The sequence below is a fragment of the Rosa rugosa genome, chromosome 1, assembly GCF_958449725.1.
Source record: "Rosa rugosa chromosome 1, drRosRugo1.1, whole genome shotgun sequence".
Lineage (NCBI taxonomy): Eukaryota > Viridiplantae > Streptophyta > Magnoliopsida > Rosales > Rosaceae > Rosa > Rosa rugosa.
In genome coordinates, this window is record NC_084820.1 from 33,817,519 (window position 1) to 33,875,615 (window position 58,097).

General features: G+C 41.1%; 1 protein-coding gene, 2 long non-coding RNA genes and 1 pseudogene across 8 annotated transcripts; 1 reads left to right on the forward strand and 3 right to left on the reverse strand.

The window, feature by feature from the left end:
• Positions 1 to 21,198: 21,198 nt before the first annotated feature.
• LOC133735753 (UPF0481 protein At3g47200-like) lies at positions 21,199 to 22,972 on the reverse strand. The gene has a single exon (XM_062163194.1). The coding sequence runs from the start codon at positions 22,885 to 22,887 to the stop codon at positions 21,376 to 21,378; it is 1,512 nt and encodes a 503-aa protein (XP_062019178.1). The 5' UTR covers positions 22,888 to 22,972; the 3' UTR covers positions 21,199 to 21,375.
• Positions 22,973 to 23,263: 291 nt separating this feature from the next.
• LOC133735768 (pyrroline-5-carboxylate reductase-like) lies at positions 23,264 to 26,064 on the reverse strand (annotated as a pseudogene).
• A 20,013-nt stretch (positions 26,065 to 46,077) lies between these two features.
• Positions 46,078 to 47,953, forward strand: LOC133724683 (uncharacterized). The gene is made up of 3 exons (XR_009853896.1): positions 46,078 to 46,208; positions 46,732 to 46,792; positions 47,836 to 47,953. It is a non-coding gene; the product is annotated as an uncharacterized LOC133724683 (long non-coding RNA).
• A 3,179-nt stretch (positions 47,954 to 51,132) lies between these two features.
• On the reverse strand, positions 51,133 to 55,296 carry LOC133724720 (uncharacterized). 6 transcript variants are annotated; one of them, XR_009853934.1, is made up of 9 exons: positions 55,039 to 55,296; positions 54,401 to 54,496; positions 53,874 to 54,324; positions 53,731 to 53,793; positions 53,526 to 53,618; positions 52,997 to 53,404; positions 52,046 to 52,106; positions 51,812 to 51,916; positions 51,133 to 51,638 (listed from the first exon to the last, which is right to left on the reverse strand). It is a non-coding gene; the product is annotated as an uncharacterized LOC133724720 (long non-coding RNA). The 6 variants fall into 6 exon arrangements; XR_009853935.1 differs by lacking the exon at positions 53,731 to 53,793 and having other exon boundaries at positions 54,177 to 54,324; XR_009853933.1 differs by having other exon boundaries at positions 53,526 to 53,989; positions 54,177 to 54,324.
• Positions 55,297 to 58,097: the final 2,801 nt, after the last annotated feature.

A 58,097-nucleotide genomic window follows, 5' to 3' on the forward strand; every position in this document is an offset into this window, starting at 1 on the left:
ACCCAGCAACCAACCAAGGATGGAGGAAGCAACAAAGCAGCCGGGAGTAGTGCTAACATGCTTTGTAGGCGAAGCAGGTGGACTCCCACTACAGATCATATAAGAATCCTCAATGAGCTTTTCTACAACAAGGGAGTTAGGTCCCCAACTATAGAGCAGGTTCAGAGGATCTGTCTCCAGCTGAAATGGTACAGCAAGATCGAGTTCAAGAACGTCTATTATTGGTTCGTGAACCAAAGGTCTCGGGAAAAGCAGAAGAAGAGGTCCACTTCGGATGTTCATGTGCCCATGCAAAGATCAGGGCTTGTTGGTGATGACAAAGTTACTAATTGGAAACATGAGGATCAGTATATTAACTTTGGATCTTCTGCACCTGCTTCTGCTTCTTCCGCTGGTGTGATGATTGCTTTTAACGGGCAGATAGGGAACTATGGCGGTTATGGATTTATGAACATGGAGATTGAAACCATTCCTCTGTTCCCCATGCATGGTGAGGACATCTTTGGTAACATGAAGACTACTTCCGATGGAGGTGGCGGTCACGGTGGTGGCTCTCACATTTCCCTTGAGCTCAGCCTTTCCTGCGAGGGCAAAGCTGGAAAAAGTTTCCGGAGCCGCTGACTCGGCTTAGTAGCTTTGCGAGTGTAGGAACACTTAGAATTGCCCCCTAAGAGTTGTATTTATGACTTTTTTATTTTATTTTTATTTTTATTTTTTTTAGCCATAATATTGGAGATATAAACTCATCATAGATAGTTGAAAGGACATCCTAAGACTCAAAACAAAACAAAAACAAGAACAACACATAAAGTGACGCAACATACAAGAAAAAACGTTTTGGACTTAGGGATATTTCTCTTCTCCTTTCGGTAACTCCTTTGGAACATGACCTGGTGAAGAGAGAAACAATTTTGGCAGAGCTCAGCTCACTTGATTGACAGGGGAAGAGACCTTTTGTCAGCACTTCTCGTATCCAAACTAGACCTCACATCCCATTGGATGCGCCCGATGAAGAAGATATTTACCCAAAATTCATTTTGACTCTAATACTAAACAAACAACCAACGAAAAAATGAACAAAGATAAACAAAAACTGAAATATGAATATAAAACATAAAACAAAGTTTAACGAATTTTTTTTTAATTATTATTATTATTATTAATTTTTTTTTTTTTTTAACTTTAGGCTAAATGGGCTTAGTACTGTATAGTGTTGCCCCCTAGTGTTGCTAGGCAAAGCGAAGAAACGATTATGGGCCTAAAAAACTGGCCTTCATGAATGAGCTTTGCGAGTGTAGGAACACTAGAATTTCCCACGAAGGCTTATGTGAAGAGACTGGCTAATAAATTAATCCCTCAGTGTTTTGACTCCTCAGTAATTTTTGGATCGCACTAATTTTTTTATTTTTTTTTAATAAGTAGCTGAATTCAATAAGACAATGTGAATCAAGGTTTAGACATGCGACCCAAGTATAGTCGCCTAGACACAAATTTTCTTTCAAATCCTTTGGGCAACCTTACTGAAATGACTAGGTGGGGGAGGGCGAACAAGAGAGGCAGAATCCATTTTGGCATGAGCTACTCCCACATAGTGGTTTAGGCCCATTTGCACGCACTTCTGGATTCAAGAACCTGTCATGAACGTTGTCCCCTTTCTAGACACTATTTCACATAGGCTATACTTACTAAGATGAGAAAGGTCATAAGTGTGAAGACAGTTCAACAAGTGTTAATAAAAGCCGCCCTTAATCTTAAGGGACCTGAACTAGGCACCAATAAGGAGTTTAGGCCAATACTAACAAAAGAGACTTCACATATTCACAACCCCATACCAAATTCAACTTTTTTTTTTTTTTTTAAACTGATTTTTTAATGACAAGAAAACTAGAAACGAACAAATTAACAGAAAATTAAAAGCAAAGAAAGAAAGAAGCTAGCAGCACCATGTTTTGCTAACCTCTAGAAGACCACGGGGGAGGCCATCTATGCTTCATTCCAAGCTCCGATGTATCAAAATTTGTAGGGTAAAAATCCCTCATGTGAGAGCTTGTAGGAAAAGAACAAAGATACTTCTCGTTGAAGAATTTGGAGGAATTTGGCTCGTGAGAGGGGTAATCTTGCCCCCCAAGTATCTTTGTTGGTTGACGAGGCATGATCTTCAATTGCAATTTGGGAGATGACGGTGTCCTAAGATTGGCTTTGTCGCCAACTGTCGCCAACTTCTCTTGATCAAAGGGATGATCATGGGTCATATCTTGCCCCCCATGCATCTGATCAGTAGCCACGTATTTGGCTTGATCAGTGGAGAAATCAGCTATCTGTTCAGAGACAATTTCATTGTCAGAAAAACATTCTTGTGGACCGTCTTCTCCATGTACAACCTCTGTGTAAGGCTGTGACTCACCAGTGAGACCCTTACGTTGATTGCCACCTATAGGCAAGTTAGTCTCAGAAACGACCTCTTCGCGAGCAGGTTCTTGACGTTCCAATTCGCCTTGTGTTTGTTGTGCCCCCAACTCGAGCCTCTTGACCAGAATCGTGAACTCATCGAGCCGTCGACGGTCCTCCGCGAGGGCTTTTCTCAGATTCTCATGGTATGCGGTAGAATTCTTTTGAAGGATATCAAGCCGCTCTTCTATGCTCGCATTCTCTGGAATGGGAATGGGCACATAGCCTTCTATCGTCGCCATGACTTCAGGAATTTCTTTTGGTAAAGATTTTCCTCTGGCATCCCAATGATGGTGAACACAAAAAGACTCTGGTGTAGTCCCACTGGGCGTGCCAAAATGTTTGGCTCCAATTTTGCTGCAGCTGGTCAACAGTCTCTTTTCTGCGCGGGCGTGCCAGCACCGTTCGGGTGCGGTCATTGGGGGTGTCCCTTGACTTGACTTCTTTTGAGCGACTGTAGATGAGGAGAGCACCAACCTCGTCGCAGGATTCTTTGTGCCTCGTGCTGGAGGACTTTGTCTTGTGTCACCAAGTCGATACTTAACGTTGTAGGTTAAGCAGAGCGAAATCACCGGGAAGTAGAGAGAACTTGCTAAAGCGTGACTTTAGCTTGGTTGGTTTGCGAGGGCGTTACCCTTGCTTGGCTGGTTCTGTAACCGTTGTGGTCGCGGTACTACAATCGGCTCCCGAGGAGACTAGGACCGAAGTACGTTGACAGAGGGTTTGGTGGCACTGAAAGTCGGCTTCTGAGAAGACTAGGACTAGGAGTGTGATCACCGGTAAGAGAAAGAGAAGGAAAGGAGTTGCTCTTAGAGAGGTTTGCTCTAGAGAGACTTAGATCATCTTAGAGATGTATTGATGAGTGAATTGTGTTGTGAATTGTGTTTCATTGTAACCTCTATTTATAGGCTACCATGCCAAAGTGTTTAGCATTAAACAAATGGTAGTGGAGCATTAATTGGAGATCAGAAATGATGAATTTTGGAGATAAGGAAGCATAATTGGAGATAAAAAATGATGAATTTCGGAGATAAGGAGATAAGGAGGCATAATTGGAGATAAGGAATGATGAATTTTGGAGATAAGGAAGCACTTTCGGCTCCTTTATTCCTTCAATTTTATCTCCATCAAGCATTCATATTTTGACCGTGACCTCTTCATAACAAATGTTCCACTATGGGTACAGATCACCCTGGTCAAATTTCAGAGCTTTTCATATAGTGGTTGGGCCGGAAACGCTGCTGGACCTCTTACAGGTCTAGTTTTCCAGTTTTGCTTCTGCAAAAGATTGGACTGATTGTTTGAAGGCCTTCCACTCAAAAATATCTCTGGCACTCTTCATAAGAAATGTTCCACTATGACTGTAGATCATCCTGGTCAAATTTCAGAGCTTTTGATATAGTGGTTGGGCCGGAAACGCTGCTGGACCTCTTACAGGTCCAGTTTTCCAGTTTTGCTTCTGCAAAAGATTGGACTGATTGTTTGAAGGCCTTCCACTCAAAAATATCTCTGGCACTCTTCATAATAAATGATCCTTGGGATGTCTAGATTTAATCTGGACAGTTTTAGCTCATTTCGATTTCATTTGGTTAGTCTGCTGCCCCTCCTTCCTTGTTTAGCTCGGTTTCTCCTAGCCGAAGTAGGAAAATTTGCTAAAGTTGACTTTTCATGTTTCCATGCTTCCATAGTAGGCTTTATTTAGCCTCTAAATATATATTTCGAACTTGTCGACAATATATAGCTTGAGCCACTGACATTGGCTCAATTTCTCCAAGACGTGCCTTGTCAAGCCAAAATGCTCATTTTGGGTCCAAACAATGCCATTATATATGTGAGAAAGTTGGCTTACAAAAACTCTTGTGGTTTGAAAGTAGTTTTTAAGTATGGGTGGTTCTAGTTGGACCTCCAAATTTACTATTTGGACCTCTCATACTTAGTACACCTCTAATTTACTTTTTAGGTCCTTGCCCAAAAGCACCAAAATGAGCCAAACTTTTCCCATTTACCCCAGCAACAGATTTTTATTCTCACTAACCCAATTTAGAGTATAATGACAAATATACCCTCAGTCTAATTAAACAACTTCATTTTATGCCATTCTCTCATCTCTCTCTCTCCAGCACAGCACGATTCTCTCTCTCTCTCTCTCTCTCTCCATAATCACGTACAGATCACCGACCACCTTCACCGGAGAAAGTTTCATGGTGACATGGAGATCTATTCTTCCCGGAAGGCGACTAATTCAACCGCGGAGGCGACGCAGAAGACCCATGGCTCTACACTATTCGACGCCGTCTGATTTGGACCGGAAGATTTGCAGAACGGCGGCAGGGATCTGTCCGACTCGAGACATCGTTGAGGAGGTCATCACTGGCTTCGATGAGATCAATCTCCACCGCTCAACTAGAAGACCCGATCCAGCGAGGGCTTCAGCTCCGTTTTGCAGAACCACCAGCGAGTTCAGATTTGTTTCAGTGACCGGCCAAATCGAATTTGATTCAGGCCTCGTCTCCAATTCGATCCTGTTTGGACCCAAAATGAGCATTTTTGCCTGACAAGGCACGTCTTGGAGAAATTGAGCCAATATCAGTGGCTCACATATATATTTTTGATAAGTTCAAAAATATATTATTAAGAGGCTAAATAAGGCCTACCAAACATGGAAATGAAAAATCAACTTTAGCACATTTTCCTACTTCGGCTAGGAGAAAGCGAGCTAGACAAGAAATGAGGGATGGCGGACTAACCATCCGAACTCCAAATGAGTTGAAACTTTCCAGATTAATTCTAGACATCCCATTGATCATTTCTTATGAAGAGTGCCAAAGCTCGTTCGGAGTGGAAAACCTTCAAACAAACAGTCCAATTTTCTGCAGAAGCAAAACTTGGAAACTGGACCTGTAAGAGGTCCAGCAGCATTTCCGGCCCAACCACATGGAAATAAATTCTGAAATTTTACCACAATAATCTACATTCATGGTGGATCATTTCATATGAAGAAATCGAAGGTTGAATCTGAGTTCTTAGTGGGGATAAAAATTGAGGGATAAGGGAGCAGAAAATGACTTAAACCTAACAAATTCCATTAAGTGTTTAAGTATTCAAACCTAACATTCCATTAATGTTTAAGTGCTAAAACCTAACCCATTATGAGTTGTTTAAGGCCAAATAGTGTTGCTTGGTAGCCTATAAATAGAGGCTACAACATAGAACAATTCACCAATTCATACATCAAAACATCTCTAAGATGATCTAAGTTCTCTCTAGAGCAAACCTCTCTAAGAGCAACTCCTCTCCTTCTCTTTCTCTTATCGGTGATCACACTCCTAGTCCTAGTCTTCTCGGAAGCCGACTTTCAGTGCCACCAAACCCTCTGTCAACGTGCTTTGGTCCTAGTCTCCTCGGGAGCCGACGGTAGTGCCGCGACCACAACGGTTACAGAACCAGCCAAGCAAGGGTAACGCCCTAGCAACCCAGCCAAGCTAAAGTCACGCTTTAGCAAGTTCTCTCTACTTCCCAGTGGTTCTCGCTCTGCTCGATCTACAACATCGAGTATCGATTGTGATTTTCAAGAAGCTCAGCAAAAGTCCTCGCCACGAGGCATAAAGAATCCCACGACGAGGTTGGTGCTCTCCTCGTCTACAATCGCTTGATAGAAGTCAGGTCAAGGGACACCCCCGACGACCGCACCCGAACGGTGTTGGCACGCCCACGCAAGAAAAGAGACTGTTGACCAGCTGCAACAAAAATTGGAGCCAAACATTTTGGCACGCCTAGTGGGACAACACTAGAGTCTTTTTGTGTTCGCCATCATTGGGATGTCAGGGGAAAATCTTTACCAAAAGAAATTCCTAAAGTGACAAGATGGCCAATGTTGCCACCATTGGCAATATTGACATTGATGACGAGTTCGAACCACTCATCATTCCACCAGATGCTACCCTGGATGAGAGGCTTCGCATCCTTACAGTGCATAGTGAAAATTATGGGAAGCATCTAGCAGCTTCGATCGTGAAAAGGGAGCAACGAATTCGCGAGTTTGAGCAGCGAATGAATCAGAATGCTCAGAAAGCTAAAGAGCAGTCACAAAAGCTTTTCTCGAGCAGAGACAAACAGACTGCCCAACCTGCCGCGAACATCACATCTGAGTTCACGACCTTACGCGAGGAAGGTTCTACCTTGGCTAATTCGCATCAAGGCGAATTCGAACATCAAAAACCCGCACGCGAAGAGGTTGTTTCTGAGACTAACTTGCCTATAGGTGGCAATCAACCTAAGGGTCTCACTGGTGAGTCACAGCCTTACACAGAGGCTGTGCATGGAAAAGGTCATCAACAAGATTGTTCTTTTGACAATACAATTGTCTCTGAACAAATATCTAATTTCTCCACTGATCAAGCCAAATACGTGGCTACTGATCAGATGCTTGGGGGACAAGATGGAGCCCATGTTCATTCTATTAATCACCAAAAGGAATTTCTTAAAAATTCTAATAGCCAAGCGGTGATTAAATATGATCTAGGCGACCAAATTGTTGTTTTTGAGGCTCTTGATCATGAGAATTCAAACCAACAAGTGGTCGTCTATAATGGCCAATCTGTAGCTAATTCTATGCCAACAAAGATATTTGGAGGGCAAGATTACTCCTCCTACGAGCTAAATTTCTTCCAATTTTGGCACGCGAAGTATCTTTGTTGCTTTCCTTCAAGCTCTCACAAGGGGGGTTTTCATGCTATAAATTTTTACGCATCTGAGCTTGGAGTGAAGCATAGATGGCCTCCCCCGTGGCCTTCCGGAGGTTAGCTAAACATAGTGCTGCTAACTTCTTTCTTTGTTTTTAATTTCCTGTCAATTTTCAGTTTTCACTTTTATTTTCGTCATTTATAAATAAATAAATAAATAAATAAATAAATAAATAAATAAATAAATAAATAAATAAATAAATAAATAAATAAATAAAAGTTGAATTTGGTAAGGGGTTGTGAATCATAACTGAATAGGTGAAGTCTCTTTTGTTAATATTGGCCTAAACTCCTTATTGATGCCTAGTTCAGGTCTCTTAAGGTTAAGGGCGGCTTTTATTAACACTTGTTGAACTGTCTTCACACTTATGACATTTCTCATCTTAGTAAGTATAGCCTATGTGAAATGGTGTCTAGAAATGGGACAACGTTCATGACAGGTTCTTGAATCCAGAAGTGCGTGCAAATGGGCCTAAACCACTATGTGGGAGTAGCTCATGCCAAAATGGATTCTGCCTCTCTTGTTCGCCCTCCCCCACCTGGCCATTTCAATAAGGTTGCCCAAAGGATTTGAAAGAAAATTTGTGTCTAGGCGACTATACTTGGGCCGCATGTCTAAACATTGATTCACCTTGTCTTATTGAATTCAGCTACTATATTAAAAAAAAAAAAAAAAAACATAAATACAACTCTTAGGGGACAATTCTAAGTGTTCCTACAAAGCTACTAAGCCGAGTCAGCGGCTCCGGAAACTTTTTCCAGCTTTGCCCTCGCAGGAAAGGCTGAGCTCAAGGGAAATGTGAGAGCCACCACCGTGACCGCCACCTCCATCGGAAGTAGTCTTCATGTTGCCAAAGATGTCCTCACCATGCATGGGGAACAGAGGAAGGGTTTCAATCTCCATGTTCATAGATCCATAACCACCATAGTTCCCCATCTGCCCGTTAACAGCAATCATCACACCAGCAGAAGAAGCAGAAGCAGGTGCAGATGAATTGGCAACATTGTCATCACCAACAAGCCCTGATCTTTGCATGGGCACATGAACATCCGAAGTGGACTTCTTCTTCTGCTTCTCCCGAGCCCTTTGGTTCACAAACCAAAAATAGACGTTCTTGAACTCGATCTTGCCGTACCATTTCAGCTGGAGATAGATCCTCTCAACCTGCTCTACAGTTGGGGACCTAACTCCCTTGTTGTAGAAAAGCTCCTTGAGGATTCTTATATGATCTGTAGTGGGAGTCCACCTACTCCGCTTATAAAGCATGTTAGCACTACTCCCGGCTGCTTTGTTGCTTCCTCCATCCTCGGTTGGTTGCTGGGTTTGTGGTTCCATTGGTGATGGATTGAGAGAATGCGAGAATTGAAGAGTGATGATGATGAGTAATTAAGAAAGATTGCTATTAGAAATATTCGAATTGATGAAATGATTTTGGGATTGGAAATTTGGGTTTATAATGTGGAGGAAGATATAGGCATGCAAATATCCACCCTTGGATGGACGGTCAAAGAGGAGTTAAATCGATGTCAGTAAATCGAGATTAGTGATTCCAAATCTCGGGGAAAAAGGGACTAGCAGCATGTGAGGAGCGGTTTTTGAGGAGTTAGCTATTATTAAAGGATTAATAGCATGTGGGGAAACCGAACGGTTTTCGAGGAGGTAACTGTTCTTTTCACGAGATTATTTTTCACGACTGTTGTTTTTCAACGAGTGATTAGTGCCTTAAATCTCGGAAAAGAAGGAGTTATTGACGCTAAGAGTTTTGAGTTGAGAGCCAGCAAGTGGATCCAAAAAATACATATTTTCTCAAAACCATCGCCGCGAGGCTCTTTTTGACGCGGAACATATTTTAAAAAGTTCATATTATTTTCAATATACAACTATAGGGGCCTATATTTGGGGCCTTGCGAGACACAAGTATTGGCTTCTCACGGATATTTGGATATCAGGATAAGAAAATATTATTGTATTCATAAAGTGGCTTTGCGGCCAAAAGCAGTACATTCATTACAAAGCCAAAAGTGGCTACAATACAAAACAGAAATCTTCGGATATCTTCTGAATCTTTTCTCAAGTGGAAGCAGCTATGGAATCCAATGTCAGGTTGAGCCGCGCCATTATCTCAAGGAGGAGCAGACTTCAGGGAAGGAAAAAGAGGAGTAACGGAGCCCCCGCGCCCATTTACATGGAAGCGGTAGAGGAATACAACATAGGCTTGGCCAAAAACCATTATCCATGAGAAGGGGAGGCTCCAGTGAAAGAAAATGGAGCCCCTGAGCCCCCTCAATTGGAAGCAGCTATGGAATCCAACGCCGGGTTGAGCCGCGCCATTATCTCCTGGAGGGGCAGAGAGTGAAGGAACCGAATATCAACTTGAGTCTCTGCACCCCCTCTAGCCATGGTAACCACCATTAGTTGGACGTGAAGTATAGGAACAGCCATTCTGTGGCTTGAACCCATTCCTTCAAAGAGTCCGTCCCTTCTCATCCCTCCAAGATTCTATCAAGAAGAGAAAGGGGGAGAAGGAGGTGAGAACCAAAGCCCCTTCCATCTGGAGGGCACAACACGGGCCGGGTCCAGAAGGAAGAAAACAGAGGAGGAAAGACGAACCTCAGAGTGGCCGTCCTCCCTTTCTCCGTTTCACTCCGCGTGTAGGATTATGTCAAAGATGATCTCGCATGATCGTGGATCCCACACTCGGAGCCCCCTCGCGTTTCTAAACCAATCTGAAGCCTGGCATTGTTGTTACAGGATTCCAGAAGGAGAAACAAGGGGTTGCCTAAGATTACGCCATAAGGCCTAACCCAGGCTTAAGATTACGCCATAAAGCCTAAAAATTTAGAGGCTAAAGGTCATTTCATGAGGGGAAGATTTGTGAAGAAGGAGAAAAAGAAGCAAGGACTGAAAGGCCATTTCTTGAATATTCCAGAAAAGTTGTTGTGAGTATTCCCTTCCCTAAATACAACTATTTATAGGGACTTCAGGCAAATCCCTACCCTTGGATGAAGCTCAATTTCAAAACCGATGTCAGTAAATCGAGAACGGTTTCCAAGAAGGTAACTATTCTATTCACGAGATTATTTTTTCACGACCGTTGTTTTTCAACGAGTGATTAATGCCTTAAATCTCGGAAAAGAGAGGTAGCATGTGAGGAGACCGAACGGTTTTCGAGGAGGTAACTGTTCTATTCACGAGATTATTTTTTCATGACCGTTGTTTTTCAACGAGTAATTAATGCCTTGAATCTCGGAAAAGAGAGGATTAATAGCATGTGAAGAGACCGAACGGTTTTCGAGGGGGCCTACAGAGATTGGCTCACAAAGCTCAATTTCAAGCAAAGTTCCTCCACGCGGAGGTTCGCCGCAATAGCACTAGCTTCGGCCTGAGTGGCCCGTTCTCTGAGATGGGCTAGGTTGCGGCCCGTTTCTTCAGAAGCTGCCAGAGGTTCATCGAGTTGGGCTTCTTCTGTAGCAATCGCATTTTCAACAAAGGCTAAACCGGTATGGAGGTCCTCGATCCGAAGTTTAAAGTGGGACCTTTGGATTTGTAGTTCCTGCAGGCGGTTGGTTCGCTCATTTAAAATACCGCGAGAGATGTCCATTTCTCGAGAGAGGCTATTCAAAGCTTCTCGAGTGTCATGAGCCTGGGCGTTCGCGGCCGGTTGACGTTGGCGGGCCTCACCAAGTTCATTCAGCAAATCGTCAATGGCACTAAATTGCTGCAGGGTCAATGCCTTCTCCTGGCGAAGATACCTTAGAGCTTCCAAGACTCGCGGGAGGATGTCAGTCTCCAATACCCGAGGACCCAGATGTTCGTGAAGCACCATCTTAGCCTCATCCACAGCAGAAGGAGGAGTTACCTCTAACACCCTTATCAATCTCTCGAATCTTGTAGGAGGAGGAGGCGGCGGAAGTACCACAGGATCACGAACCACCAATGCAAAAGGGTGGACAACTTCCTCAGTTTCTTCATCTTCAACAGGTTGGTATGTCCCTTCAGCCGCGGGAGAATCTGGAAATTCAACTCGCGGCTCACCATGGGCAAGTGGAGCAGATTCAAGCACATGGCCCTCGGCTTCGACGGTTGTCTCATTTATTCGTGAGACTTGGGGGGCACCACCACCGTCAGTATCATTTTCCATCTCTGGGGTGACTGTCCGGCCAATAGGACCCTCAGCGTTTGTAGCCACCTCCTCGGTACAAACAGAATCCTGGTTAGATTCAGAAATGTCAGAAAGCGGGGTTGGATCTAAAGGGAAATGGAAAGTATTGGCCAAACAGTGGCTTGCTTCTCAAGCTGTCAGGTCAATATCTGGTACGTGGTCACCAAGAGGAAGAGGCCCCACCTCATTCACCTCTTGAACCTCTAGTACCGCGAGAATCTCTGTCGTCATCAGTTCCTCATAAGCGGCAGAAGTCTTAAAGTGGCTTTCCACGCTTTCATCCTCCGAGGAGTCGTCATCAGAGATCGTTATTAGAATGGTAGGACCTTGCAGATGCTCTGTAGATGTAGGAGATGGAAGAGGTGCCACGGGGTTAGTTGATGCTTGAACTAGCGAGAGAATTGGCTCTTCTGCAGCGGCTGAGGATCCAGCCTCACTCAGGCGAGAGGGATCAGTAGTCCTCTGACGGACCTGTCAAAAGATACATAATGAAGATCCTGCCAAGATTCTAAAATTTAAATAAAATAAAACAGGGCCAGAGCTTACCAGCCGCATTGACAGAGGCTCGTCATCCTCAAAGTCCTCTTCAGCGATTTGTGCGCGACCACGTTTGCAAGTATGAGCAGCAATTACCTGCACAGAAGAGGAATCACAACTCAGAAAATAGAAGGGGTCTGGAAAGCCAAATGTGCAAAGTCAGAATTAGTCTGGGGCAGTTTACCTCAGCAAGGGTCACATCGTCATCATCAGAGGACTCCCCCTCAGGAGGCTCCTCGGCTACTGCCTTCTTTTTCCCGGCCTGAGTAGAGGCTGCCCTGCTCCAGTTGGTACGCTAAAAATAAAACAAATGCACTTAGCAATAAGGATTGATACTCAAGCCAAGGAAAAGGAATGGTGAAGAAAGACAAAAACATACTGTTGCCCTAGGCTCGTGGATTTGTATCCCTGGACGCGATGAGCGAGAAGGTAGAATAGGTCGCGGGGGTTGTGCTGCAGGGTTGGAGAAGCGCTCAAGAATCTTGCGGTCCTCCGGACCAGGACTAGTCATGCCACGAAAGATCAGGACGAAGAGTTCGTCATGTGGCGGGTCCCAACAGTTCACGGACACTTCTTTCCACCAATCAGCATAATCATCGTCTACATCATTGAGGGGGTACAGCGCTCTAACCCAAGGGGGAATCACTATCAAAGTAAACCGACTTTGAAAGGGGGTAGACCCAGGTGGGGCTAATCTCCGCCAAGAGGTGTAGTAATTGGCAGAATCAACCAGAGGCCAGGGTACCAACTGGGCCAACCCAAATTGGCGAGCAAAGTGGTTAGGGGCATAGAGCTCATAACTTACGCGGTCAGTGGCAAGACGAATATCCAAGCAGGAGATGGCGCGACTAAAGGCCAGGAGGGCTCTTTCGCTATGATCCCGTCCACTGGGCAGAAAGCCATCATCAAGGGGAGGAGGAAATCGCCTAGAAAGGACTATTTTTGGGTCTGGCATCTCTCCCAGCAAGTACAAGAAAATAAAACACTCGGAGTAGGGTGGAGCTCGATACCTTACGTTGCGGCAAAGCCAGTTCCCCAAAAGGGAATCAACTGGAGGTTCATTTGGAATATCACCGCGACGGAAGAAAGGGAAATAAATCTGCAGCCAAAAGGCAAGGATCCAGAAGGGGCCACTAATGTCGGTATCAAATGGGCGCATTACGGCTCTATAAAGGGAGCGATATAACGCACCCAATATAGGTTGCCCAAGGCCAACACAAATACCATTGTAGAGAGCAGTGGCCAGAGAATTCCAAGGCCCAGTAGGTTTGTTGGAAGAAGTGCAAAAGATAAATTTGCAAAGCCAGAATTCCAGGAATGCAATACCTCCTGTATGGTCACGCCGGGTGCAGTAATAGTCGCGCCAGGATGGGTAGGATCTGCTGTGATGCCCTCGACCAGCCATATCCATTCTCAAAGAAAATTGAGTGCCATCAAACTGACCATGCACATAGGGGTCAAAGTCAATGGGCAACCCCGTGATGGTAAGAACATCCAGCAGAGTTATGCTCATCTGCCCAAACCGGAAATCAAATGTATTGCTGGAGGTGTTCCAGAAGCAAAAAGCGGCGGCTAGCGGTGCAGGGCTAGTATTATTGGGAAGACAGAAGCATAGATCGATGGTTTGGGTAATACCCACCGCATCCCATCGGGCCAAATCTCTCGCTCGGACCTCCTGATACCAAACATTTTCCTCGGGAGCGACGGTAGGCCAGTAGCCCACTTTCCTCCTTGGTCCCCAACTACTAAAATCACCAGGCACCTGCCGAAGAGCCGCTATGGGACGACGGATGGGAAGCGCATAATAGGCCATAGCATCATCTGGCAAACGATCGCGAGGTGTGGGACCTAGACTCGCTTGACTATCACCGCCACCAAAGCCCATCAGTCGACTTCTCTCCTCTCCGGTCTGACTTCTACATTGAACACTCATGTTAGTCCGCCAGGCGAATGCGGCTTTCTCAGTGATTGCATCTGCCTGATCGATAACGAATGGTTTCTTGGATGCCATTTCTAGGTCGCAGAGAATACTTCTCCATTACACCTTGATTTATAGCTCAAATATGTTTGGAGATTAATTTATTAGCTGGGCCAGTGAGTGGCCCTAGTTGATAATTAATGAGTCATTATTCCATCTTGAGAATCGCATCTAAGGCGACAGTGAAGATACTTCTCCAATACGCCTTGATTTATAGCTCAAATATGTTTGGAGATTAATTTATTAGCTGGGCCAGTGAGTGGCCCTAGTCATTATTCCATCTTGAGAATCGCATCTAAGGAGACAGTGAAGATATTCCACCTTTTCCTACCACCGCAGGGCCAGCATAGTGGCCTGATGTTTTTTAAATAAAACATAATTAAAACCGATGCGGTTTTAGATGCTAAAGTTGCAGCAAAATATGGTGGTTTCACTTGGTCACACGTCATGATGACGATAGCCATGATCCAATCATCCTCTTTGGCATAAGACTCGCGAAGGATTAAATGAAAGCAAACAGTTTGCTATTTTTGCATCTTATTTTGTCAAATAGGCCTCGATCTAGCCAGGAAAGCGGCTCCAACACCTACATTTGAGAAAATCAACAGAGAGCCAGCAAACAAGGCAGATACTTGTTGCTATACACATAGCAAAGCTACCACCAAGGAAGAGAAGGATCCTCATTCGCGATCAAAAGTAGTCTCCTTCGCATGGGGGGCACGCTAAAGTTTTGATTGCCTACAACCTGCCCAAGTTTCGCTAGATCCATGGGGGGCAATAAAGTTGGCAAAGTAAGCGTCAGTTCAGGACAAAGGCAATTCAGATTGTGGCATTCAAGCTTTATGGCCTATTTAGAGGCCTATATGGAACCACTGTTCAAGTAATTTCAGTCAAGCCAATACAAGTGGCTTTGGAGCAACGACATTATAAGAGCAATGCTGATTCAAGACCTCTTCAGTCAAGACGAAGACCTTTGACTTCGAGGTCTGGGGGGCAATGTTTGGACCCAAAATGAGCATTTTTGCCTGACAAGGCACGTCTTGGAGAAATTGAGCCAATATCAGTGGCTCACATATATATTTTTGATAAGTTCAAAAATATATTATTAAGAGGCTAAATAAGGCCTACCAAACATGGAAATGAAAAATCAACTTTAGCACATTTTCCTACTTCGGCTAGGAGAAAGCGAGCTAGACAAGAAATGAGGGATGGCGGACTAACCATCCGAACTCCAAATGAGTTGAAACTTTCCAGATTAATTCTAGACATCCCATTGATCATTTCTTATGAAGAGTGCCAAAACTCGTTCGGAGTGGAAAACCTTCAAACAAACAGTCCAATTTTCTGCAGAAGCAAAACTTGGAAACTGGACCTGTAAGAGGTCCAGCAGCATTTCCGGCCCAACCACATGGAAATAAATTCTGAAATTTTACCACAATAATCTACATTCATGGTGGATCATTTCATATGAAGAAATCGAAGGTTGAATCTGAGTTCTTAGTGGAGATAAAAATTGAGGGATAAGGGAGCAGAAAATGACTTAAACCTAACAAATTCCATTAAGTGTTTAAGTATTCAAACCTAACATTCCATTAATGTTTAAGTGCTAAAACCTAACCCATTATGAGTTGTTTAAGGCCAAATAGTGTTGCTTGGTAGCCTATAAATAGAGGCTACAACATAGAACAATTCACCAATTCATACATCAAAACATCTCTAAGATGATCTAAGTTCTCTCTAGAGCAAACCTCTCTAAGAGCAACTCCTCTCCTTCTCTTTCTCTTATCGGTGATCACACTCCTAGTCCTAGTCTTCTCGGAAGCCGACTTTCAGTGCCACCAAACCCTCTGTCAACGTGCTTCGGTCCTAGTCTCCTCGGGAGCCGACGGTAGTGCCGCGACCACAACGGTTACAGAACCAGCCAAGCAAGGGTAACGCCCTAGCAACCCAGCCAAGCTAAAGTCACGCTTTAGCAAGTTCTCTCTACTTCCCAGTGGTTCTCGCTCTGCTCGATCTACAACATCGAGTATCGATTGTGATTTTCAAGAAGCTCAGCAAAAGTCCTCGCCACGAGGCATAAAGAATCCCACGACGAGGTTGGTGCTCTCCTCGTCTACAATCGCTTGATAGAAGTCAGGTCAAGGGACACCCCCGACGACCGCACCCGAACGGTGCTGGCACGCCCACGCAAGAAAAGAGACTGTTGACCAGCTGCAACAAAAATTGGAGCCAAACAGATCCTTTCAGCGCTAGAGGAGGAGTCGTGGACGAACGTCCGGTGCTTTAGAAGGTGAGGCCGAAACGAAGAATATGGTTTTCGATAGACTGAGGGATTTGGTGCAGCAAGAAGAGAGGGTTCCGGTCAGTTGGGGAAGAAGAAGATTGGGTGCCCAGGCCAGATCATTTTCTGGGTGCCTAAATCAGATCAGATCAGATTTTTCCCGGTCAGTTGGGGAAGAAGAAGATTGGGTGCCCAGGCCAGATCATTTTCTGGGTGCCTAAATCAGATCAGATCAGATTTTTCCCGGTCAGTTGGGGAAGAAGAAGATTGGGTGCCCAGATCATTTTCTGGGTGCCTAGATCAGATTTTTTTTTTTTTAAGTAACGGGACAGAAGGAAAGGAAAAAAAAAGTTTTGAATGTCTATTGGGGGGCAATAGAGGTTTATTGCCCCTCTATTGGAGGGCAATAGACGGCTATTGGGGCGCCATAGACGTTTTGAATTGATGTAATCTCCTTGTTTTTTTTCAGTTATCAAAGTTGTATTTGTCTAAATTTAGGGAGAATTAGTTCCCATTTTGGAGACTGAAAGTCCTATTGGGGGGCAATAGAGGTTTATTGGGGAGCAATACATGGCTGATAGTCGTCTATTGGGGGGCAATAGACGACTATTAGGGAGCAATACATGGTTGATAGTCGTCTATTGGGGGGCAATAGATGTCTATTAGGGGCAATAGACTATTGGGGCCATAGACGTCTATTGGGGGGCAATATACCTTTATTGCCTCTCTATTAGGGGGCAATAGATGTCTATTGGGGGCAAAAAAACATTTACGGTGAGATTTTCAGCAAATTAAGGTGACCGGATTCCGGCGACCGGTGATCAGAATCTGGCGACCAGTGACCGGATGACAGGACCCGCCCAGGATTTCAAGGTGAAATCCGAAGTGGCTCTGCGGGGCCCACCTCAGAAGAAATTCTACCAAAAATTTGGCGGAACTCCCTCTAAAAGTGGACTACCCAAAAACGTGTAGAAAGACATTTACACTTCTAAAATAATCCACCACAAACTTCTGCATCCACCATGCTCCCTAAATCACAACACCTCCCAATTTCACAAACAATTCTGAACTTAAAAAATATTAATCTCAAAGGTTATCAGAGCAATCTATTTCTTAGGCGTACAAGAAGGTAGAATACAAGATAAAGGGCCGATACTTTTATAATGCGGAAGCTATGACAGCTATGCCTCAACCCCAAGTACGCTCGACCTCAAGCTAAACTGGCCTGCAAACTGGGCATTTGAAACCGAAGGGCCCAGGGGAAAACATTTAAAAACCGTTAGAGTGAGTGGACGAAAAATAAGTAATTTCGAATGAATAAGTAAAACTTAATGCTTTCCCAAGTTATTCTCTAAAATCTCGCATGCAGTAACAATCTTGAAAAATACTTTTAATCATCATCTTTACTGCAATCTTAATCGCGTAGAAATAAAACATCTTGAAATCTCTTAAAATCTCATCCTCAATCCTTATAAAAACATCATTTTCAAGAGGCTTGCTTGATGACTAGAAAGGACTGCTGTCTAGTCATCTCATGCCATCTGGGAGGGACTGCCACCTAGATGACGCATCGGAAGGGACTGCCAACCGGAATAGGAGGCGGTGGTAGAAGGGACTGCCAACTAACCACAGGTAGTAGACGGGACTGCCGACTAACTACCTCATGTCATCTGGAAGGGACTGCCACCCAGATGAAGCATCGAAAGGGACTGCCAACCGGAATATAGTCTGGAAGGGACTGCCAACCAGACTATTACCTAGAAGGGACTGCCAACTAGGTAATATACGCATGCGCCAAAGATAGCCTCCTTGATAAACTGGAAACAGCCTCTTACAATTACCTGCTTTCGGAAATAAACTCGATAATACTTCAATAAATCATTAATAATCCACTGAAAGCATAACTCAGGATTATCCCGCTAACTCAAACCTCAATATCTCAATAAATCCTCAAAAGCATAAATCAAATACTTTGTAAATCAACAAATGCTTTCGGAAAGAAATCTCAATCTAACTTCAAGGCTGAAAAGCTCAAAACTCAATAAATCTCAATAATTCAACTATGCTAAAATATTTGCTAAATCCTTCGTACTCGTATATCATCGTATCAACTGATATTCGAAATCAATAATTCTCATAATATTTTCTTAATCAATCACTTCCCGAAAATCGTTTCCCAACTCAATAACCCATAAATAAATAGCTTGAAAAATCTATTAAAAGCCCTCGGGAAGGAAAACCACTAAAAATCCCGTAACTCATAGAGCATAATAAATCTCAAGAAAACAAGCTCATAAAATCATAATACTCAATCATTCAAATAATAAATTAAACCTCAATCGGAAAATAATAATATACTGCATGCACATTTAATTTAAAATAAATGTCCACTCACAGTACTATTTAGGCGATCACGTATACGAATTCCTTCATCGAGCAATAGCTCGGTATATCGCCCTGTACACAATTATAATTCGTGAATAACAATCCGGAAATTAAATACGATTCCCACATCAAATCCTCATAAATTAACATTTCCATTTCTTCTCCAATTTAACCCAAACTTCACCATTAACACCAAAACTTTATCATTTGCACCAATTCTTTAATTGAAGGTTTCTAGGGCAAAACTGAGAGAAATCCGATAGTGGAATTCTCATAAATCAATAACCAAACTATTGAACTTCGGAAATTCCGATTAATATCCAAACCTCCTCCAATTTCCACCAAACACCTATCCATAAATTCGTAACAATATAAAATACTCAATAGACCAAAACAACTCACTAGGAACGGCCGGACGCGCCCCCACGCGCCGCCACAGGTGACTGCACCTGGGCCCCACGCGCCGCCGGTCAACCACCATATTTGGCTACCAAATTTTACCAACATCATCAACTCAACATTCTAAGCGTCTTTCATAACTGCTACAAATCCAGAAAATGACTAGAAGTACCTCAACAATTAAGGAGAAGTTTGAACCCGAATTGTGAATAGTAACCCAGAATTTCAAATCTTCGATTCGACCTCCACACTGCAAATCGTGGCTCAAGGCTAGGGGCAAAATGATCCTTGGCAAAAACCGCACCTTCGACGCCGGTTTGGTGGCCGGAATCGCCGGAAATCGACGAAACCTCCGTTTGGCTACAGTAATCTTCGCGGCTCAATTCCAAGCTCCTCCGGCCGAGCCACCGCAAGACACCACCACAGGCGTGACAAGGAGGAGGAGGCGAGCTTGCCGGTGCCCGGATTCCGTCGTGGGTTGGCCGGAGATGGGAGAAATCGGAGGAAGAAGAAACCGGACCGAAGAGGAAGAAAGGGTCGGGGGAGAGGAGAGAGAAAAGCCGGTAGGTTTCCAAAAATGGAAACTTACCACAGTAACTCGGCTATTTATAGAAAATTACCATGAACAGTAACTTTACCTTTTCGCTTATAACTTTCGTATACGAACTCCAATTTTTACGTACCACATATGCACGCGCTCGGTTTAACGTCCTCTACAACTTTCATGAAGAATATTTTCTCAAATTTTGACCCGAACAAAAATTCAACTTTTAGGGCCCCCCAAAATGTCGAAACGGAGTCAAAAAGTAAATGTAAATGTCATTTACCCATCGAAAGACTCGTAAACTGGTAAATTTAGGTTCGGGACGTTACACCGGAATCCGGCGAAAGTTGGCCGGAATCCAGTGGTCGGTGACCGTAATCCGGCGGCCGGTGACCGTAATCCGACAGCCTGTGACAGGACTCCGGCGAAGTCCTTATGGTTTCTCTCTCTTCCATTCTCTCTCACTCTCTAAATAACAAAGGGGTGAGGGTAAAATGGTATTAAAAAAATTAAAAAACAAAAAAAAAATCTTAATGGGGTATTAGGGAAGACCTCCTTAGAGTGTTTTGGATAAGAGAGAATTAAAAAACTTAATGGGGTAAGCGGGAAAAAAATCTCTAAAAATGGGGTAAATGGACAAAACACCCTTGAACGTGAGATACAACCATCTGTTCTTCTACTTTTTCTCTCTATCTTCAACCACGAGAAGAAAAATGAATCAAAATCACATGACATTGCTCTCTTATGAGTAGGTCTCTCCTCCACCAAAATTAATCAGATGGTTGGTTCTCGATCTTGATATGTTGTTAGAACCCCTTTGAATTTGCTAAAAGAAAGATTTCAAGGGTTGTTCGCGGAGAATAATCATGAGAAAAGGAAAGTTGTTCTTTTTCTATTTTTGGGATGCAAAAGGAAATGAAATACTTTTCTGAAACAAAGGAAAATAGGGGGAAAATTGTTCATTCCATACTCCAAAGGAATTACTTTTTCCCCTTCTTTCCTTGCATTTATTACTCACAACACATTATGTTTTTTTTTCATTAATTACATACATTTTAACAACTTTCCGGATAACTTTTCTTACATTACCAAACATCGGAATGGAAAGTTTTTCGGAAATTTCATTTCCCTTCCCATGGGAAAGACAAAGGAATTACTTTCCTTTCCACGAACCAAACGAGGTCTTAGTTTACCCATGATGGTCTGTAGGGAAAAAAAAAGGTAAAAAGAGAAGGAAAAAAAATACTGTTGCATTGGGAATTATGTGTGAAGTCTCAGATTTTGATAATGGAGAAGTTGACTGAAGTCAAAGAACCCCAGAAGTGAGTTGACATAAAAGAATTTTAGTTGTTCAAAACTAAGGTCCATGAAATAAGCTATGAATGCTGAGATATAGAGACTTTTAATGATACGTATCAAATTTGCGACTGATATATGGTGACGTCAAGCCTGGAAAACCACATGGAAAAAAGGTCTGGAACATTCAAGAGAGTCCTAATTACTGCTTTTCAGGCTGCATACATTCAAGAGAGCTTCATTTGCCTGAAATGCAAAATGGATATCTGAATTTGTTTCTGCTACATTTTTCTTAAAATTGAGCAAATTGAGGCTGGTTTGCTCAAGTGTGAATTTGGTCTTCTTAATTGAACAACAAACTCGATCTAAGCTGAGGTCAGGTCAGAATGAAGAACATCAGACTCGATTTTATCAAAGGTGCTGATTAAACTCGAGAAACTCATCATGAAATTACATCGTTCCACACATGAATATTGAAATTATTGAATTACATTATGATAAACACTTAAGCTAAGTGAAGAAATAACAGTACATGTTCAGCTTCATATCTGCCTAATGAGAGCTGAAGCTGGGAATCAAACTAACCAAAAGCAGAAACCATTTTAGGAAGAACCAAACTTGATTTTTGTACCTCTGTGTGTGTGCATCACTCTATTTTTAGCTGTTTCTTCAAGCTCGCAGGCAGAGGAGGGAGAATTGATTGTGTACCAAGTCTGGATGCCGCTTAACCCCAGAGCTGCTAGAACACCAAGGAAAGCCAGGATAGTCCAGGGGCTACTGAAATGATCGTGACAGAATTGAGCCATCCAGGTTTTCCCCCTGTTTTTGTAGTGCTTTTCTAATTTGGATTTGACACTGCGGTATGTTTCACTGTTAGGCACCAAGTCAGTGCCTATCTCATTGAAAAGTTGAGCCACCTCTTCATCACTCCCAAGTAAGTTGTGTAGTACGCGTGCCGACCTTAGCTGTTTAACATCATCTGCATGATCAATCAGTGAATCCAAGAAGCATATGTAAGAGGTGACCCCAAAGTCATTTTGGAAATCAGGACACATTTCATAGGCTATCAAATTCAAGAACTTAGGCCTCATGGAGTCGTCTACTGATATTGGTGGAAGATATAGGAATCCTACAAAGCCTAGAAGCCCTCGAGGTTGAGTAAAAGATATGTCCCTCAAGGTCCCTGTCTTACTACGCCTTAAATGGATCCCTGCTGGTTTAAGCTCCTGTATGTTGCGGAACGATTGTCGGCGATGTTTATCTTTTGTCTCCTCGGCGACAGATTTTGGGGGACCTAGCATTTCTGTCCGGAGAAGCCCGAGAAGATGAGTGGGCTCTTCCATGTCTATGACACCATCTCCTGGTTGACGCGTTTTTTTGTGTTCCATGTCTATGACACCATCTCCTGGTTCACTCGTTTTCTTGTGTTTGTGCCATTTCCATTTTTTTCCTGCTGCCATGATGTTCCTTCCAACAAATCCATCGATTGCGTTCTTCAAGTCCCTCTCTTTGTCACTTAAGCTCATCAACAGCTTGAGGACTTGGTAAGGGAGTTGGTTTTCTAGCAAGAACAAATCCTGTTCTGCAAAAGCCACCTGATCTCTCTTGATGTTGAAACTTGCTAACTCATTCTCCATTAAGGAGTATATGAACTGTAAGGTTGAACATCCATCTAAGAATAACAAGTTTGTGAGGGCCTCGTCGGTGTAGGACCTTGTTGCTTCCTCATCATAGCAGTCCTTTAGTGTGTTGATGTTGACCTCAATGATCTTGTGCAAATCTTCAACTTGACTGCCGCTGTCTTTGATAAATTTGTCTGCCAGTGCAAGCTTGAACTTCTCTGCCAGTTGACACCTTGGTTTACCATGATGGAAAGGACCAATTGCTACTGCCCTTGGCTCATAGTATTTCTCAGAGTATTTCTCGAAATTTGGGTGATCTCGAAGCATGTAAGGAACCCTTTGGATCTTTGGTTTTGAGCTTTGAAACTGAGCTATCCTTTCTTTTGCGCCCTTTATTTGTTTGAACAACTCCTCCTTAGATGACTTGTCATCAAACTGAGCTATCCGTTCTGGAGCTTCATTCATGGAAGCCATGTCTTCGTTTCGTGCCATTTTCAAAGTTCCTGTCTAAATAAGGCAACTTTCACTCTTTGAGTACTGGTTCTAGTGTTTGCTTGTATAGTAAGAACTAAATATGCCACAGAAACTTGTGGATTAGGAGAACATATAGGGTAGGAATATGCACATTGCTCAGGATCTGCATATGAAGCTTGGTATTATATGTAGACAGTCTTATGAAGGAAACTTACACTTTAAGTGCATCTCAAGTCACTGATTATGATGAAGGAGCTGGAGAATAAGCTCCTTTTAACTTTATTTCCTATCTAGCAGGGAGCATCTTTGGTACAAACTCCACACTCTACCTGATGATTCGATTAACTTTGAACCCCACAAATCCAACTGACTAATATAACTTGGGGTCGTTTATTAAACTCAAAAGAATAAAAAGCAATATCTTATCATATACAAGTAGAGCAAACAAAAAGTTTGAGATGACTTTTCATAGACAACTAGAGCAAACAAAAAGTTTGAGATAACTTGTCAGACTACCAAGACTTGTATGGTAAATGAACATAAACAAGATGAATATTTTCTTCTAAATAAATAAACGATGCCACAATAAGCATCATATATACCTACAATCCATCCTTGAAAGTGTTTCAACACTCTATCAATCTTGTACTTCAACCGACTATCCAAAAGGACAGCATATAAGAATCTTCAATTGTCTCTGAACCAACTTTTGATAAGGGCCAAAAGCTGACGTAACATATTTCCAAATAATTAAGGGACCAAAAAAAGTGAATTCTTTGCTTGGTCAGTAATACGCGTTGATATAAGAATATTGAAATTACTACTTCTGTGAAAGTTCTCGGCTGCGCCTGGCAGCAGCAACGACTGCATTCATCAATATTCCTCGAAATCCACCCTTCTCCAGCTCATGAATGCCAGTAATGGTAGTTCCACCAGGTGATGTTACATCATCTTTTAGCTGACCTGGATGCTTCCCAGAACTAGTAGCCATAGATGCTGCTCCTAATACCTAAAAATAAATAAATAAGAAGACAGTATAAACAAACAGAGTTCCTCATAACAAAGAATCCAAGAAGAAGGAACTTGCATAATGAGGAATGCCCTGAAGAATCAATGGAAATTGTGATGAAGTTTACGTGGACATTATCACTATAGAAACTGTAAACGTGCAAATATTTTAAAAATATCTTGAAAACGAATAAAAATTTTACATTTATCTTTCACTTAAAGCCACTGAGTATTCATAAAGAGTTGAGATTTAAAAAAGAAAAAGAAAATTCATGAGAGGCAAGAGTTTGAAAACACATATGCTAACCATGTAGGTCCATGAAGATTATGACAAAATAAAACGGATAATTTTCGCCAATATCATATATAAACTTGTCATCCAACCAAATGCAGTAAGACAATACGCATTTTACAAGTCTTCTCATCACTGTCACATGTCACACCAGCATGTTTTAGGGTGGATAGCTCTCTTATTGCAAGCTTTTGTTGAACATATAATGAGAAAGGAAATAGTGCGGGGTTCAATATGTTAAAGTCTGCTACTTATCATATTGTGAGAGTTCTGAAGGCAGCTGGAGTAATCCATGATATAGGGTTTAGAAATGTTATCAACCTCGTAGACATAAAATTACCCTTAGTGCTTTCCGTGACATAAGAACTGAAAAGCTGATTGGATGAACCAATCCTCATAAATGAACATATTAACTATACAAATAAGAGATTGGTTCTCCAAAGGACAGCTTGTTCAGCCCTACACATATCCTTTGCTGGAAGCTAATGAATTTCGAACAGCATCCATTTACAACTGATAGCTTACAAATAATTTATAAATAATAACATTTACACATTTTTGTTTTTATGGAGTCTAAGCCTCAGATTTAAAATAAAATGATAAAATTTGAAAGGATAAAAAAAATAAAAAATAAAAAATAAAAAGCATCATAAAAAAGATAGTTGAAGTACCTGATGCTGCAACACCAACAGCAGAAGGAGTATTGGGCATTACCCTGATAAATCGGCTGTGCCCGGCCCAATCCTGAGGAAAACAGAACAAATTGGTTAGGCAAAATACAACAAGCCTAAGGCTAAAGACTTGAATTTCATATATTGTACGAAAAGTCATATGTGAAACTTAAAAATATAATTAAACACATGAACCATGATATGTACACTCGTACATGTAGAAATCAATGCGCAAAAGCATGAGCAAATAGGAAGAAACAATGAGCAGCTATACTCTTTCAGATTATGATTTCAAAAGCTGAAGACGACAACAATGTTTATGCATAACATGTTGATCAAAATAAGTTGTTTCCTGGATCGGGCCTTCCCTGGTATTGAGAGCACGTTACTACAGTCATCATCAAGAGATGACTGTCAGACCAACTAATAGTGTGTGCCGCGTAAGTCATTATTATGGTTGAGCTATCACTAGTCTTCTTTTTCTTTTCTTTTTGTCTTCTTTTTTTTTTTCACATGAAACAAAACCATTCATTAACAATTCACGCAATAACGAAAGTTGCAACAACAATGGAGATTGAATGCAGGTAAGAGTAATAGGATGGTGAAAGTGAGAGACCTGGAGATCTTTCAATTTGACTCCAGCTGCAATTGAAACAAGCAGCTTCTTTCTGGAAAGCAATGGCCTCAGTTGCAAAACTACATCTTTGACTGCATGAACCATTATCATAAATGTCACACTAAACATACACAAAATCATCATCTCCAGAACCAAGAAACGCTTCTGTCATAAAAGGGCATACATACCAACTTGAGGTTTGACCGCGAAAATGATGACATCACTCTCTTCAACCACCTGTTATCACCATACATTTATCATTATGAACACGAGTCCCAAAAAAAAAAAATAGATAGATGCAGATTACAGACATGATGAGGGAGAAAGAAGAAGAAAGAGGAGGGGAAGGGGCCAAACGTCGTCGTTGCGAGGGAGGAGGTGGACGCCGAAGGACTCGAAAGCTTGGCGTCGAATGGGGCTGGAGTGGGAGGTAGTGATGCGATCTGGAGGGAGAATGCCTGATCGGACGACTCCTCTGGCGATGCTCTCCGCCATTTTACCTGCTCCGATGAACCCACGCTTGTACGTCTCCGTCGGGATGGGTAGCGCCTCCATTGTTTGGAGATCTTTTTCTTTCGTTTTCAACACCTTTTTATCTCACTTTCTTTTGTATTTGTGTGCGCTTTTTATTAGGGCTGGGCACGGTCCCAGACCGGCACTGCTTTTACAGGGACCGGGACCGGAACCGGCAAAGCTAAACCCGGACCGGACTTGCAGATGCAGAGAATGGGGACCGGCCAAACCCCGGACCGGTAATTGTTTTACAAGAACCGGGACCGGCAATCTTAATTCGGGCCGGGACCGTAGTTTCAGATAACAAGGACCGGGATAAACCCGGTCTGTGGCAAAACCGGCCCGTTTTTCGGGTTTCCGGTTCCAGTCAATCTTCTTCCTCCCCCCGACGTGTCTTTCATCCAAAGACACCACCATCAAATTCTTCTCCCTTGAAGGCTGAAACCAAATCCCACAAATCAAACTCTAAATCTGCACCAAAATCCACTCCAAAACCAAAAATCCACCAAAACATAAAAGAATCAAAGAGAAGAGAAGAAGAAGCAGTAGTACCTGGAGAGGAGATTGGACTTGCCGACGCCGGAGTCGCCAATCAAGACCACCTTGGTGTACCTGGGAGGCTTTGACAGAGACGCAAGAGACCGATTGTGACTTGTGAGAGCTGAGAGGCAGAGCCGCAGAGGTGAGGACTGAGGAAGACCAATTGTGACTTTGTGAGAGGCGGAGTCGCAGAGAGCCAGAGAGTTGAGGGAGGAAGTGAGAAACTGATGAAAATTAGGTTAGTTTACTTAACTTAATAATCACATGTGGTCATGTCCATACTAACACAATGGACTTCCAATAATTGGAAGACACGTATACAAGCTCGGTTCTTTCGGTCCTTGCAGTCACCGCAAGTCAAGAACCGGGACCGGACCGGCATATTGAGTACAGGGACCGAACCGGCCAGACAGTCACGCAAGTCAAGAACCGGGACCGGACCGCCACAATGAGTATAGGGACCGAACCGGCCCGAAAACACTTATTTTCCTTCTAAAACCCGACCCGAACCGGCCGGTCCGGATCGGTCCCTTCCGGTCTTTCGGTTTTTCGGTCATTTTTGCCCACCCCTACTTTTTATGCTGTGGCGAGTCGAGTGTTTTGTAAGGTGGCGTTTTGGAATAGGTACTTGAGACCTAATTGCCTGGCTGTGTAGTTCTTTGGACACTTCGGACTTTCAAGGTCGGATTCAAATTTGATCACCATTTCTGTTTTGTGATGATTTCACTACTCAATTAAAACTTGTCACGTCATATAGAATTAATTTAATATTTAAAATTTATTTGTTTAATAAAACATCATGATTAACTATAATTATGTTTTATAACACATGACAGTTTTATATTGAGTTGTGGTATCACCACCAAAGTATTGGTGGTGAGCAAATTTGAATCCTCCACGGTCACTCAATCAACTCACGATTACTTGATCATCACCATGGTAGTTCAATGATGTTTGTGAAGGCCTCAGTTACCAACCTTGCAAATGACGGAGACCCAACATTTTGTTTTGGCGTGCAGTCGTGTATAAACAACTTAGAGAGAGAGCATTTGCTTGTTTGGGGGCCTCCCCGTTAAGGCAAGAGCAAAGAGAATCTTCATTACATCACAATGATGTTGCTGTTGTAGTATACATGAATCATATTGTAGTATATATGAGTCATAGTATAAATGTCTATATCATGTATAAATAGGCACTTGAGTGTATAGATAAGGTACTTGAGTGTATAATATAGGTATAGAGACTTGTGTGACAAGCTTTATGCCAAAGGGCAACAAGCATGGCAATTATCATCATCACAGCTACCATGTTGAGCTGCAGCTGTAAATCAAGTTGATACCAAGCTTGAGATTATCTTTGAGCTTTCACACTTGTAATGTATTCCTATAAATACCCTCTTGTATGAGATGAATAAACATACTTGAAACTCCATTCTCTCTGAAACATTACTCTCTCCCTCTCTCTGTGTTAATTTGTTCTTGTCCTTAAACACGTTATCAGCAAGAAATTGCTCTAGATTTAGAATCGAAAATTGACAAGAGGAAGAAGTTCATCAAGCAATCGAAGTCACTTTTCCAACCATACAAAAAACCTCCAAATCCTACCACATATCAAAGCCCTTGCTCCAAGAAGCTCAGAACCGGCCTCAGAACAGCCGGAACCGGCCGGAAACCACCTGAACCGGCCACCGGAAAAATTGAACCGCTGCCAAGATCTGCCGAGCAGCTGCGCAGCAGCTGCCGAGACGCTGCCGACAGCCTGCTTGCACGCCCCGAAACATCTTGTTCAGGACCTCTGATCAAAATACTTTCTTCATCAAAGTTGTTCATCTATGTCTCTTCTATCTGACCTCCAAATTTCAGCCCTGTTGAAGTAGTTTTGAGACATGTACACTATTCAAAGTGGGAGCTGTTCAGCATACTCGTTCCTGTGCAGATCAACCTACTTGCACGCCCCGAAACATCTTGTTCAGGACCTCTGATAAAAATACTTTCTTCATCAAAGTTGTTAATCTCTGTCTCTTCTATCTGACCTCCAAATTTCAGCCCTGTTGAAGTAGTTTTGAGACATTTACACTATTCAAAGTGGGAGCTGTTCAGCATACTCGTTCCTGTGCAGATCAACCTACTTGCACGCCGAGAAACGTCCTTTTCGGGACATTTAATCAAAATCCTTTCTTCATCAAAGTTGTTAATCTCTGTCTCTTATATCTGATCTCCAAATTTCAGCCATGTTGGAGCCGTCTTGAGATATGTACACCATTTGAAGTGGGATCTATTCAGAAGCGAATTTGCTCTGAATTTCAACAAGTAAGTTTTAAAGATTAAAGTTCCCATTTTTGAGTTTTTATTCCTTTCTCTTATTTTCAGGGACTTGTAATCAAAAAGCGGAATTATAGAAATTCACGCTAAACGAACTAAGAGCGTTCGTAATCAATGAACTAAGAGTGTTCATAATAATCGGACTAAGAGCGTCCACAAAACATCAATTTATGGACTAAAAGCGGAATCGTGGGGATTCACGCTAAACGAACTAAGAGTGCTCATAAATCAATGAACTAAGAGTGTTCATAATATTCGGACTAAGAGCGTCCGCAAACATCATTGTTTGGTCTAAACCCAAATATTCTTGGAAATTGATTTCTTGGTAAGCATAGCTCGGAAATCTTATTATTTTAGTTTTCGTGGAAGTATAGACTCCGAAACTATTATATCTTCGCTTCCTATTTTTCCGGATGTCGAATGAACCTAGACTCGACTTTCCAATACTTGACTCAACAGGCTCGGAATACCATGATTGGGTAACCGACGTTGAGAACCATCTCACTGCGAGTGGAATATTGCCCATAATCCAGGCACCTGACCAGGGCCTTGTGTTCCAACGAACACCCACAAAGCATGCTCAAGCACTTATCTTGATGCGACACCACATGGATAAATCTCTCAGATTAGAGTACATGTCGATCAAGGATGCAAGAGACCTATGGGTAGCGCTAGAAGAGCGCTTTGGCAATATCCACAGTGTGGACAACCTGCACCTCAAATAAAGGGAGGTAACCACAATGACATGTGTCATCGATGTGGATCAATTGAGCATTGGTTCAAGCAATGCCATGAAAGTACCCAACTAGCTGCAAGCTACAAGGAGTATAAGCAATTGAGAGAGCAAGAAACTAATCATGCTGAAGATGAAGATATCAATCTTGCTGAAGATGAAGATGGTGAAGATATCACTCTCACCACTGAGGACTTCAAAGCTGTAGATAAAGAGCACGAAGATGCCGCAGACTTTGATTAGAATAGTCCTTTTTATTTTCCAAGAATGGCAAATGTGCCTTAGTCAAATGACAATTGTATTAAAACTCTTTCTCATGTGGCGCACCCAATGTAGTATGATGTCTAGGAAAGTAATTGAGATCGGGGTACTTAAGCGAGCCTCGCTCCACCAACATCTCTCTACTTTCCTGGTCATATTTCATTGGAGTTACCAAACGGATTCAGTAACTACAATTTGTCTAAAGTTTGATTTTATTATGGAATAGACTTTGGAAAACTTTGATGTAATCATTGGCTATTTTCCTTATTAATAAAGTGTCGCATTATTATTCAATGTCATGGACATGTGTTAAATTCTGAACTTTATTATTTAAAAGATATAAAGAGCCAATGGTTTTCATGTGGAAACACATTGTGAGAATGGACAAGAATTCCTTTGCATTACCTCTAATGACTACGGACATAAACGAGTATTAGAGAAACTTATGTGTCACTCTAGTGGGTTGTATGCAACCACTATTCGAGCCATTGAATCAAACCATGTCATAAGAGATGACTTATGGGATTCTGACACATATAGGCTTTGGCAAGACCGTTTGGGATATCCAGGTCGTGATATGATGTTCCGTATATTAAAGACTTCATGAACATCCATTCCTCAAAACGAAAAGAAGTACGAACCAAAGATTGGTCCAAAGAGTTACTTCGTTTTGCAAAGCTTGCTCTTTAGCAAAGATAGGATCGAGACCATCCTATGCAAAGGACACTAAAGAAATATACCATTCTTGCAAAGAATCCTTGCAAAGAATCCAAGGTGATATTTGTCGACCTATTCAACCAACTTGCGGACGTTTAAATATCTCATGATGTTGGTTGACATGCAAACACACTAATCACATGTTGTGCTATTATCCACTCGTAAAAGATATGTATGCTATACTCCTAGCACAAATCATATGACAACGGGCTCACCCCCCGTCATCCTTAGGTCAATTGGGTTTGCCTATGCTAGAGAGTTTACATCGAAGACTTTCGATGGTTATTGCAAAGGGACTGATGTTGGACATCACATTCCCATATACACGCCCAAAAGGTCTCGCGGACATAACTGCGATGGTAGTTCGAACATTGGTGATGCGCACCAATATCCTTATATCCGCTTGGGGTGATGCAATATCGCATACAACTATGTTAATTTCTCTACGACCTACCGCCACTCAATGTATATGTGCATTACAGCTAGTGACTGGGTACAAATACTTTGTACTTACGCACATTCGAGTGAGCCATTTATGTGCCAATCGCGCTGCCACAGCGCCTATGGTAGGTCCTTACAAATAAGTGAGCAACTTAGTTGGATTTGAGACTCCAACAATCGTCCGCCACTTAATGCCCTTGCAAAGGTGATCTCTTTCCCGTTTGATTTACGGATGTCACTTTGATGAGACAGTCTTCCCATCGTTAGGGGGAGATAAGAACAAGAATGTTCAGCAGGAACGACAGGAATTGTCGTGGTCTGTCCCCACTATGTCTCATCTCGATCCCTATTTAAGTGACGAGATCATACACATTTGCTGCAAAAATGCCTTCAAGGAAAGACGTCCCTACAAAGGGACGTAGCTCCACCCTACACAGAGGTAGGCAAGGCGCCAACACCATAGAAAGTGGCACTCTGGTGTTACAGGCCATGGCCCCAGCTAAGATGCGTGGGAAGCCCGTGGATTCATGATAGGAGCATAAAGTGCGACGATATTATTGAGTATATGCCCCATTTTAGACTTGTTTCTCCCTTAAGTTTCGTGTTTTGAGTCATCGAGTCAGTTTAAGAGTCTTGTACAGTGTTGGTGTAAAATAGGCGCAAAATGCGAAATTTATGAAAAAAATCCTAACGGGATCAGGATTCCTTACCGTCGACGTTTTTGCGGTCTTTACATTAATTCCCTTTATTTTCTCTTAAAAAAAATCTGATATTCTCCACCTTTTTGTAGGAAATTTAAGACGTTTGACCAAGCAATGAAGAAGGGAAATAAAGGAGAAAGACGTTTCAGCTGGAAAATAAATAAAGGAGAAAGACGTTTTCAGTTCGAGAATAAAGGAGAAAGACGTTTCAGCTGTTAAAAGACCCCATTATGAGAGGAGTTAAGGCCATAAAGGAGATGTTTTCAGTTGGAAAATTAAAGGAATTATGATGCAATCCCATCCGTCCAATGATGAAGGGTATGATTGACAAAAGCCAACCAATGCTCCCCTATAAATAGGCAACGTCCAGAACAGAATTTCCATCACTTCCTAGCCAAGATCACTTCCCGGCCTATCACTTCCTGGCCAAAAACTATTCCAAGACTCTGCCCAATTCACTCCTTAAACTTTCATCACTCACAAGACCGTGACCACCATCCATCCATCATTCTACGAAGTTCTTAGGCGCTGAGTCAAGGATGCTCCACCACCATAGCAGAGACAAGTTCATCACCTTGTTGCCAAGCCGCTGAGGAAAGCTTCAAAGTGTAACTATGACTCTACTTACAATTTTTATTTCGGTTTTGTGTGTTTGGATTTGCGAGTTGTGTAATTGGAGACATGAAATTTTCAGAATATTTTTATTAATATTTTTGAGATTTTCAGTTTATTATTGAGTTAATTTCGAGAATTCTTTGATGATGCATGTCACAATCTTGTGCCCTTTTATGTGTTTAGGTAATTTTCAGAGTTAGGTTCATAAGTTTGCATGCAAGAATAATGGTGAGAGTTCTTGTGTGTTTGCTTAATTTGCCAAGGGTAATTGTTATTTGTTAAGGCGCTGAGTTAAACAAGTAGCAATTAGTTCTAAAAAGTGGTAAAAATCATGCTTTAATGATTAAATGATTCTGGAAATTACGTGTTAAATTCTATGTGTAATGGTTAATTTGTACGTGTGAGTTGATTCGAGGGTTAGATAATACTACTAGTTAAGAGAACTACGCTGAGTGTTTTCGAAAATTAGTAGTATTAGGCTTGGTAAGGACTTTTCCGATCCAAGCCTACATTAGAACGAATCAGATAAATGGATTGATCCGCTGAGGCTTTTCGTTTGGGCTCTTATCTAAGCGTTTAAGATGGGCACATTTTTGTAGCATGTTGAAATGGATTTTCTGTTTTTACACTTAGTAATTTCTGAGTGGTATTGGTCTAGGTTAGGGAAGTTGATCATTGTATATAGTTTTATTTGTTTTGTTTTTATTTTAAGTAGATTAGGAACCAAATCTCAAAACCCCCATTTTATTCTTTTATTTGTTAATTGACATTTTTGTGTAGGTGTACCCTACAATCCCCGGACTGAACGATCCCTGCTTATCCTATACTGACAACTACATTTTGCAGGGTTAAATTGTGAGGCTATTTTAGCCGCAACAATTTTTGGCGCCGTTGCCGGGGATTGTTAAAATCCCTAACGCTTAAAGTGTCATCGATTTTGTTGTATATAGAATGCATGCTAAAATTTTGTACTACACTTGTGGAATGGTGACAAATTGCGATTTATGTTTGGCCAAGCTATAATTGTGATTTAGTTTAAGTTTTATGAGTGTTACGAAATTAAGCATGTCTTTTATAATTGTTGTACAATTTGTAGAAGTTTTTAAGCATGTTGTAAATTGTATGTGTTTCACTTAGATTAATATACTTAATTGTTGTAAATTGTATGTTGTCATGAATTTAGTTAAATACTTAATTGTTTTAAGTGTGTAAAATCGTATGAGTAGACAAGGGCCCTTTTGTTAATATTGGCCTAAACCCTTCATTAGTACCTTGCTAAGGTCTCTTGAGGTTGAGGGCGGCCTTTATTAGCACTTGGAGAACGGTCTAACACATAAGTTAATTTCCCAGCTGAGTAAGGGGCGCATACGGATGGTGTCTTAGGTTGGGACCCTGGGTGATGGGTTCAATTGGATCTCAGAGATACTATAGAATGAGTGTAAACCACTATGTGGGAGTAGCCGATAGGGGCGTAAACCTCAATGAGGGAGTAGCCTCCGTAGTATCACCAAAATGAGTCCTCCCTCTCACTTAACTCTTAATCTGGCCATCCGGCCTTCTGAAACAAAGGAAAAAGACTTATGTCTAGGCGACTATCCCTATATCGTATCTCACCAATAGTAGTGGTTTCTATTGGGCTCGACTTACAACTTGGAATCAATTGAGATATTAACTAAGTTTATAACAAACTTTTAAAAAAAAAAAATATGTTGTGTGACATGCTTAAGGTATATTGGATTAAACATGACCTTGTCGAGGGTAGCTGTTCTATACTCCCATTGCACAAACGAGGTCCTCTGTTCCAGTACTTAAGTATGTAAATGTAAAAGTAACTTAGAAAGTAGGAAAGACATAATGTTTGTATTTCGAACCTTGTATATGTTACTAACACTTGATTTGGTCTTAAAGGTCCATGAATGTCCACTGTCTCTGATAAGACTAAGGAGCTCTTTGAAAAACTGGAACGTGCTAAGCAAAGGGCAGAACTCACTTTTTCAGACCGCCCTCCTCTAGAAAGGAGGGATTCTCAGGACTCTAGCTATTCAAGTTATAACTCCTCAACTAGATCAACCGAGGAGATCAACAAACCTGACCATTCTGAAGAAGGAGAAGAACAAGTCTTTGAAGAGGAAGAAGAGGAGGTCACTGAAGAGGACGTTGCGAGCACAGAAGAGGAAGAAGAGGAAGAGCACGCCCGTGTTGAGCAAGTACAAGCACCAATGGCTGAGACTATTAGGCAACTGTCTAATCCTACAGGTGGGGGTGCTGCGCCCTTATGCATTGCCTATCCAGAACCAGGAGAGGGGCTTAATGATGATTTTGAGTTAAAGAGTGGGTTTCTGCATCACCTACCCAAGTTTCATGGGATGAGTAGTGAAGACACCAACAAGCATCTCAAGGAGTTCGAGTTTGTCTGTGGGAGTATGTGCCCTAGAGGGGCTGATATCAATATCTTGAAGATGAAGGCATTTCCCTTTACTTTGGAGGACAAGGCCAAGACTTGGCTATTTGAGCTGCCTGCTGGGACTATCAACACTTGGGATAGGATGAAGGGCGAGTTCCTTACGAAGTACTTTCCTGCCTCAAAGGTCACTATTTTGAGGAAGCAGATTAGTGGAATCACGCAAGGACATGAGGAGAATTTCTGCAATTATTGGGATAGATTTAAGAGCCTTGTAGCATCATGCCCTAACCATGGGATGAGTGAGGGGTCCCTCCTTACCTATTTTTATGAAGGACTCACCGCTAATGAGCGTGGTCTGTTAGATGCTGCTGCTGGAGGGTCCTTTATGGATAAGACACCTGCTGATGCCAAGGAGCTACTTACTAATCGTGCACTAAACTATCAACAATATGAGGGGGTGCTTTCCTCTCAACGGAGGGTACATGAGGTGTCCACTAACTCTGCTCTTGAAGACAAGGTCAACAAGATGTCTACTCTGCTGGCTCAAGTCTTAAACGGTAATGGAGGAGGAGCAATGGCTCAAGTGTGTGGGATGTGCTCGACTCAAGGGCACCCCACTGATAAATGTCCCCAGCTTGCCTCTCCAGAAGGATGGGAATCTGTTAACGCCCTAGGGTATCATGTAGGTCAAGGCGGCCCGAGGTACAACCCTTACTCCAATACGTACAATCCTGGGCTCAGAGATCACCCCAACTTTCGTTGGGCCAACAATGATAACACCTTGAGACCACCTCAAGGCCCAGGTCAGAATTCTCAGCGCCCACCAGGTTTGTTTTTGAGGCCTCAGGTACCTCAAACTTTTGGTATTCCCAATTCTGTCCCTCCACCTCCTGTTTCTAATCCTTTGAGTGCCCCTAATTATGATGAACTGTTGAAGTCCCTTGCTGCGGGGCAACAACAACTTAACACGGCTACTCAAGCTTTGGTTGTAGGACAGGTGACCCATTCAAAGGATATTGCAGAGCTCAAGAATCAAATGGGCCAAGTGGTGGATTTCATGGGTCGGATTGCTGAAACAGGGAAGCTACCAAGCAACACAGTGCCTAACCCAAGGAATGAGCACGCCCAAGCCATCATCACTAGGAGTGGACGCGTACTAGTTGACCCTCCCAGAGCCCACAAGAAGACCCAAGCGGCCCATAATGAAGAAGAAGACGTTGTGGAGGTGTCTAAGGAGGATGTTGAGAAGGACCTAGCTACATCAAGGGTGGAAGTTAACGTGCCCCAAGCTGAGGCACCCAAAGGTACAATTCCTAACTCTAGTGGTTTAGTTAAGACTAACCCAGTTGTTTCTATACCTTTCCCAAGCAGGTTTGCCAAGACGAAGAAAGATAAATCTGATCAAGAGATCTTGGAAATCTTCAAGAAGGTTCAAGTGAATATGCCCCTGATTGAGTGCATCAAACAAGTGCCTAAATACGCCAAGTTCTTGAAGGAGCTATGCACCACAAGGAGGCAGACAAGAGAGAAAGAGGTGGTGAAAATGAGCGAGACGGTATCAGCCGTTATCCAGAGGAAACTACCCCTAAAGTTAAAGGACCCAGGGAGTTTTTCTGTTCCCTGTATCATTGGTGACACCAGGTTTGAAAATGTGATGTTAGACTTAGGGGCATCCATAAATGTTATGCCTTATAATTTGTATGTGTCCCTAGGTCTAGGCCCTCTTAAAAGGGATAATGTTGCCATTCAACTTGCTGATAGGTCTAACAAATACCCTCAAGGGTATGTTGAGGATGTTCTTGTGCAGGTAAACCATCTGATATTCCCTGCGGATTTCTACGTATTGGACATGGAGGAATCACCCCTAAATACCACTCCATTACTTTTAGGGCGTCCCTTTATGAGGACTGCAAGAACGAAGATCGACGTGTACAAAGGGACTCTCACCATGGAGTTTGATGGTGATGTTATACGCTTCAACATTCTTGAAGCCATGAGGTACCCTGTTTCTGACTTGAAACCGTGCTTTGCTATTGATGTAGTTGATTCACTCGCGCAGGTTTTTTCTGAAGCAATGGTTGAGGATGAATTGGCTCTGACCCTAGAGGAGGGGGTCAGATATGATGCAAATGGGGAACCTATCCCCAAGGTTGAGTGGGACGTTGAGGAGCCTAGAGTGATCAAGACTGTGGCCTCACTGGAGGCTCAGCCTATAAAGAGGTCAATTTCCTATTTGTCAATTCCGGTTTCTACTAATAAAATGCTACGCTCTATTGTTCAGGCACCCAAGTTGGAATTGAAGGTACTCCCTGAGCATTTGAAGTACGCGTACCTAGGAGAAAAGGAGACCCTCCCAGTGATCATATCGTCAACGCTGGAGGTAGAGCAAGAAAGGAAGTTGGTGGACGTGTTGAAGAAGCACAAGACTGCCATTGGTTGGACTCTAGCAGATATCAAGGGGATCAGCCCAACCACGTGTGTCCATCGGATCCTGTTAGAAGATGGCGCCAAGCCCACAAGAGAAGCCCAAAGGCGTCTACATCCGCCCATGATGAAGGTGGTCCAAGACGAGGTGATCAAGTTGCTAGATTGTGGGGTGATCTACCCCATTTCTGATAGTAAGTGGGTCTCTCCAGTGCAAGTGGTGCCCAAGAAGTCTGGGGTGACAGTGGTACAGAACGAGGATAATGAGCTAGTGCCCCAGAGATTAGTGACTGGTCATAGGGTATGTATCGACTACCGGAAGCTGAATGCCACAACGAGGAAGGATCATATGCCCTTGCCTTTTATTGACCAGATGTTGGAGCACTTAGCGGGCCATTCCTACTATTGCTTCTTGGACGGATATAGTGGGTACAACCAGATCTGCATAGCCCACGAGGATCAGGAGAAGACGACCTTCACGTGCCCCTTTGGGACCTTTGCTTATAGGCGCATGCCCTTCGGCTTATGCAACGCACTAGCCTTGAGATATCTGATGATCAAGAAGGAGGCCAAGCCCAGATTGATTAGATGGATCTTGCTGCTGCAGGAGTTTGACGTAGAGATCAAGGACAAGAAGGGAAGCGAGAATGTGGTGGCGGACCATTTGAGCAGGATAGTACACGAGGAGGACGTCCAGCCCCTACAGGAAACTTTCCCAGATGAGCAGCTCTTTGGGATAGAGGTTAGTGTGCCCTGGTATGCGGATATAGTTAACTATTTAGTCACTAGGACATTTCCTGACACACTTTCCAAAGCTAGTAAGGATAAATTGAAGAAAATGGCTAGGCACTTTATTTGGGATGAGCCCTATTTATGGAAACATTGTAGTGACCAAGTCATTAGGAGATGTGTCCCAGAGTCTGAGCATAGGTCAATTTTGTCATTTTGCCATAGTGAGGCTTGTGGAGGCCACTTTGGGCCTCGTAGAACGGCCTTGAAGGTCTTAGACTGTGGATTTTATTGGCCCACTATCTTCAAGGAGGCAAACTTGTTTTGTATTTCTTGTGATAGATGCCAACGGACTGGTAATCTTGGCCCAAAAGATCAAATGCCCATGAGCCCAATAATAACTGTAGAAATTTTCGATGTTTGGGGCATTGACTTTATGGGCCCATTTCCTTCGTCTAATGGCTGTTTATATATACTATTGGCTGTGGACTATGTATCAAAGTGGGTGGAAGCAAAAGCTACCAGGACTAACGATTCAAAAGTGGTTGCAGGTTTCTTGAAAACTAACATATTTTCCAGGTTTGGTGTGCCACGTGTGCTGATCAGTGATGGAGGTTCTCATTTTTGCAACCGGACAATCGAGGCTTTGCTGAAGAAGTATGGGGTAACCCATAAGGTGTCCACGCCCTACCACCCTCAGACCAGTGGCCAAGCAGAGGTGTCCAACAGGGAGATCAAGAGGATACTCGAAAAGACAGTGGGCCCAACAAGGAAGGATTGGAGCCAGAGATTAGATGATGCATTGTGGGCCTACAGAACAGCCCACAAGACGCCTATTGGGATGTCTCCCTTTAGGTTGGCCTACGGAAAGGCATGCCACCTTCCAGTGGAGCTAGAGCACAAGGCTTGGTGGGCTGTCCAGAAGTTCAACATGGATTATGATGAAGCGGGCCTACATAGGAAGCTACAGCTAAATGAGCTTGAGGAGATAAGGAATGAGGCCTACGATGCTTCATGGATCTACAAGGAGAAGACAAAGGCCTACCATGACAAAATGATCCGCGGAAAAAGCTTCCAAGTGGGCCAGAAAGTTCTGTTATTCCATTCCAGACTTAAGCTATTCCCTGGTAAACTTCGTTCTCGTTGGGTTGGCCCATTTATAGTTACAAATGTGTTTGCTCATGGTGCTGTAGAGATCAAGAGTGAGAAGACGGGGAAGGAGTTCAAGGTAAATGGGCATCGTCTCAAGCCCTACTATGAGTCCTTCGTGGGGCACACATTGGAAGAGATACCCCTCCAGGAGGCACCCCATGACGTGTGAACAAGGAGAAGAGTCCCGGCTGAAGGACTATAAATATTAAGCGCTGCATGGGAGGCAACCCATTTCAACAGAAGCTGTGGAGGAGCCATCAACGAGAGTTTGACATTTCTATCCCTTCACTTGCTTAGGTTGAATTGTACTTGTGTCTTTGTTTGTTTGTTTGTTTATTTTACCCTTCCCATATTTAGGGTCTATATACCATATTTTTTTTTTTGCCTACATTGAGGACAATGTAGATTCTAAGTGTGGGGTGGGTTTACACCTTTATTTTAGTTTTTTTTTTTTTTTTTTTAAATGTTGGTTTTATAAAGTCTTTTTGTTTGTTTGAGTCTTAGGATGCTCCTAACGTCTAGGATGAACATGTCTCTAAATTCATGGCTGAAGGTTTTCACAATCGAAATAGGACTTAATTGAATTCTGTGGTTAATCGACGTTGTGATACTTGTATGAAGATTTGAGATAGGATTGTAACTTGGTTCATTAAGCATGCTAGGATTAAGTCTGATTCATTTGACCCTAAGTGAGCTTTTGAGCTAAAATACTTTCTTTTCGAGTGCTTAATTGATAATTCTAGAATTTCGTGGCTGTATTTGCAAAACCTCATCATTCTTTGAAAATCCAATGATCTTGTGCCATAGATTTTAATGGACTAGAGAGTACTAGAACTCGGCTGTTGTGACTGTCAAAACTTGTATGCCATAATATGCACTGATCCTGGATAGGATAGAAGGCATTAGGGTAACCACCATAGCCAAACAAGCATGTGTCCCCAATTGTGCCCGTCGTGGGACTCCTTAGAGTGAACCCCTTTGAGCCTACGTTGAAAACCTTTGTTTCATCAACCTCACTACCCTACCCTGAGCTTAGTACAGGATATCTCTACCCTTGTCCTAGGGACATAGTAGAGCATGACATAGTGTGTAGGGGTGACGATGAAAGACAAGTGTGGGGTGGGGAAAATCCAAAAAAAAAAAAAAAAGAAGAAAAAAAAATTTGCCATAAAAAAAAAAAATTGAAAGAAAATGAAAATGAAAAAAAAAGAAAGAAAGAAAAGTGGCAAAAGAGAAGAAAAATTGAAAAGAAAACTCTTGGGAAATTGTTGAAGTGTGGTTTTGGACTTTCAAATTTGTAGAAGGCTCAAAGTTGAAAATTATGCCTTTGTCCATTCCCATGTTGGTTAGAGTGAAGGTTTGGCCCAAAACAATGATATTTGGTCTACAAAAATGATGACATAAGGTGATCCATATATGCTCTGCTAGGTCCTTAGGATTTTTGTATCCTTAATCTTCATTTCGAAAACCCTAGCTTAGCCCCATTACAACCTATTTTAAGTGCTGACTTGATCCTTGAGATGGGCAGTCTTTGGTTAGTGGAGTCAGGTACGCAGTTGAGCTTATGGTTTAGGTCCATTTGTGCACTTAGTCATTTCTTGAGGTCTTTAATAATTCTTCACAAAATGCGTTTATTGATGAAATATGCAAGCTGTTTGTTGCCTTACAATTTGTTCTCTTGCATATACTTGAGTGTGAAGCTTTTAAGCATAGCCATTTCTGAGAGAAAAATCGAGAGTATGCCTTGTGAGTTTGGATTGGACTTGTTCGAAACATGCTATCATTCACTGTATAACTTAAGTTCTCCACATCTTACTTAGTCATATGAGCGTTACATGTTTATTAACCATGGAATTATCTATGCGATTTTGATTAAGTGTTTAACGTGAAAGCCATGAGTTTGGAGTCTCTGAGACAACAGTTAGGGGTAGTAGAGTCATTTACTTGCTTTTTGTTGAGTCTTTATTTTGTTTTGTATTTCTGTTTTGCTAAGGGACTAGCAAAAGCTAAGTGTGGGGTATTTGATAGGAGCATAAAGTGCGACGATATTATTGAGTATATGCCCCATTTTAGACTTGTTTCTCCCTTAAGTTTCGTGTTTTGAGTCATCGAGTCAGTTTAAGAGTCTTGTACAGTGTTTGGCGTAAAATAGGCGCAAAATGCGAAATTTAAGAAAAAAATCCTAACGGGATCAGGATTCCTTACCGTCGACGTTTTTGCGGTCTTTACATTAATTCCCTTTATTTTCTCTTAAAAAAATCTGATATTCACCACCTTTTTGTAGGAAATTTAAGACGTTTGACCAAGCAATGAAGAAGGGAAATAAAGGAGAAAGACGTTTCAGCTGGAAAATAAATAAAGGAGAAAAACGTTTTCAGTTCGAGAATAAAGGAGAAAGACGTTTCAGCTGTTAAAAGACCCCATTATGAGAGGAGTTAAGGCCATAAAGGAGATGTTTTCAGTTGGAAAATTAAAGGAATTATGATGCAATCCCATCCGTCCAATGATGAAGGGTATGATTGACAAAAGCCAACCAATGCTCCCCTATAAATAGGCAACGTCCAGAACAGAATTTCCATCACTTCCTAGCCAAGATCACTTCCCGGCCTATCACTTCCTGGCCAAAAACTATTCCAAGACTCTGCCCAATTCACTCCTTAAACTTCCATCACTCACAAGACCGTGACCACCATCCATCCATCATTCTACGAAGTTCTTAGGCGCTGAGTCAAGGACGCTCCACCACCATAGCAGAGACAAGTTCATCACCTTGTTGCCAAGCCGCTGAGGCAAGCTTCAAAGTGTAACTATGACTCTACTTACAATTTTTATTTCGGTTTTGTGTGTTTGGATTTGCGAGTTGTGTAATTGGAGACATGAAATTTTCAGAATATTTTTATTAATATTTTTGAGATTTTCAGTTTATTATTGAGTTAATTTCGAGAATTCTTTGATGATGCATGTCACAATCTTGTGCCCTTTTATGTGTTTAGGTAATTTTCAGAGTTAGGTTCATAAGTTTGCATGCAAGAATAATGGTGAGAGTTCTTGTGTGTTTGCTTAATTTGCCAAGGGTAATTGTTATTTGTTAAGGCGCTGAGTTAAACAAGTAGCAATTAGTTCTAAAAAGTGGTAAAAATCATGCTTTAATGATTAAATGATTCTGGAAATTACGTGTTAAATTCTATGTGTAATGGTTAATTTGTACATGTGAGTTGATTCGAGGGTTAGATAATACTACTAGTTAAGAGAACTACGCTGAGTGTTTTCGAAAATTAGTAGTATTAGGCTTGGTAAGGACTTTTCCGATCCAAGCCTACATTAGAACGAATCAGATAAATGGATTGATCCGCTGAGGCTTTTCGTTTGGGCTCTTATCTAAGCGTTTAAGATGGGCACATTTTTGTAGCATGTTGAAATGGATTTTCTGTTTTTACACTTAGTAATTTCTGAGTGGTATTGGTCTAGGTTAGGGAAGTCGATCATTGTATATAGTTTTATTTGTTTTGTTTTTATTTTAAGTAGATTAGGAACCAAATATCAAAACCCCCATTTTATTCTTTTATTTGTTAATTGACCTTTTTGTGTAGGTGTACCCTACAATCCCCGGACTGAACGATCCCTGCTTATCCTATACTGACAACTACATTTTGCAGGGTTAAATTGTGAGGCTATTTTAGCCGCAACAATTCAAAGGATACTTTGGCACATCCTTGAATCATCGACACTCAACATCCGTCTTATGAGTATCTTCCAGATTATGGTTATCGTTGGGGGACGCCTCAACGTCAGAACCTATTTCTGAGAATATAGAGCTCTATGAAAATTACACTAGTGTACATAAGACGTGGAATAGAAGCTCCATCATAATTGATGATGTAGATGCGCATTTTGATACACATGAGTTTGTTGAGATCGATGATATCGAACCACGCTCCGTTGAAGCATGAATACCAACGTAGAGAAATTTGGCCTAAATGGAAAAGATGCAATCCAGGTTAAGTTGGATTCTCTAAACGAAGAGGAAGGTCTTTGAGCCAGTGATGCCAACACCTCCTTACATAAAACCTATTAACTAATGGGTCTTCGTTAGAAAGCGTGTTGAGAAAAAGAGATGGCAATCTCGCCTTATGGCGCAAGGCTTCTCACAAAAACGCCCTGGAATTGACTACGATGAGATATATTCTCTCGTAATGGATGTCATTGCACTCCACTACCCTGTCAGTTTGGTAGTTTCCAAATAACTGAACATGCAGCTTATAAATGTGGTCACTACGTATCTCTATGGGGATCTAGATACGGAAAATACATGAAAGTTCATAGTGAAACTTTATTTACCCAAATCAAGTGGCTCTAGACCACGGAGCGCGTTTACAATAGAGTTAAAACGCTCACTAAAGTGACTACTTGATTGGGAAGGGATATGCCCACGCGTTTCCATAAACAAATTTCGGATTCTATCGCGGTTCATGTTAGACATGATCTTCATTAGAAGCCCTTAAAGAGTTAAGGGAAACCGCTGAACACTTGAAATCCGAGTTTGAGATGAAGGATTTTGGGGGAACACGATTATGCCTCAGTTTGGAACTTGAGCACCGTGTTTATAGATGCTTAGGCATTTTGACAAAGGTCAAGCCTTCAAGCACCCCATGATCGTTCGTAGTCTTGATCCTGAAAAGGATCCTCTTCATCTGAAGGATGATCAGACGAAGATGTGCAAGAGGCAGAAGTGTGAATAGGCGCATTATTGTACTTAGCTCAATGCACAAGACTGGACATCTCGTTTTGACATAAACTTGTTAGCTAAAGGTATAGCTCTGCGCCAACGAGACGCCATTGGATTGGTGTAAAAAGATATCTTTCGATACTTGAGATGTACGATCGATATGGACTTATTCTATCCCTACAAAGAGATGATGGAATCAGACCCATCACACACCAGAAACGCCGCCAAACGCTGGCCTGCGTTTTCTATCCCTACCCCAAAATGACATAAGTGTTTTTGGAAGGTTTTGCTGATATTTGATATCTGTTGACCCATACAAAGGCCTTCCCAGACTGGTAAAGTGTTCACCATGGGTAAGACCGCGATATCTTGAAGGTTTACAGAATAGACCTTAGTCGCTATATCTTCGAACAATGCAGAGATTATTGCTCTTCACGAAGTAGTTCGTGAATGTATATGGACTGGATCCATAGTTACGCATGTTCGAACAGTTGTGGTTTGAAGTCTACCACAGATGAGCCTACAAGCATTTAAGATAATGCTGCTTATTTTGAAACAAATGAAGCAAGGCTGCATCAAAAGCGACAACATCAAGCATAAAATCAGCAATAACAGACTCTCCTCAAAGATCAATCAGAGGGGGAGATGTCTACATATATGGTCTCAAAACGTGAAGAGTGTGTTGTGCTCTTTTTCCCTTTCGACCGAGGTTATTTTTGTCCCACAGGGTTTTTATTACTCGGCAAGGTTTTTAATGAGGCAACGAGATAAGCACCACGTTTGGGAGACACAAAGGAGATGTTGAAATCAGGGGGAGTATCCAGAAGCATACCCACTTGACCATCGTGTACTCTTTTTTGTCCTTCGTCCAGGGTTATTTTGTCCCACTGGGTTTTGTTACCTGGCAAGGTTTTAACGAGGCACATCTTTAGCATGGTTGCCCCACTTATACTACATCCTGAAGATGTTTTAATTCAACATATATGCTTTTGCTCATCTTTTCCCTTCGACCACGGGTTTTTCCCACTGGGTTTACCGGGCAAGGTTTTGTTGCAGCAACTCTATTTGCATCACTCTCGTAGACATATTACCTACTTATGATGCTAATAAGAAGACTCCACTTATCTCTGAAGTTGTGATATTACTACTCCACACTCATGCGCGTTGTGCTCTTTTTCTCCTTCGACCAAGGTTGTTTTTTCCCACAGGGTTTTATTACTTGGCAAGGTTTTTAACGAGGCAATTTCGAAGCGCACGGCCTAGACAATGTTATTAAACATGAAATATCCAAGGGGGAGTGTTGTAGTATACATGAATCATATTGTAGTATATATGAGTCATAGTATAAATGTCTATATCATGTATAAATAGGCACTTGAGTGTATAGATAAGGTACTTGAGTGTATAATATAGGTATAGAGACTTGTGTGACAAGCTTTATGCCAAAGGGCAACAAGCATGGCAATTATCATCATCACAGCTACCATGTTGAGCTGCAGCTGTAAATCAAGTTGATACCAAGCTTGAGATTATCTTTGAGCTTTCACACTTGTAATGTATTCCTATAAATACCCTCTTGTATGAGATGAATAAACATACTTGAAACTCCATTCTCTCTGAAACATTACTCTCTCCCTCTCTCTGTGTTAATTTGTTCTTGTCCTTAAACAGTTGCATAATAACCTTATGGGCAAAGAGACTGAAAAAAAGTGCACTATGCATTTCGATCCAAATGAAATCCCAGGTGATATATATGCTAAGACGGTAATGAACATCAATGTGGAGTGTCTGTCGACAAAATGGCAAACTACTTGTGTTACGTCCCGAACCCAAATTCACCCGTTTACTAGCCATTTGGACGGTAAACGACAACTACTTTCACTTTTATTGTCGTTTCGGTACTTTTAGGGGGCCCTAAAAGTCGACTTTTTGTTCGAGTCAAAATTTGAGAAAATGTTCTTCATGAAAGTTGTAGAGGACGTTAAACCGAGCGCGTGGATATGTGGTACGTAAAAATCGGAGCTCGTATGCAAAAGTTATAAGCGAAAATGTGAAAATTACTGTTCTTGGTAAGTAGTATATATTTGAATTTTTCACTGTGGCCGGTAACTTTTTCTTTTTCTCTTTCTCTTCCCCTGCGTGTTCTCTCTCTCGTCCCCGAGCTCTTGCTCTCTCTCTCTCACCTCTGCAACTCCGGTTGCTTTCTCTTTCCGGCCACCAAAAAGCGTGAAACCGGTGGCTACGGACTCGTCTCGACCTCCTCTTGGTGCCTGCGGTGGTGGCTCATGGCGGCTTGGCCGGAAAATGACGCATCGAGCTATGGAAGTTTCACTGTAGCAGAAGTGGTCAACGCCGGTTTCTCCCGATTCCGGCCACCTCCGGCGACGAACCATAATCATTTGGAAGCGGCTTGCGATGTAGATGATACTCCCCAAATCTTTTGCAGCGATTTGAAGCATGGAGGAAGAATTGAAGGTTTGAAATTCTTGCACTATTCACGGTTTTGGGTTCAATGTTTGCCTTAATTGTTGAACTAGTTCTAGACGTTTTCTGGCTTAGTGGTAGTTGAATAAAACGTTGGGTCCGTTGAGTAGGTGCTGCTGCCAAAGTTTGGTGGCCATCGGAGCTGGTGGCGGTGGCGGCAGCGCCGCCACTGTGGGTGGCGGTAGCGGCGGCTAGGGTAGCTTTTTAATTTCATTTTCTGGCTAGTTAAATTCTATAATTATCATAGAGCTTGTATGTGAAGTTTGGTGAATTTTGGAGGAGTTTGGAATTGTTTGTGAATTTCCGAAGTTTGAAGTTTTGTGATGGAATTGTGGGAAATCCGGTCGTTGGATTTCCCTCGTTTTCATTGTGGAATATGTAGATTGAGGAATTGGTGTTGTGGAAGAGATTTGGGTGGAATTTGAGAAGTATTGGAGATAGAGATTTTCGGGTTTCGTTTAGGTTCGTATTTATTTTATCGGATTGCCGTTTACGGAAATATAATTGTGTACAGGGCAATGTTGCGAGCTACGGCTAGATGAAGGGACTCGTTTGCGTGGTCGCCAACTAGTACTGTGAGTGGACGTTTGTTTTTGAATATTGATGCATGCATTTATTTTTCGAATTAATGTTTTATTAATTATCATATTATTTTAGTTTCGGATATGATTTCGGTTTTGGAATATTGCTTGGATTTTCCATCATGATTTTTGGAACGTGAGTTTTATTCGCTTGGATTTGAACTTGTGATTTAAGTGATTTTCGACGAATTATTTTCCGAGGTGATTTCCGGAATTTATTAATATATTTTATTCGTCGATATTGAGATTTCTGAAATATTTTTCGAAATGAGATTTCGATGGAATTATATTTCTTGTTTATTTATCGATTTACGGTTTTGGCATTGGGAATGCCTCATTGATGATTCTGGATTCGGTTTTGTTTCGGAACTGCGATTTATAATTGATCTAATTATTCTTTTAGCGTGTGCGACACGCTGTTGATTTATGTGACTTTTTACGAGAATTTCCGGGTACGGTTGGGAATCGTACTCGTGTGTTTTTATTCGCAGGACTTATGGGGAAGCCTTATAGATTTACTGGATTTGAATGGTTTTTACCCGCCATACCTGGGTCGTCATATTTATTGCTAGCTAGCCTATTAGTACTCCTCCCTGCTTACTATGTGTTTGTGGGTGAGTAAGAGCAGAGCATGGGATGCTCCAGAGTGTGGGACACTCCGACCCGAGCCTGGGAGGCTCCCTTCTTTTGTATGGTGAAACTTCTTCCCCATATCTTATCGTTGCTTGACTAGCGGGGCTAGTCCGATTTTCACTGTAGCCAGCGGGGTTGGTCTTATCTTCTTGAGAAACGAGATTTCAGTTTTACGATATATTATTTTCGAATGTTTTGACTAGCGAGGCTAGTCGGTTTATTGTTTTGAAATCCTTGGATTTAAAGCTAAATGTGTTTTACCATTTGTGCATGCATCGAGGTTTTTAATGAAATAAATGTGGGAAAGTATGAAATCCTTCTTATTTTTAAATTGTTTATTTTTGTCCACTCAGGCTAACGTTTTTCGTCTACTTTCCCTGGGCCTTTCGGTTTCTAATGCCCAGTTTGCAGGCGCTATTAGTTGAGGTCGGGCGTACATGGATCGAGGCATAGTTGACGAATAGCTTCCGCACTTCTTTGTTTGGCTCTGATCTATTGTGGGTTACTATTTTGGGTAGTCCACTTTAGGGGCGACTCGACCAGTTCTCGGTAGAGTTATCTCTAAGGTGGGCCCCGCAGGGCCACCTCGGATTTCAGGGTGAAATTCGGGGCGGGTCCTGTCAACTTGCCTCGTTGTGAGCGTGTAAAATATCCAATACTCACTACGAGGGAGCTACTTTGCCAAACTACTTGCCTCACAACTAGCAGCAATTAATAGTTCAAAACTTCAAATGGATTATTATGGGAGAACTTAAGAGATTTAAGTTATTTTGAACGGCCTTGTCCAATAGGCCTTAGACTTATACAATTTCTATAATATTGATGAAGTGGACCTACCAAGCAACAAAAATATTTGAAATTTTAACCTTAACTATTTTTTTTTGTTATGATAAAATCCAACGGTCGAATTTGATAAATTCTATTTCCTCCATCATGTTGGTTATGGAATATTGGAATGTATACTTCTCCATATAACTAAAAAAACAAGTTAGACAACATTAGTAGGCATTTGAGAATTTTGTGGGATCCATATAATCTAAATTGGAAATCGATAAATTTGAGACTAGCCATATATTTACAGCATATTAATAGGTACTATGTAAAAAGATTAACCAGATCAGCCGTCATTTTGACATCGAACAAAGCGGTCAACCCTCTATACGATTATACTTCCCTAAGGGAAGTTGAATCACAAGGAGATAAATTTTCTGAAATTTTTACGTTAGTTTATATAGCTCATACTCATGATGGTGTGAGAGCTGACAGATCGAAAAAATAAGTTGTGTATGAGTAGTTACGAGCATATTAGTTTTATGTGTATTTAGGGTTTATGATTAACCACATACATCGAGACCCAAACGACAACGAAAATAGTTGAAATTTTGACCATAACTATTTCTTCTTGTAATTATAACATCCAGCAGTCGAATTTGATAAATTCTATATCCTCCACCTTGTTGGTTATGGAAGGTTACTTTTACATGTAACTAATAAATAAGTTAGACCACATGAGTAGGCGTATTTTGTGCAATCCAAAAAATCGAAATTGGAAATTGACAAATTTGACATTATACATGTATTAATAGTGTATTAACATGGACTGGGCAAAAAAACAAAAATAGGGTTAGAAATTTGGGGGCGGGGGTTTGGGAAACAATTTGTTATCCTTCCTCAGCATTGATTTCAATATGTGTTGAGGTTTCATTGCTAAAAATCCAAGCTTTTGTGAGTCTAAATGCACCTAATGTTATATTTCTATGTGTCGAGGTTTGATTAAAAATCCACGCCTATGCGAGTATGAGTGCACCCAGTATTATAGTCCCAAACCTAATCAATCACTCACCTGCATTTTTGGCTCAGTCACTCTCGTCTCTGTAGTAAAGGGTTTCAAATTTTGAGTTGAGAGTTAGGGTTTGACGGCTTATGACACCTAGCCAAGGAAGATCCCACCACAAGGTGAAACAACCAAGAGCCCAGCGAGGCCTACGATCTCAGAAAGCACATCCATCTATAGATGGGCTCACGGATGCAGTAGTAATGGCAACACATTGTGATTATACAACATGTGATTATGTATACAATGTCTAACACATTGTCATTTCTCACAAGATATTGAAATGAAAATTGTCATTTCAATGTTTGGTTATTACTATCCTTTTCGTGCATAAAATCAAATTAGCTTTTCATTTCACCATAAAGGGCAACACCTTAGATGTTGTACAGGGGTAATATATATTTGATACACCTTTTCAACTAATAATTTGTCTTGCCAGAAAACAAAACTTTACTAATAAAATCCTATCTGCATAAAGCAGAGTTGTCGACTATACAAATTTTCGGTACGCCTCCATATATCACACAAGTAGATATGAAACACTTTGCACTGCCCGGGATGCCAACCTGACTTTTCAACATGCAACTGATCCATCCCACCATTCCAGTATGCTCTTTCGATCATATATAAACCCAAATCCTTTGTAAAGCTCTGACCCTTCTAATTCTATCCTAGTCATGTCTGTCCTTTTTTGTGTTCTATATTGATTTACAGCTAAGATGGATCAGGAACTACTCTGGCTCCTCACCTTCTCTTACTATCTGCATACATCAAAATGCACTTTTAGGCAAGCAATGAAAAGAAACAAGAAAAATTAATTAGCAGCAAGCATATAATAACAAGGGAGAGCAAGTAATGAGTTTGAGTTTTTTTGGTCAATATGATGAGATTCTGTTTATGAGAGCAACCATAGAGTATTGTCAATGCTTTCCGATAAAAACTACTTGTAACTTACTGTCATATTGAAACTTAGAAACACTTTTCCTTTTCCAAGGCTTCTCTATTTATGGTTCGGTAAGGGATAATCATAGGCTAGATTTAACTGGAATGATGCAGTCATTATGCCAAAAAATGCTTCAGACGACAGACCATATCTGTCGTCTGATGAAGTAAAAATATGTTGTCTAAGTGGCTGTCGTCTCTAAGCCATTCAGACGACAGATATTCTCCGTCGTTTCTAAGCTACTCAGACGACAGATTCAGTTTAAGTTCTGTCGTCTGAAGTACCTAATATTGAAGAATCGGAGTCTATCTGTCGTCTGAAACACCATACCACTACATATTAATGTTGTTGGAAATTCACTTCATCAACGGATTCAAAAAATAACTGTCGATGTAGTTAATGTAAGATGACGGAGTTTTTGTTGTTTCTGTCGTTTGATTGAACCAATATTAAGCTTAGTTGATGCTTCTGTCGTCTGATTTAAAGAACAATGACAGTTATATGTTGTCTGAGAGCTCTTTGAACTCTATTTTTCTGTTGTTTGAACGTGGTAGAAACAACATATCAACCACCTACTTCTGTTGTCTGAGAGCTCTTTGAACTCTACTTTTCTGTTGTTTGAACGTGGTAGAAACAACATATCAACAACCTACTTCTGTTGTCTGAGAGCTCTTTGAACTCTACTTTTCTGTTGTTTGAACTTGGTAGAAACAACATATCAACCACATACTTCTGTTGTCTGAGAGCTCTTTGAACTCTACTTTTCTGTTGTTTGAACTTGGTAGAAACAACATATCAACCACCTATTTCTGTTGTCTGAGAGCTCTTTCAACTCTACTTTTATGTTGTTTGAACTTGGTAGAAACAACAGATGATCATTTGTTTCTGTTGTTTCTATTTTCTTGATACAACATAAATTGTGAAATCTGCATATATCTGTTGCCTTTCAACCATTTCAACATCATTCATTTACAATCATCAAAACCATAAAATTGGACTAAAATCAGTATTCACAATGATGCCTACGTTTCATTGCATCAACATCATCCAAAATACAATCCATAGTTCCAACTCTAAACCTAGCCAACAGTTATATAATGATCGAGAGAACCAAAAAACCATCTTATCTCGATCATTTACCTAATATTGCACCAAGTCAAATCTGTTGGTTCACGCCAAAGACAAATCTGCGAGGTTCTTGGGTTCACAAAAAAGTAGGGAAGCTGCTCCAAGATGATCCCCGTGCAGAGTTTCAATGCCAAGCTATGTCTCCACCTGCATCAAAGTCATCATGCCCCTGAAAGTAAAGTAACCATCTCTTTACAAAAGGGTGCCTACCTCCAGCCACAAGTCTGCAAAGCGCTCGGTTTAGCTCATCTTCAATCACAAATCAGCAGCATGTTTTACTTGGCTCACCTGCGATCACAAAACTGCAGAAAATACAATGTGGAGGAGTTATGCGAGTTATCTGATACTTACAGCAAGCACATAATTTCAGGGGCATCGCAAATGCAAAGTTGTTCGATCAAGTTCAAGTGGTGAATACAGTGAAGTATACAGGGGAAAATGGTCATGGATAGCATTGAAAAGCTCATTGTGCTACCTTCTTGGAGGCTTCCCCAGTATGTATCGAGGATTGAACTTGTACAATCAATCCTAAGACCGCCTGAAAGCCACGTGATGGACCAGAATGAAGCTCGGCTATTTCCTGCATAAAGTAGCTTTCTCCTTTTACTAAAAAATGTGTAAAACAAGTTACAGAGCCAAGTGAGTTGTACTCTTGTGGTCAGAATCTCTTGGATTGCAACCTCGGGAAATATCATATCGTTTCTCTTACCTTGAGAGTCACAAGCACCGAAATATTGGGGTGGTCATGTTTTCTTCAAAAGATATGGTACCTGAAACAGTTTTGATGAGAACTAATCAAAACACATAAATCCCATATGCAACTAAAAGTGTGGTGCTGCTGTAACTTTTGTCCGAGAACTAAAGGGGAAGAGATTTCAGGATATATATATATTCAAGTTAATCATTGTCAAAGTTTGCTGTAAATTGCCTTGAACATGTGTCAGACAACAAAGTATAATTAAAGCTTTATCTCTTCCCTCTTTCACTTTGATCATAAAGCGGTGGAACAATGAAGACCAAGCAAAGTCCATGATCATGCCTTCTATTAAAAGGCTTGGCGGTGGAAACTGATCAGCACATTTCAAGACAACAATTTCATATTCATAATTGTCAAACCATGAACTAAAGACAAAAGCTTTGGAAACATGCAGCAAGTCTCTCTTAAGCAAAGTTTAGCTTTGTGTTTCCTTGTCAATCAAAAGAAAATCATGCAAGGATATTCAAAATGAGGCACAGTGGACATCGGTGGAAAAGTAAAGAGAGCAATCGGTGACATCCAAAAGAAACATATTTACTAATCCTTGTAAACTACAAAAACAAAAAGAAACGAAGAGTGGTAAAAGGAAACTGTAAGCACTCTGCACTCATGACATAAGAACACTCTCATAAATTGGTTTATACAACATTTCTAGTATACAAACAGGCAGAAATCTCTACCATGGTTTCCAGGAATTTTGAGAGCAAAGCACGATACAAAACAAGAACCAATTTCTCAGAGACCTCAAGAACCAATTTGTCAGAGTTAAAACTGGGATGTCAGCTTAGTTTTCAATCCTCACAAAAATCCCATAAAACAAGTTACAGAGCCAAGTGAGTTGTACTCTTGTGGTCAGAATCTCTTGGATTGCAACCTCGGGAAATATCATATCGTTTCTCTTACCTTGAGAGTCACAAGCACCGAAATATTGGGGTGGTCATGTTTTCTTCAAAAGATATGGTACCTGCAACAGTTTTGATGAGAACTAATCAAAACACATAAATCCCATATGCAACTAAAAGTGTGGTGCTGCTGTAACTTTTGTCCGAGAACTAAAGGGGAAGAGATTTCAGGATATATATATATATATATATATATATATATATATATATATATATATATATATATATATATTCAAGTTAATCATTGTCAAAGTTTGCTATAAATTTCCTTGAACATGTGTCAGACAACAAAGTATAATTAAAGCTTTATCTCTTCCCTCTCTTTCACTTTGATCATAAAGCGGTGGAACAATGAAGACCAAGCAAAGTCCATGATCATGCCTTCTATTAAAAGGCTTGGCGGTGGAAACTGCACCAATGTAGAAAAATCACACAGCAATACTGAAGAGCTTACTCAGTGTCAACCGGCCATAAATGTCACTAGTTTCTAAAATGACATGCATTTGCAAGAAAAATTATAGCATACATACCTGCATAGAAATGAATAAGTATACACTGTGATTAAGCTTCCAATGGCCTAGCTCATGAGCTAGAACAGCTACAATTTCCTCATCATTTTTGCACTGCAAGCACTCATTTACACACATAAATACCTTTTTTCCACAATGATATATACAACAACAAACTAACCGAGACAATACAAGTTTTGATAATTTTTTGGTATGAAATTAATACATGCTGGATCAGTGTATCATAAAGGACAATCCTCTTGTTCTTAAAAAATCCATACATATAGGCCTGTACCATGATATATAGGTAAGATGATCGAGAAAGTCCACAAAAATTCAGAACAACGTAAACATTGTGAAAGTCCTCACATTGCTGTGACTTGACCTTATAGATCCATCAACGACAAACAACTTCTTTAATTTAATGGAAACATGAGGGAAGAAGCGAGCTTCTCACTTTTCTCCCTAAGCGGACCCTCCGGAAGCTATAGTCTCAAATAATTAAGTACGAAAATAAGACAACAAAACCAAACTTAATTAATGAATTAATGGTGAATGAATCGATTTCAGTTAGTGATCAATATATATTTGGAACACTTACAGGGGTGAGCTTTTTAAAGAGTGGGGCTATTAGAATAGGGAGAATTGTTGGTCAATAAGAATCACATATACCTTCATTCAAGACAGTAGGCTCTCGACTTCTCAAACTTTTCTGGGCTGATTACTCCTTCCAAAGTTTTAGGAAGTGTTGGAAGTTTGAGAGCAGCATGTTGGCGGAAATCCAAGTAAGTTTCAAAGTTGTACATCAATATCATAAAACCTGTAAAACAATGAGGGTATATGTAACTTTACAAATGGAACAAAATGAGGCAATAAAAACCCAAAAAAGCGCAGACCTTTTTCACTTCGAACCATCCAGCGCCATCATCATCTAGAGCTTCTCCACTATTCTCCATTCCCAATTGATCAAATCCCAGATCAATTTCACCACTCTATTCATCAAAAGCCCCAATTTTTACATTAAACCAATATCAAAATTCACTTCAATCACACAGCCAATACCAAAATACACGATCTTGGCGATCAAAAACGAACTGGGTATTCAACAGAATCCGAAAACGAAGATGAAATGAGGTAAAGTTTGAAGCTTTTTGGTTGGTTTTTTTTTTATCTGTAACGACTCCTCTCCTTGACCAGAAATCCTACATAACCCAATTAACAATCATATATATAATGAACAAACATTTAATTCGGTCAAAAGCTATAAACCCAGAACCAAAAGATAAACACCCAACCCGATTTCAAGAACAACAATAAATTTTCAGCAAATTTCAAACACCCAAATCGAAATGAACCCTAAACCATCCCCAAATCCATAAAATTAGAATAACACCCAAGTCTATTTCAACCACCACATCTCTAAATTGATATCACAAATCTAATTTCAAAGGAAACCCCAAATCGATATCTCAACGAAACCCTAAAACCCAACACAAATCAAGGTCGAAATCCTAACACGAAGATTGAGACTAACCGTGCAACAACAGTATACTTTGTAAAATCGGATCGAAGAACTCCACCAACAGTGTCTTCTTGACCTAGATCGGGGAGAGGTTGATCGATGAGACTCTTCTGTGTAAAAAACCTAGATCGGGGAGAGAAGAACCATAATTGGGAAAGGGAAAGGATGTTGCTGATCGGGGGGAGAAGAACCAGAATGGGAGCTGCAATTGCTTAATTGGGGTCTAGCTCGCGGAGAAGGAAAGAAGGCTTCTGTTTTTTTAACCGAGTGTTTAGAAAACTCGGGGTCTAGCTCACTTAAGTTTTAGTTCAGCCAAAAAAATATTTTTGTCCAAACAAAGAGAAATAATTTCTCCATTTACTCAGACAACAGAATTCTGTTGTCTGAATTTTCTAAATTACAACAAACTTGAAAAAATTGATCTAGTATTGATTTTCATACCATTCAGACAACAGAAATAGTTAAAACTGTCGTCTGAAGACGTTGAAAAAAATCAGACAACAGAAAAAACCTCTTCTGTCGTCTGAGGGGTATGGTCTGAAGCATTTTTTGGCATCGTGAGTGTTTCAATCAGAGCACCTTGCTTGAGGAAATTTGATACAGGGTGTTCTACTTATCTGCTTTCTTTACAGGCCAAATTAACATATTATGCTACAGAAACCATTTCCCCATCAACAAAAATCAGCATTACTGAAATGATCCAATATTAAATGACAGTGACTTGGTTGATGAAAATGGATAATCTGTATTTATGCTAATCTCATTTCTTTATAGGCCAACCATGAAATTACTGATCATATATCTATATTAGGGTGTGCACAACTACAATCATTAGCTTTCAAGTTTTGCAATATACTGAACTTTGCTAATTAGAGCCCTGCTGAAATAGTGAAATTGGATTGGAGAAGCAATGACTCAGGAGCAATAGAAATCTACCTAAAAGAAGTATCAGTTTATCCTTTTTCCTGCTAGATTTAGCTGCTTTACTGATATTTGTAAAAGACAAATACTCTAATTTATTAATGTGCAGGCTGGAAATGCTGTGTTCTAGACAGATAGTCCTAATGTTCATAACATAGTAATTGGTCAAGTAAGATGATCGCTGTCAGCACAGTGGAGCAAGTATTGCCTTCTTACAACAACATAGAAGACATAAAAACACGAAACACAAGGAACACCAAAAAAATCTCTCAGTCCCATAATTATGTCACCAAGTAAACAAGAAAAAGAAAAATTATAACCCTTCCAGAGACCAGAGCTTTATCATAGCTGGTGCACAAGTGAAGGAATAAATATAGCTTACCAAATACACCATGCAATGGGATATGAAGTTTCCGAACTAGTCCAACAAAGACAGAAGCAGTTAACAAGATACAATAATCCTAAGTCTAGTACGGAATATATACCTGTCCCAGGAACAGCAGCACAAGATAATAGTGCAGAAGCAGGAGGTGGCATGTCAAAACCGCTAATTTTTTGCTGCAAGTGGTTAACGTCAGCATTATGAACAAAACTAATATACACAAGTCAAAGACAAAAGCATATGTGGAAGATTACTTTACCCAGAAATGAGAACTCATATACCGACATGAAAACATTTCACACTAACTTTGGCTAACCCATCCTTTAACCCATGGTTGCCGTGTTGCTCATGCGCCGGATTTGACTAAGGTAAAGTTTTACCTCGGTATACAGAAGACGCTCTCATGTTAAACTAGAAAGTGGTGGTATGGTAGTTACTTCAGAACTAGTCAACTACATAAAATTCTGACTACACAGAGTACACTAAAGATTGGGCTGCTTTGCTCATCCATAAGAAGCTTCAGCAATCTTTCATTCAGTCTAACTCCCATTCTTCAGCCTCCTCTACTACCATTTTGTATTTATCGAGCTCCAGAAAGTAAGCTCTCTGCTTTTCAAGGTCTGGCGAAGTGTACACAGAAGTTTCTTTTTTAGCTGGTACATATTACAGATGGATCAAAAGTGAGACAAATATCGATTCTGTGTTTCAAAAAGATACAACCTCTTGGGACAAAGTATAGACCTTATAATTGTCAGTATTGTTTAAACAACTGAGATGCAATAAACAAACCATCTTATGACGAGGTGGAGTAAGTTTCCCAGTACAAGAAACTAGAGAGATGAGGAAATTGCTGCATCGAATGCAAAGGCAAGTAGAACTTGAGCTCACAGTTTCTTTGGTTCTGACAAATCAATCAGCAGCGCAGCGATCCTGTCAGCAGTTTCTTTTGAAACAAGTTCAGCTACAACCTACCGAAATATTTATATATATGTGTTACAGGACAAAAAATTCAAAAAAGAAGAAGGCTGATAAAAACAAATCCAGAGTGGGAGGATGCATGTAAAATGCCAACTTGGATGTGTCTAAATCATTTGAATAAAGAGGAAGCAATTGCAATTACTTTGATATAGTTGCATTAAGCAATTAAAACTACCATGCTAGAAGAGCTATATTATATATTAGATTTTTTAAAAGGTGTATGTGCTTCAAGTAATAAATTTCATTTTGAAGATGCTGGAGTTGAAAACTAACACATAAGCCCAAATATGGGTGCCTTTGTTTAATTTTACTTCTGCAGAAAACTGAGGAACCACATTCATTTTTCACAGTGATAAATTTTATTCAGAGCAGTACAACTACAAAACTTTTCAGGCCAATAATATAAAGTCAGAACACCAGAGAAAAATATAAATGTGAACTGGATTGAAAAATAAAATAAACAAGATGAAACGTACATAATAAACCAAAGTCCTGAAATGAATCACTCATCTGAAAATTTAGCAATTTCACTGGTAATCGATCTTTCAATCTCATATTCAAAGAGAAAAGACTGAAGCAATAGTAAATTCCCTTGTCTTTGTAACCTCAAGCATTGTTTACACACACAAAAAGATAATAAAGACTGACCTCTCCACTGAACTCAACTTGAGGCTCTTCTTTGAGCAGTGCTTCATGTTCCTCATTGGCATCAACAACTAGTGCAGCTGGATGTTTCCTATGGTACTCACAGATCTGCACATGGACTCCTAATCCTTCTAGTCACACATGA

Coding starts and splice junctions, on each gene's coding strand:
- LOC133735753 (XM_062163194.1), bottom strand. CDS start 22,887: ATGGCACGAAACGAAGACATGGCTTCCATGAATGAAGCTCCAGAACGG.